The 72,089-nt window shown below is 35.3% G+C and overlaps 4 protein-coding genes across 6 annotated transcripts; 2 read left to right on the top strand and 2 right to left on the bottom strand.

Moving 5' to 3' along the window:
- The first annotated feature begins 5,995 nt into the window (after positions 1-5,995).
- LOC145091761 (plant viral-response family protein) lies at positions 5,996-8,365 on the top strand. 3 transcript variants are annotated; one of them, XM_079029551.1, is made up of 3 exons: positions 5,996-6,228; positions 6,692-7,282; positions 7,659-8,365. In XM_079029551.1, the coding sequence occupies exons 2-3, from the start codon at positions 6,936-6,938 to the stop codon at positions 8,152-8,154; spliced, it is 843 nt and encodes a 280-aa protein (XP_078885677.1). In that variant the 5' UTR covers positions 5,996-6,228; positions 6,692-6,935; the 3' UTR covers positions 8,155-8,365. The 3 variants fall into 3 exon arrangements, with proteins under 3 accessions (XP_078885677.1, XP_078885676.1, XP_078885678.1); XM_079029550.1 differs by having other exon boundaries at positions 5,996-6,161; XM_079029552.1 differs by lacking the exon at positions 5,996-6,228 and adding an exon at positions 6,266-6,509.
- A 2,731-nt stretch (positions 8,366-11,096) lies between these two features.
- LOC145091762 (MOB kinase activator-like 1A) lies at positions 11,097-13,253 on the bottom strand. Its single transcript, XM_079029553.1, has 7 exons — positions 13,098-13,253; positions 12,283-12,331; positions 12,090-12,198; positions 11,915-12,008; positions 11,691-11,824; positions 11,424-11,587; positions 11,097-11,341 (listed from the first exon to the last, which is right to left on the bottom strand). Exons 1-7 carry the CDS (start codon positions 13,118-13,120, stop codon positions 11,270-11,272), a joined length of 645 nt encoding a protein of 214 aa, XP_078885679.1. The 5' UTR covers positions 13,121-13,253; the 3' UTR covers positions 11,097-11,269.
- A 15,092-nt stretch (positions 13,254-28,345) lies between these two features.
- LOC145091764 (putative serine/threonine-protein kinase PBL15) lies at positions 28,346-31,100 on the top strand. Its single transcript, XM_079029555.1, has 5 exons — positions 28,346-28,929; positions 29,021-29,156; positions 29,250-29,386; positions 29,508-29,631; positions 30,452-31,100. Exons 1-5 carry the CDS (start codon positions 28,519-28,521, stop codon positions 30,913-30,915), a joined length of 1,272 nt encoding a protein of 423 aa, XP_078885681.1. The 5' UTR covers positions 28,346-28,518; the 3' UTR covers positions 30,916-31,100.
- On the bottom strand, positions 31,017-33,246 carry LOC145091763 (Pentatricopeptide repeat (PPR) superfamily protein). Its single transcript, XM_079029554.1, has one exon. The coding sequence runs from the start codon at positions 32,924-32,926 to the stop codon at positions 31,091-31,093; it is 1,836 nt and encodes a 611-aa protein (XP_078885680.1). The 5' UTR covers positions 32,927-33,246; the 3' UTR covers positions 31,017-31,090.
- Positions 33,247-72,089: the final 38,843 nt, after the last annotated feature.

Below are 72,089 nucleotides of genomic sequence, written 5' to 3' on the forward strand. Positions count from 1 at the left end.
TAAAATAAACTAGTGCTCGTGTCTAAAATTTAGCAAACACTCATCTCACAATCATCACTTAGCATTCTAAGTTCAAGTCTAGATATCCTACAATTTCCTAGTTCGCTTAAACTAGTGCTCTGATACCAACTGCGACATCCCCACATTCACGGCCAAAAAAGACCGATTTGTTTATGCTTTATTTGAAAATCAGAGTATATTTTTAAAGAAATATAATGCGGAATTTGTTCTCAAAAAAATATGAAAAAGAATTTATTAAAGCATTTTCGTAGAAATGTATTATATTAAAAACTTTGGGATATCATTGTTAATACATATCAAAATCATAAACATAAACAACATAGGCATTATAATATCTATTTATTCTAGTAGCATATAATCCCTTGATCTCTCATCAGATCATCACTCCTGTGCTCTCTTTCCACTACCTGTATATGAGAAAACTGAGTGGGGTCAAGCTTGGGAGCCTAGTGAGCACATAAGGTTTTCAACCCGCAATAAATAAGTTTACTAATTTCATCAACCAACAATAACCCAATTACTCATTCCCGTTATCCTCACTTTACGTCCCAAAAAGACCTATCGTAAGGGATCTAGCCTAAGGATTATCATCGGGATGGACACTATTGCTAAGGGGTTTCCTCAACAATAAATGTCTGTAAGGCAACCATGAGGGAGATAGAGTACACCAGTGAACACATTGTTCACAAACACCTACATGTTGCGGGCCTGCTAGGCTGCTAGCGTTCCACTTGACTGTCTAGAATAGTCTGTGGTTGTCATCTATACTCTGCTAGATGACCGAATCAACAACAACATCGAGGCCTCTCATCATTTTATTTCATCACACACCAACTATTTCATCTACCCATGTTTTATCCCCAATATATTTGTAGATATAAAATACATATACAATTTAAATCATTTAAAACATGTATAATAGTATTCGTCTAACATAGATAACAAGTATACAGACAATATGCATACATAGCATGTAATTTATATAAAATACTTATATCTATGCATAAGATGAAAATAAATATGCACTCACTTTAGTAGCGGGAGTAGATAGAATCTAAAAACGGTCAACGGCTCATGATCGTCGGGCTCGGGACGCGGAACGGCTTCAGAAAACGAGGGAGAGAAGGAATTTTTGGTGTAAGAAGTGAATGAGGTCGAACTTTCTATTTATAGGCTGATTTCGGCCCATTCACGTCGTGAGAATTCATTGCTCACGTCGTGAGCCATGGATGAATCACCTCGTAGCTTCGACATCTGCGTTCTAGGCTTGAATAGTGTCTGTTTGACTCCTCACGTCGTGAGAATTCATTACTCACGTCGTGAGCTTTTGATTTATCGTTCCCGTAAACTTCTAGCTTCGAAATGTGACTTTTTGACTCCTCACGTCGTGAGTCCAGTCAATTTAGGGTTTCTGACACGTGCCATGCTCTTAGACAGCTGTATCTTCAGAAGGTCATAACTTTTGCATACGAACTCCGTTTTTGAAGTTCTTTATATCCACGCATAGGTGGAGACGTAATATACAACTTTCATTTAGACTCCTAAGGACAAAAAGTAGTTTATCATCAACTAACTTTTTACATTTCCCAGTGTCGTGCCGGTTTTGACGTGAAACTTCAACAGGTCATATCTTCTTCGTTATAACTCGGATTTCGGCGTTTTTTATATCTCCGGAATCCTTGTCCCAACCACTACAACTTTATTCATAGATATTGGACCTATCTATTATTTTATTTTTTACGCTTATTTTTATTCTTAACTTAAAGAATCTTATAATTAAATATAAGGCACATAAAATCAGATAATATTCAAATAATTCCTATTTATTATTTCAAAGTAGGTTATAAGTGTTGACCCTAACAGTTACACCATTAAATTAATGCTTAGCCTAGAAACACGAGCGTTACAACAATACAGTCGTCGGGCTTTACAAGGCATCGAGCCCCGCTCGGCATACATATCAATACATACATGTGCAAGAGTCACGCAGACATCTGACATCCTAACATAATAAACCATGGGTCGGCATTTGTTCCTTCGACCCGTAAAACATAGTGAGGAGACTCACCTCACACTGCCGAATCACACAAATAATTCCTGACTGCTGGCTGACCGATCCCCGAATTATCAATATCAAACAACACCCAATTAACAATTGGGTTCCAATCCACAAACATTAATCCATACTTGGGGTAAAAAGACCATTTTACCTATAACCTATCTTGGTCCAAGAATAAGGCCCAAACTCACAGTCTAAAGGCCCAAAAGCCAATTAATCAACCAAGGCCTAATTACGGCCCAATTTTCCAAATTAGGCCCAAACCCCTTACATGGGCCTTATCCTAAACCCAAACCATTTTTCCTAGTCCAAAACACTTGTACTCAGATGGCCCATTAAGAACTCAAACACCCAAGCCCAAAAGAAAGTCCAAACTTGAAGCCCAATACACAAAATCCCACCTGACTGAGTACGCCGGGTGTACTTAGCTGTACGCTATGCGTACATGCTATTTGGCTTGTATGGTGCGTGTACATACTTGTATGCCTATCGTACTTCTCTATTAAGCCAAACTCTTCATTAAGCTCTTAATGCTTAAGTCCATAAGTCCAAACCACATATCTGAGTCTTAATCAGAGTCTAGAACCATAAAGTCACTGACTTGGTGACTTTGCATACCCCAAAAGAACCCAACTTCAAGATATAGCATTATACTTTCACCAAATGGACACAATCTCATGCATGGGGGATTTTAAACCCTCAAGGAGACAATTTTATGAATCTAGAACCTCAGAAACACCAAGAGTGGCAACTTATAGCTCCTGGAGTGGTATCAAACCACTAGATCTCATTCTTAGTGCCAAAAAGGAACCAAAACTCAGATATAATAGATCTAAGACATCAATGAACAAGTTTATAGATTTTTACCTTAAATAAGCTGGAAATGAAGTAGAGAATTACGATACACAAGCTCTTCCTTAATCCACAACCTTGCACTAAACTCCATATTATTGAATAGGAACCAAAACACACCAATATGCATACAATGAGCTAAAAAATACCACCATGGAGGCTAAGGGATGATTTCTAGGGTTTAGGGGATGTAGAGGTTGGTAAAGAGGCCAGCACTAAAGACTTAAAAGTGCTTATATAAGGTACACCATCATAAATTAGGGTTTTCATATACACCTCGTACGCTCTGTGTACTCCTTGTACGCCCAACGTACAAGACCTCACACCCCCGATCCTTCTTTCGCCGTATGCTAAGCGTACACCACATTACGCCTCGTGTACTAATCTTCGCATCAGTACGCCCTACGTACTCCCTAGGTACGCCCCACATACTAGGGTTTCCCCTTAAACCCTAAAGCATTCCGAAGGCCATAACTTCTTCGTTGTAAATCTGATTCCGACGATCCTTATATCCATGAAAAGGTAATAAGAAGTTCTACGCTTAATCAACTCATACCTGTGTTACAATTTCCCGAACAAACATCTAATTTCCATAAAAGCCCGAGCTGACATATTACCAAAATACCCTTTGGCTCCAGAACACAAACCGAACACCCAGATCATCCAAATACATCATCCACCTCCAAATGAGTCCAAATCTCAATTCTTCAAGGGTCCTAAGTCTGCTAATACCCACTCCTTGATCACCACCCTGAAATGGGAAACGATTTAAAACAAGGCGTTACAGTACAATCAGACCTTCGTCTTCCTGCGGTCCTCATAAGTACCTGTCACATATAAATTAGCAACTGTAAGCACGAAGCTTAGTGAGTTCCTTATGAGACCACATACAATACATCATAATAAATAATTATGGGTTATCAACAAACCTGGGGACTATCAGCAATGCCAGTGGGCTAACAGCATGCCTTTTGGGTTATCAGCTGCCCTGGAGACTATCAACAGTCTCAGTCACATTAGTCAGCATAACATAATAATAACAGCTAGACCCAGCTGGTTATTATAGATTTATCACACAAGTGAGAATAAGTGAGGAGACTTACATGATACCGACGACAAGTAAACCTCACACCCGAACTATTGGAACTAGACTTCGCCTAATTAACGAAATAATTAACCCTAATTAATAATTAAGGTTCAAAACTCAACCCGCGAGTCCAAATCCCACAACTAAGTCCTCTAAGGGCAAAAAGATCATTTTGCCCTTCCCATGGTCCAAAACCCTAAATCTTGACCAAATGTCAAAAGTCAACTGCATAGTGCGTACGTTAGGCGTACCTCTTCTTATGCGGGTCGTACAACTCGAACAACGTATGGTTGGGATCGGAACCGGCTACGTGGGGGTGGCCAGGATTACGCACGGCGTACTCCATTTGTCTCAACTTGTCAGCTTTGTGTCTTAATCCACTAAGACATCCAACCCCAACTTTATATCTGACCATCCTAAGGTGTCTTATTCCATAAAGTCGTCGACTTTAAGCCTTGGCATGGCTAGAAAAGTCCCAATGCAACAAACTTAAACTTCCAACACATTCTAAGTTACTTTGCTTTTGCGTGAGCCATAGGAATTGATCAAGCAACCATTTTTATGAATCTACAAGTCCTATAATGCATGAAAGGACAGCTACAAGTCCCTGGAGTGCTCCAAACTCACAAGGTCTAATCTTGGGGACAAAATTTCATAAAACTTCAACCATGTAGATCTAATGGAAAACTTACCAATGTACGAACTTTATACCTGAAAATGATGCACCAAGATGAAAGGTTCCTAGATTTATAAGCTTGCTAGCACCCACTTCTTCTTCTCTAGATGCACCAAAAACACTCAATAAGCTCACAAGACTCATACAAGCAACTTAAACTCAGAATTAGGGTTTAGGGAGGGAATGGTGGCTAATAAGGATGATCTAATGGGGACCTAATGTTGTTTAAATAGGGAGCAACCCTTAATATTTGGGTTTGGAGTCTGGGCTAGTACGCCTGACGTACCATATGTACGCCCAACGTACTAGCGGTTCACTCTCGATTCCAAGTTACATGAGTACGCTACGCGTACTCTTAATTACGTCCTACGTACGTCCACAAATGCAAGCCTTTTTCTTCAAGGGACCAATTGTACCCCTTTTGTTAAAGATAAAAGCAATAATAAAAATTACTTGATATTGAGATATTACAAAAGACAAGTCAGTTAAAGTAGATGACGACATCATGAGTCTTATGTGACAGGAGGGTGTAATTGAAATTTAAAGGGTTTTTTTTATAGGGTAGTTGTTAGGTCTGTCATGATCTACAAATTTGAATGTTGGTTGACTAAGAAGGAACATGAAAAAAAAATAGAAGTATTGGAATTTAGAAATGAAGATGTTGAAGTAGACTTGTGACATAACTTTGTTGGATATGATTTTGAATTCAACTATAAAGAACTTGTAAGAGTGACCAAAATCATCAAAATATTAAGCGAATAACGATTGAGATGATATGAATATACCATGAAGATCTGATAGTTTAGTATGATATTTTGGAATTTGTATGAGAAGTTTAGATAGTTATGATACCTTGGTGAGAGTATATTATTCATTTTGAACTTGTTGGAATTTTTTAATGTTTTTTTGTTTATTCCTTTTTCATGTTATAGAAAGGGCTACCAAAAATGTAATGAGTACGCATATCTTGTCGTCTAAAAATGATTCGGTTGGGGTGGATATTAACTTCTTCGGTTATCAAATAACAAGTAAAGTCTATTTGTTTTAAATAAAATTACTAGAACAATTTAAATATGCATTCTAATTTTTCGATTAGAAAATACAAATAAAAAACAAAAATCTCACATGGTCATGCCAATTTTCCATTTCGATCTATTTCCCAAATCTTAAACGTCGGTTGTAACGAGTAAAAATGAAACAACACGCAGATGTTTTCGGGTTTAACCAAAAGCCGTGGGACCCAAAACACCAAATGGTAAATTATGCATTTAAACCAATACCCATCATCATGATTCATAATTGCAAACTTTTTAAAGCTTTTTCCTACGATAAGAAATTTTGCCGTCAAAAGCTACCATTTTTATTTCTTTTTGTCGCTTTTCCTTTTTCACAGACGGCAACGCTATCCGATTCCGATCCCACCTTCTTCCTCCATAATCATAACCATCTCCTCAATCTTGATTTGAGTAAGCTTTTCGGATCATATCGTAATCATGAAACAAGTATCAATCACACTTTCGATATTACTCATGTGTAATAAGTTCATATCTTCTTTTTCTAAATTTCATGCTCGTTCGTAGTCACCTTTCATTTATTTACCATAGTTGTACTAGCATTTAGGTTAATGGGTATTTGATTTATATGATCTATTCGTTTCTTGTTTGAAGCTTCCGTTCTCTATTTTGCTTATGGTTGACTTTTGACCGTTGGATATTACTATGATGTACAAGAAGTTATTCTAAACTTTAATCGATTCTGCAGCAATAACAATACGTGACTGATTCAGCGTAGCTGTACTAATCGGCAGCAATAGGGTTTTCATTTATACGATCTGTTTTTTTTTTCTTGATTTCAAGCTTCCATTTTTGACCGCGATACTGATTTGACTTTTATAATATATTGTAATGATGATCTAGAAGAAACTTTTCTGAAATTTCCCAAGTATAATGACATTGGGAATTTCTTTTTGACTAAAGAAATTGCTTTGTTGAAACAGGAACCGATCTAATTGGTTTGAAGAACTTGAAAGAAACAAGGGTGATAAACTAGAAGTTTCTTTACTTTGTACCTGGTATAACAAGATTTCCCCAAATTGAATAACAGAAGAGTGAGATAATTTCATATTGCGATCTGTTTCTCTGAATTTTAAAGAGACCCATCTCAGATTCTTGGGTTTTTATTCCGTTCTTGAAGAAAAATCAAGATTGGCAAAAGTTTTGGTTACAGAATCAGTGAAAAAAATGGGATCTTTTGCTGGACATGCAGTTCCAGGGACACTGTTTCTTATGGTTGGAGTATGGCATATATGGAGCACAGTGGTTCGTTATGCAGCAGACCCAAAATCATTTCGTGTAAGAATGTGGAACCCTGTTCCAGGTTTTAATGGGAAGTTGAAATACTTGGAGCTCTATGTTATAGCAGTCGGAGCTTTTATTGATATGTGTATAGAGCTTTTATATTCAACCCACCTTAAGTTCTTTGTTAATGGTGTCTTGAACCCACATCACATGAATGACTTTGAACATGGAGGCATGCTTCTCATGTTCTTCCTCTTCAGTATTGTTGCTTTGCTCTCTGAAAAAACCAGGTCAGTCTTCATCATTCATAGTTGCTCTTACATTTTATTATTAATTATTACGACTTATAAAGAACTAATGGGCTGTTTGACTGTTTCTTTCTCATTAAGTACTGTATGGGTAAAGTGACTAAATGGGTAATGATGTCTGTCTGGATAAAGTGTTTTGCTTTATTTTATGGACCGAATAAACCGTGTAAACGAGTTCCAAATATTCATGACTAGTTAGCCTTAAGTTTATAAAAATTGATACACAACTCAATCTAACACAGCTTGTATCCAAGATTTCAACTTTACCCATCTCTTTTTATCTATCCATAGTCGTTTTTGCACAATTTTTTTTTCTTCCTTTAAATCTTGAATTTTGATCTTCTTTGGTCATTTTCAGCTTCCTGCCTTTACCAGAAGGCGCCCTGTGCTTAATATCAGCAGCAGCATTCTGTGCAGAGTACCTTTTATTCTTCTTCCATTCAACAACACACAAAGGGCTAGAAGGTCATTACCATCTCCTCTTGGTTCTACTGGTAGCCCTTTGCATAATCTCCATTGTTGCAGGAGCCATAATGCCCACAAGCTTTCCTGCTGATCTGTGTGGTGGCATTGCTGTGACACTTCAAGGGCTATGGTTCTATCAGACTGCATTTACACTGTATGGGCCCATGATGCCAGCTGGATGTAAGCTTGAAGCAAATGAGGTGTCATGCTTGCATCATGATCATGAGGTTCGTGGACAGGTGTTGGCTAATTTGCAGATGTTTGGGCTTGTTTTCTTGGTTCTTTCTGGTGTGGTGGGGTCGTATATTTTTGCAGATAAAAAATGTGGGAAGCCTGAGTTTAGGATGCTTCATATTACACCTGATGAGGGGTTTCATGAGCAGTTATAATGGGGGTGTTAGAGTTTTGTCTTTTTTTGAAGTAGCAGAGTACTTAGCATAAGGTCAGGTGTAGTTAATTTTGTACTTTCTTTCTGTATTTTAAATTCGATTGAATTGAATTGATATGGTGTTTGGTTAGATGGAGGTAGAGCTGGAATTGAAATAACTGTACGTATGCTTGCACACATTTCATTATTCATCATTTGGGTGTTTTGGCTAATTAATTGGTACTTGCATTAGTGCGTTTAGCTGGTTTTAAACTCTGAAGCAGTTAGCTCACTTTGATAATGTTAGACAAAACTGCAGAAATGGTCCTGGTGGTTTGCACATTTCTATGGGTCCAAAAATATTTCGACCCACAAAAATGGTCATTTTTTTGATGGTTTGGTTGTGGTTTTGTTCCCAATCTCATTAATTCTTAGGGGGTGTTTGGGATTGTTTTTTCAAAACAGTTTATTGGCTTTTTGAAAAACTAATAAATCAAAAAAAGTGTTTGACAAACTCCAAAACGCTTTTTAAAATAGTTTTTTCATAAGCTTCAAAAAACACTTTTCAAAAAGCATGTAAAACTTGTCTTTTTTATTTGTCAAACTCAAAAGCGCTTTTTAAAATAGTTTTTCCATAAGCTTTAAAAAACACTTTTTAAAAAACATGTAAAACTTGTATTTTTTTAAACTGTTTTTGGCTTTTTAACCAAAATACATTCAAAAAAACACTTTTTAAGCCAGATACGTTTTAACTTATTGACTTTTTCACCATAAAAATTAATCGAAATACTTTTTAAAAAAACTTCTTTTACCATCACTATAAGTCAATAAACACTTTTATCTAAAAACACTTTTAGAGTTCAAAAAACACTCCCAAACACCCCATTAGCTCTTACAGCTAAGGTTGTTAATTTATTTCAATATGAAAATTTTACCTTGAGGGACTATTTATGTAGTTGTCTTTTTACCAAACTATAAAAACTACTTATGCATACCATCTTTTTAATTTTATTGGATTATTCTATATTAATAAATATTATTTTTAATATATATATATATATATATATATATATATATATATTAGATTATTAACTTTTTTTAAAAATTTTCTTTATATTCTTTTAATTGTTTTGTTATTATTTTAAATAAAAAAACCCAAATATATCCCACCGACCCCACCCCTTCTAATAAATATTATTTTACTAATTTTTTTCATATTAATAAATATTTTCTATTTCATTGATTAATTTATTTATGATATATAATATTAATTTATTAGTTCCACCACAAAGTTTAGGGAATACGCAAAAACGCTGCTTCCCACCATCGAAAATCGTCAAGACCACCACTAATCACCTTCACCGAACGTCCGACAGAAACCTTACCGACATGTTCCACCCAATGTTGCCGATAACCACCTCCATCAGCCTCTTCACGGTCCTTCGTAAGTCTCTATATTAGTCACTAAGCCAATTGTTTTCTGTTTTTTCTGCTACAACCACCACCATTCAAACCACCAAAAGGTCTTAGTCCAAGTATTCTTGATTAGTTGCTCCATATATTGACTTCTACCACCTTGCCTTGTCGCAACATCTCGTTAGAAATCGTTTATCCCTGCCTACAGTCGGTCATTCTTGACGAAAACTACACCTGTCGACTACCTACACAATGCGCAACAAACCCATGAAAAGAAATAGCCTCCAGCCGTCCATTTGTTACCAACACCGCCATCGATGGCGACAATGTTAGATTTAGGGTTTTCAAACCTAATAGAAGCTGCCAAATCTTTTCTAATGGTGCATGTTTGAAGCTTCAATGGTATAAGGTTATGTAGAGGCTAGAATGGAGGACACATGTGGTGGTGGTTTTCGAGCTCCGACAAAACGAAAGAACAGAGAAAGATACAAGGAATGTTGATCGGTTGTGGTGTTCTTACATGTAAACATTAGAAGAGGGAGGCGGTCTGACGGTGGTGATGGTTGGTGATGTTGTGACTGATGTGTTATCTTCCAAATATTTAAAATAAATTAAGAAGGGTGAGTATTTTTTTTTGGCGTTTTTTATTCCAAATAATAAGAAAACGATTAAAAAATTAACAAAAATTAAAATAAATTAATAATCCCTTAAATAAATTTGATCTATATATAAATATATCTTAAAAATAAAATTTTGTTAATATATAATAATCCAATAAAATTAAAAAGTAGGTCTGCAAAAATGGTAATAATAGTTTGATAAAAAGACAATACTACTGAAATGGTCTCCGAGTAAAATTGTCATTTAAAAAAATTAACAACATATCTATTAAAGTTAACGAGATAAGGATCAAAATCATAGCTAAACCATCAAAAAGTGATCATTTTGCTAGTTAAAATATTTTTGGACCTTAGCCAAGAATATTCAAACCACACAGACCATTTATGCAGTTTTCTTGTAATGTTACAAACCAAAGCAGCTATATAATATTTTTTATTTTTAACATTACATGTGAAAACGACCACCTCCACCACCACCACCTCTGCCACCACCCACCAGACCACCGCCTCTACCACCACCGCCTCCGCCACCACCCATCACCACTATCATTTACTATTTTTATAATATATATAATATGTCTTTACATATAAGTTATAAAATAAAGTAAAATTAAACAAAAAAAAGAGCAATTGTGTAATTTTTATTATTTCATATATTCAGCTTTGAAAATAATAAATAGATAATAAAAGGCATTCATATATTCAGCTTTGATATATGTACATTGTGTGCCTTTGTTCAGTCTTCTACTTGTTGTGTTTGTACTTTGTACGTTGTAATAAATGGTACTAGTTAAATTAATTGTACCTTATTCATTGGGTGTTGTCTGATATATGCCATCAATAGTTTATTAGGTTTCTTCATGTGAATTGTGAAGATATTGATTTAGATTTCAATCATCAGCAAGAATGAAACAGAACACATGACACATTCCATACAATTATCGAGTGAACCTTATGCATTATAAAATAAAAGCATACAACACAAGCCAGTAAACAACAATCTTAGTTAGCACAACTTTTGTAACCACAGCAACTTATTTAGCTCCCGAATAAAATCAAAGTCAAGTAAAGTATATGAAATGAAAACAACACCAACTTCTTTCAATAAGTAACAATGGATTCTATAAGCTCATGAAGTGGAGCTAGCTCCTTCTTGTCAATCAATGAAAACTCCTGCATATCAAAAGTCAAAAAAGATTTTCATTTCCCCACAAAACCCACTTATGGAACAGAATTGAGTTTGGAGAAAACTTACACATGTAAATAGTATAAAATGCTTGAAACATGTGTTTAGATGGGCTTCCTCTTTAAGACTCACAATCTTCTGAAAATGTGTATGGTAGATATGAGCATATACACGAAACAACCGTTTAAATATTGTTTTCACAACGTCCCTGAAATTGGCTGGGAATGGTGCTCCTGAAAAATATAATTCATAAATTATCTCGTTAACAATTAATTTATAAACAAAATCCAATCTAAATGTTGTATTAAAAGAGGCAAATTGTGGTGAATGGGATACCAAGCCTTTGAGGAAATATGGATTCATCATCTAACTGTGATTCAATCCAATCCATCAAGAACTCAACATATTTTGGAGCCGAGACTTCAATAGGCTTCTTGATCTGCACACCATCTGCCCATCGATATTCATACCTGATTTTTTTTTTTTTTTTGTTTAAATAAAGATAATATTGGTTGTATAAACAATAAAAAAAAAAAAAAGATTCAATCTTGAATACATACTTGGGACCCGCAGTCATAGTTGGACAAATCTCTGGTGTACAGAACTCAGTTAGGGTGCCATAGAGAAGATTCACCTGGTTGAAGAAATCCACAGCTGAAAATCAAGAATACCATAAGTCAAAACTCAAAAAGTCAAAATTAGATCCAAAGTCTGAATTGAAGGATATTTATTAACTGTTGACAGCAAGCCATTCATTGATATCCTCCCCAGGAGGAAGTCTCACAGCTTCCCTCAGGTTTCCACTACCCAAAGTAGCATCAATGTGTTGCCTTAGTTGTGCACCCTGTAAATAAAAAGAATTTTATTTTTAAAGTTTTTTCCTCAAGTTTTAGGAAATTAAAAATGAAATGTAAATAGCATGATTAACCTTACTCCCAGAAGGTGCACTCTTCTTTGGACGAAATGTCCTTTGGTTCCTGAAATTAGGCATTTTTCACTATGTTCAGGAGACATAATAACACAGCTACTTGATGAAATAGATGAATAATCTTACAAAAATTGTAATATTTGATGCATTTTTTGTTGTGCAACCATTGTTAAACCCAATAACTTACATTATGATATAATCAGTAAAGAAACATTTCACTTCTATAAAAAGCCACAATAATAGAAAACATTTTTCAGACAATCAATCGCATGATCCATTTATGGACATTTTTTTTACCATGGATTTGCCCCCAACTTTGATCAAGCCAAATCACTGTCCACGAATTAACAAATTCCCAAATCAAGATATCTCAATGAGCATCAGCACTCTGTGATCCCTAATACTAATATTTACCAAAACAAACTCCCCAATTTCGAAAAGAATCAAAGCATGACCTGTGACTGACTTCCCGATTAATACCAGTCGTTTACTTTAGTTGATGATATAAAGTTTAATGTAGTCATTAATTAATCGAAGATTTAGTATGCGTACGTAATTTCGAAAGTTGAAATGAGATCAGAGTACAATAAAAGTCAAGCTGATTTCATTATTGTTTAGAACAAAGGGAAGGTAAAAGAAGGTAAGTGAGAATCAATTCAATCTAAACACGAAAAATTAACCATAATCACGATGATTTAGAGATACCCAGATCAATAAATGCCAAAACAATGCATCCTAAATCTTGACACATACAAAACAGATAAAAAGGAATCTGATTGAAAAACAAGATTGAGAATTGAAGAAATTTGTCTTGCCTGCCGAGACCGAAAAGGCTCATGACTAGGGAGAGCGCACAGAGAAGAATCTTTGATGGATTTTGAGGGCAGAAAATGGGGGAGTTTAGTGGAAACGTTGAGAAGGGTTGTCACGCACTCTGATCGCACCCAATACCCACTTCTCTGCCAGCTTCATGAATTGACAAGTGTTTCAATACTATTTTTCAGATCTAATAATCATCGATCTCCGGAAATTATTCCCCTAATTTAATAATTAAACCATATAATCTTATTACGTATTTAGAAATAATTATAACAATTAAATATTCATATGATTTTTATTATTCAGGTCTATAAAATTTAATGAATTATAACAGTCAACATTTAATTTTGTAGACAACTTTGCTATTTTCTATGATGCAACCAAATTTACAAACTTTTGATTTTGGTAGCTACCCCACCCACGAAATTTAATTTAAAGAATCTAAAGGGGCATGGATCATGAATAGAACATGTTTAAAGAAAAACCAAAGAGTTTATTTATTTCTTTTTGAAGTGTTAAATGATCATTAAATATATGTCGATTTTGTATCTTCTATGGATATAGTTGAACATCAACATTACACCATTAAATATTGATGCTTTTAATGTCATTAAAATCTCTATACAAGAAAATTACCACGCAAAATTCCCCAACTAGTTTGTATTATTATTATTGTTTGTATGTTCGTATTATGACCGACTATAAAGTTATAACAAATAGTGTTGTGATATACAAGTAGTAAAAAAAGCTTATTAGGCATCCACGGTTGATTCAACACTCATTTTCATATATATCAAGAACTAACAAAACCTAAATTTGTTATCTGCAAAAAGAGATAGGGAATTTGGAATGATCAGTCGGTTTTGTATGACAATGAACATATTCATTCTAGCAAATTTATCTAGTTTATGTACATAAAAGTTTATGGTAGATTGCTAAACAATATAAAATTTACGGTATCATTTCAGTTGAACTAACATTCAATCAAAGCACATATTGGATCAAGGAAAAATAATAATTTCATATTCTTTTATATGATTAGGGTTTATAATAATATCATAAAACTTGTTTGGATTTGGTTGGTGTTTGTTTCTAAAAATGCATATGCAACTCACCTTAAGATTTCTAATGTTGAATTCACATTTCCAAAATACAATATAAGGGCTATTTGATAATCTAGACCAAATCATATCTGAATGAATCAACATTGGTTATGTCCCGGATCGAATAAGAGGATATAAAACCGAATCATAGGCAAAAAATATGATATCAAACAATTTGAATTTAACCGAAAATACACTCTTTTATCAAGACCTACAAACACTCTCTAACATTGACTCCTTATTTATTTTAATTGATCTCCACATATCCACACAAATTTGACATAAATAAATGGGTTCATAACTAACAACAAACAAGCAATGCAAATAAACACTCCCACTAAATGAAGAAAATCAAACGAGCAATGCAAACAAAAACTCCCAATAAATGAAGAAAATCATCGTGGAATCTTTTTTTTTTTTGGTAATTGTTTATTAACTCTAATGCATTGACCATATATATTCAATACTAGATACCTACACATCCAATTACATATAAATTTATATCACACTTCCTCTAGCGATAAGAATGGGAGAACTGGTATATAAGAAGAAGAGAATTAAAGTGAGGTCGTTAGGTTTAACTATAAAATCACTTTCATTGTTTCGAAGGGTGGTAGAGAGAATGATATTTACCCTTCAAAATGTAAGAATCACTTTATTGAAAATATGAACAAACATGCTTGTTTTTAACGATTTCTATTTAAAAAAGTTGAATCGCAAACCATATCCAAGATTGAAACTTTGTGAGATTCAAAGCTAAAATCACTTTATTTTGAAGTAGTTTAATATCAAGTAATCACCACTATGCCATCTTTATGGTGGTTACTTCTAACAATTTATTGTTATTGAAATTTTCTTTTTCATGTAAAATCTAAGTTCAATTAAAATTTCTCTGACTCAAAATTCTTTATAGATTTCTCTCTATAATTATATATCTCTTAATTCTTAAAGATATTGATTTATCTTCTTTCTCTCTCAAAAACATGTACTTTCTTTTAGGAGAATCTTCAATAAAATCTGAAATTTTGGTTCAATTTACGTTTTAGTCTTAAATTAATTTTTTTATGAAAAAATCCTAAAAACCAACAAAGTTTTCATTTTAGCCATTTTTTGACCGGTTGGAACCGGTAATAAATTAATTTGAGATTATTTTGTAAAATGAACCAAAATATTTGGACTTTTCTGCAAACAAAAACCTTATTATTGTTTTTATCATTATTATTTTATTAAAAGTATAAATAAGTATACTATTTTTTTAAATTATTTATTATTAATATTGGTTATAATATATATATATATATATATATATATATATATATATATATATATATATATATGTGTGTGTGTGTGTGTGTGTGTGACATCCCCAAAATCACGGCCAGAAAAGACCGGTTTAATTTATGCTTTTAAAATAATTTCAGAGTAATCCTTTGAAAAAAAATAGTTGCGAAATTTGTTCCCAAAACAAAATATGATTAAAATAAGATTTACCAAAGCATTTCTTAAAGAAATGTATTTTTCATTATATTACAATACTCGGGATGTCATGTTTCGATAAACAGACCAAAAGCATAAACATTTCAATACAAACCTTACAACAATTAAATATAACAACAGGTCTATAATCCAAAAATAACTTGACAAGTCATCCAACTTATGCTCTGGCGCCACTACTTGTAATACAAAGAAAACTGAGTGGGTCAGACTTGGGAGCCTGGTGAGCATATAGGGTTTTCAACCCACAATAAATAATTAGTTTGATTTCATCAACCAACAATAACCCAATTATCCATTCTCGTTATTCTCACTTTATATCCCTAAACACCTTTCACAAGGGACCTAGTCTAAGAATATTTCATCGGGGCGACATCACATGCTTCAGGGGTTTCCCAACAATATATGTCAAATAAGGCAACCACGAGGGGGATGGAATACAGTGAACGAATACCCAAGTTCATTAACACCTACAGGTTCTGAGCATGCTGGTGTTCCACGGGACTGTCTAGAGAGTCTGTGGTTGTCATCTAAATTCCGCTAGATGACTGGATCACAATGACATCGAGGCCTCTCAACATTTTTTTTATTTCATCACACGTTACTATCTACCCATGTTCTACCCACATATTTGTAGATAAAATTTACTTGTTTATATACAACATAAAACCTGTATAACAAATTCTTTCGACACTCATATCACATGACAAATAGTATATATTCAAATAGCACGTATTTTATAGAGTATAATTTATATATGTGTGTTAATAGAAAGCAACCACACACACTTACCCATTTCGAATAATGATATAATATACATATAACACATAACACATATTTTATAGAGATACTTCATATCTGTGTGTTAGAAGAAATTAACTACACACTCACTTGATCAGAAGATGATCGGACGACACTACGACTTGTAGAAGTAGTATTCTTCGGTGAAATTGGGTTCACTTCACTCACCGGGCTTCTTGCGGGCAGAGCTTCGGCTCGGAAACTCTTTTCTTCGCGGGATCTTCGAGCTTCGGGACTTGCTTTGGGTCTCGAGATGATATCGGGGCTTCGGGGGGGGGGGGGGGTACTTCTTTGCACGTAAATCGAGGTAATATGAGTGAGATGAGAGAATTTGAGCAACCAAACTCGGATGGCCCTTCAAATCTATTTATAGGGCAAAATTTGCCTTTGTCACGTCGTGGTACGGTTTACCACGTCGTGGTGGCTGGGTCGTCACTGCATGCATCATTGCAAGTGGGTCTGACAGACTCCAGAGCTCCACACGTACACATAATAGATCTCAATCCACATTTGAAAATGCTTAATAATTAAAATAATTATATAAGATTGAATGTATTCATATTATCAAACAACATATTTTCTTTATAACTCTCACATAATAGTATTATCCACACGTCCACACAATAGATGTCAATCCATATTTGAACCTAGCTCTCTCTCTCTCTCTCTATATATATATATATATATATATATATATATATATATATATATATATATATATACAAACACACACACACATATTTAAATGAAAAAATATATTAAAGACATTTTGTAAGTGCGAAAGTGGAGAGGATGGTCATGCTTTAAGCATTAAAATCATAAATGTCTGTTTATATATTCTCACTTTGTATATGGTCATTTCACATGCATTATTATTGTTTTCAATTCAGAATATTAACACTTAATAATTTAAAAGAATATACCTATCTCTAAAATTGTTTATAAATAGTTTTAGATACAAAGATTTCTCACTTTGTATATAAAATCGTTTAAGGTGGAAAAATTTCTTTTTCAAACCTAACAGATCCACTACAAACATCTATATAGGTACCATATATCAAAATTCAAAAGTATTAATTAAAATATTTTGTTTATTAAAAAGTAATATGACATGTTTTGCTTTATCACATTACATCTTTTATGTTTTAAAAAATCCACAAGAATAAAATAATGAAAAAGAGCAACACATGTTGGTAATTTAAATACTTACACTCAAGACATAGACATATATCACACGCTCATACACTAATATATGGTAGCAAATCCAATCATAATCTTGATGTGATCTCGGTTGCAAACCCAAATTCGATTTAAGAAAATATATTACAAGTTGATGATGATAAGCAAAAAAAAAAAAAAAAAAAAAAAAAAAAAAAAAAAAAACATGTACTTTCTTTTATAACAAGGATCAACGTATCAGCACGCTTTTGTTTCAATTGGGCTTTTATTTGCATTAGGCTCAATTGGGCTCAATTCTTATCAATATACCAATCGTCGTGAAAGGTCTTCAATAGAGGTGAACATATGGCCTCATTTAGTCATATAGACATACTTTGGAAAATAGCCTTATTAGTTATTACTACTCAAATATATATTAGTATTTTACTAATTATTAATTATCGATGTCGATCGTTTAATTTTTAAAAAAAGAAAACTCTATTTTTTGTTAAGGTATTTAATTTGAGTATCATCCAAAACTATTTATCCTACGACTTTTAAAATCACTATTTTTTTTTCTATCAAGGTTATCTTGCAAAATTGGCTTTTCTTCATAAATTTATATTCATCGTATTTGAATAATTAATATACTTTACTTAATGTTAATTTAAATGAACAAATTAACTTTTATTCAATTATCTGTGCCCTACATTCATATTTTGAATAATATATATAAGACGCCAAACAAGGTGGAGTGAACATACCTCATGCATGGCATCATCGTTTCTATGCAACCACTCCAAGTAACTTTTCCCATATTTAATTTCCAATCTATATTAATAAGAAAACAATAAAACGTAATTAAACAAGATTAAAAATTCTATTTTTCAAGTAAATGCTACTAGTGAACAGAAAAACACATTAGTGTCAAAATTTTACATAACATTGAAACAACTTAATATCTCTGGCTAACTTTAAATGACAAGTGAGATGAATATTTTCGTTTGTCATTTTCAAACTTCACATTGACGTCTTTGTTTTCAATAAACTTTTCCTATTTTTTATGAAGTAATGTTACTGTATATCAACTTCTCATCATAGTCAAAGAATATTTGTTACCGTATGACTTCAGAACAATTATTTGGTACTGGGATCTTGACCAAGATTTGTGCCTTCAACTAGGGATGAAAGTGGGTCCAAACTCGGACCGGATGGATCCGGACCCGGAAAACCCGGAACCGGTTAACTGGATTTTGTAGAACCGGAAACCGGACCGGTATATAGGAACCGGTTCCGGGTAAAGTGGGTCTAGAACTGGAAAACCCGGAAACATCAAAATGGGTAGGTTGGAACCGGATAAAGTGGGTTTAGAACCGGAAAAACCGGAATTTTTGGTAATTACTTACTACTTAGTGGGTTGAACTTTGAAAATTTTCATATTTATATCCCGACTTTGGATGACTGTAACTCATTGAATATGAAACCAAAATTAACAAAATTATAGTGTAAAATCATGTACAAACACTAAAATACACTCTGGAAAGAACCGCTTGTCAATCCGACTTTAAACGAATGAGATTTTCATGTGTTAACATTTTCACATAATATAAAGTACAAAAACAAATAACTGAAAATTTGAAAATTTTTAGTTTTGATATCCCGACTTCGAAGGGCTGTAAATCATTGAATGTTAAACCAAAAATGACAAAATTATAGTCTAAACTCATGTACAAACTGTAAACTACAAGTTGGAAAAAACCACATGTCAATCCGACTTCAAACGAATTAGATATGCATGTTTTAAAACTTTCACCGAATACAAAAAAACTGAAAAACTAAAAACTTCCAGCTTTGATATCTCGACTTTGGAGGACTGTAAGTCAATGAATATAATACTAAAAATGGAAAATTTATAGTCTAAAATCATGTACAAACTCTAAAATACATGTTGGAAAAAACCGCATGTCAATCGGAGTTGAAACGGATGAGATATGCATCTTTTAAACGTTTCATTAAAACCGGTTCCGGCCCTAAAAGTGGTTCCGGTTCCAAACATCAGCTCCGGTTTTTAGACCCGGTTTACCCGGACCCGATGGACCCAAACCCGGATTACCCGGAACCCGAATAAAGCCAAATTTTAAACCCGGAACCGAAACCGGTTCTATATATTCCGGTTCTAACGGTTTCGGTCCGGTTTTCCGGTTCTAAATCTCATCCCTACCTTCAACATGTAAAAGCTCTCCATATAACAACAATCAATCTCTGGTACTAAGATCGGTACAAGAAATAGCTCGTTGAATGTCAAATTGTCGTCGTTATACGTCAACAACGATGACGGTGTTGTCTGGGGCGGAACCACAATTCTAGATAGAAGGGGCTTACATCATAATAAGAATATTAAATTACTTTTTATAACCGAATAATATAATACGCTCTGTAAAATTGGATGAGAAACTGATAAAGAAAAAATCGTCTAAATAAGAACATCAATAACCTAAAATTGAAGTTTATTCTTCCAGATCATGAATCAAAGAATCTAATGTAAATATATTAAATTTGATATATATTATTTTTTTCAGATTCAACATTAATTAGCCTGTTACAAAAGACCCAACGAATATATCAACTAACTGCGGTTACAAGAACTATTTATAAACTCTAATAAAAATGAATGGGTAATATATAAAAATTTAATGGTGAACCATAAAAGCATCAAATAGTCACTTTAGGACTTAAGATACAAGTAAATTTAACAATTTATATGTTCACTTTCTTATTCTAGTTCATGATTTTTCCCAACATCACGATTCCAAGCTAGTCAATGGAATTGAGAAGCTTTAACCCAACCATAGTGTCTGTCAGTGTAACCAATTCATTTTGTTACTTTTGAAAACTCTTAAAATATATATTATTAAATCTTTTGCTTCCATTAGATCAATGCCAAGTCATTTTAAGTCTAGTTTGATTAAAAAAACTACATCATTCCATTTCACTAGTGTTTCACCATTGGAATCATCAATTTCACTCAAACATTACTAGAAACTTTGGAATTAACGGTAGAACGCAATATTGGATTGATAAATACATTAACTAGCTAAGATCTCATGGATTTATATCAAATTTAGTGGTTAAAAACTAAAGTACATCTAATTGTAGCTTACGTACAACATTTGACATGGTTTATGGCTTTAAATCACTAATTCATCCGTAGATATGGAATCTGGTACTTCTATGGTGAGGTAATGATTTAATGGTGATTAACCATATGTTTCTAGCATTCATACATGAACAAAAACTTATTACAACTTGTAAACTTCTCATATCTTATAAACTTCGGATTCCATCAAGGATCTAGGGTTTGAGAATCCCAAGCTCCATCAAATGATGAATCAAACACTAAAATGCAAAAGAGTGATGTTAGAAACATATTACATGATTAATTGAACACTCAATAACTCCTAGAGATTTCATAAATAGGCTCCATTTTCGAATTTGGTGTCACACCAAACCTAATTTGGGATTTTATGAAGAAATTAGGAAAACTAGCGATGAGAATTACCTTTCCAAGCTTGCACACCTTTAATCTAATCTTCTTCAAATCCTTTAAAACTCTCTCTATTTCACAAAAGCTTCTCCAAAATCGTCCACATAGCTCTCCATTTCCCTCAAAAATCATGTTTTTCATCTAAACGAGTGTTTGGCTAAGCTTATTTAAAATGCTTTTAACTTTTTATCTTATAGTGATGTCAAAACGAAGTTTTTAAAAATGTTTGGATTAGCTTATCCGGTGTCAAAATGCTATAAGTTAATAAACCCTTTTTATTGTTTGGCAAAATGACCAAAAAAATGTTTCCTGGAGATGTTGGACAGCTATAAGTTATAAGAAGTTTTGATAAGTTAGGGGTTAATAGCTTATCAAAAATGACTTATCTCCGGTTCCACGCCATTATAATTTGTTTTTAAAAACAGTTTATCCAAACATTAATTTTAACTTATACCGGTATGGAACCGATAATAAGTTAAAAAAAATCATTTTTTAATCTTAACCAAACACCCTCTAAATGGGCGAAAAAAAACTAATTCACCAATATTTTTAGTCATTTGGCAATACAAACCTTCCGTCTTCTTAGTTTCTAGTAAGTGGCACCATTTGGCAAGGGTTTCAACTACAATTGGAGTTTAGACTTTTTCCTTCTTAGTCTCTAGTAAGTGGCACCATTTGTCAAGGGTTTCAACTACAATTCGAGTTTAGACTTTTGCCGCCATTGACCCTTTTTCTAACAATTAATACATTGACTAATGTGATGTTTGTTTTTTTTTTAAAAAAAAAAACCACTTCAGCCCACTTATTGCTGCTAGACCTGACAATTTGATACACGATACGAGTTTTCTATGTATGTGTTTTAGAAATTCGTGTTTCGTGTTTATTCGTGTCCGACACGTATTTTAAATTTGTGTTTCGCGTCTTATACATGTCAAACATGAATTTACCTATTTAGACACGTATAAAACACGATACAAATTCGTGTTGACACGTGACACATACAAACACGTATATAAACATATATACTTTAGGGTTAAATTTATATTTATAATATATTATGGACCATTCGTAAAATTCAATAATTAGTTTATAGCCCTAGCTTAAAAAAAAGCCATTAAAAACGTGTATATTCGTGTTTTTCGTGTTTTCATGTAACACAGCTGAAAAACGTGTCTATTCGTGTCGTGTCACGTGTCACACGAATTTTTTATGTGTCGTGTTCGTGTTTGATACCCCAAACACGTTTTATAATTCATGTCGTGTTCGTGTTTAACAAATTAGTGTCGTGTAAATTCTTGTCTGACACAGATATACGACACGCAGGCACGGATTGCCAAGTCTAATTGCTGCGCCGCGCAGCATACGCGCATCACTTGGCCCTTCGCAACTGTTTGTTTTTCTGAACACTTCTGACTTAAAAACTGTTGCACGTCTTTTGCGTGGGTCAGCATTAAACCAACTGCTTCAAACCTCTTCACACCTTAGTTTAACTTACTGTAGTAGTCTGCAAACGTTAAAAAAACAAACATATTTTTTATTAAATGTTACAGTCGTTTGTTCCACCTCTTCTGCTACAGAGGATTGCAGAGGTGGTCCGCAGACTTCATGTATTTTCTCTTCGAAAAAACAAACAACACCTAAGAGAAAGCAAGCTATAAAAAGTTTGGTAATTTGACATTTTTAGTCACTCTTGTCTTATTTTCAAGTTAATAGTTCTATTAACTTCTTCATAAACATCCGGTTAAATATTACTTAATTAATTATTTTTCTTTATTATTTATTATTTTAGTGGTTTCTTTGTTTATTTATTAATTTTATAATATTCAGTTAAATCAAAATTTTTTATCTTTGAAATAGGATGTTACAAACTATCTATTATTATAACATCTGTAAAATCGGACTAGATGTTTTGGACAATAAAGGGAATACAATGTTCAAATAAATGCTACAATTATTTATTTTTGAATGATAAAAATTATTAAATGTTATAATTATAATATTAAAAGAATTTGTTTGATATATAAATTGATTTGAAGGGCTAAAATGACTTTTGGATTTTTAAAGGGGTAATAAATAGCATAATGGAAAACTGAAATGCAAATAAGTTAAATAAAATTAATCAAATATGGAAAATAAAATACAAGTTAGTGGGATAAATTTAACATTTCGAAAGTAGCATAAATGTCAAAGAAAACGGGTTTGGAGTAGAAGTTGACAACAGACCAAAATTCAGGGACTATTCTTGAAAAAAAAAAGCCCAATTCTTGATCACATGTCTTCATTCTACACGACGACGGGGGCTTCCTACTCGAATTCAGACTTGCAAATTAGGATTTATCAGAAAGCTAACTGATCCTAAACTTATTTAGGGGCTGTTTCTGCCCAACCATTTTTGTTGCGCCGCGCAGACAACGCGCATACATATGCCCTTGCAGAGTGTTTGTTTTTTTGAAGTGCGCAGACCAAAAAACGTCTGCGCGAGGTCTTCCTGGCGCAGATATGGGTCACTGTCTTCAAAGGTCTTTAGACCTCATTTTAACAAAAAAAAAAAAAAACTACCCGTTTTTTTTTTATTAATTTTATTATTTTCTTTATCTTTTTGCTGAAAATACATTTTTAATCTTTATGACATGAAATTAAGATTGAAAATTTAATTTATTTCAACGGCTGCAGACGTTAAAAACAAACAGTCTTCTTATTGCAGACCGCAGACATTTGGTCCACCTCTTCTGCCGCAGAGGCTTGCAGATGTGATCCGCAGACTGCATATATTTTGGCTTCAAAAAAACAAACAAGACCTTACTCTTCTCTTTGACCTTTTCATTTTACATGAAAGTCCAACCATGAACGTAAATGAAACCACTGGAAACATCCTTGTAATGAGTTTGATCAATGTTTTGAAAACATATTTTTATTTGAACCGGGTCTCGTTGACCGGTTTAACTGGTTCGACCGCCGACCGCCGGTTCAACTTAGTTTCCATAATTTTTATGTATATCTATTTTCCTATACATATATGTATATAAAACCAATGATTTTCTTATATATGGCAATGACAATGGTGTTCATTGGCCTATAAGTTGTGCACACTCCGGTTAACCTAATCGATCGAGTTGTTCAATTTGCTTTGGATATTGTTTGTTTTTGTAACAGGTTAAGTGAAATTCAACTACCGAAGTCCAATAAACCGTTTCAAACTGTTTTTTACCGGTTATATAACATCGATTCAACCCGCTTTTTGAAGAAACAGTACAGTCTGATCCAGTCTAGAAATTAGCATAAAACCAGTTGTTATTGAACCACTCTCGTCCTTAGTTCCCGACCCGAACAGTTCAAACCTGTTTTTAAAACATTGGTTTTGATAGATGTATTTGTCTATGAGACTTTTTTTAAACCACGGATGCCAAGCATGTGTCTAATTATTATTAAAACAACTATATCATAATATATTTTCAAAAATAATATTAAAACCTGATGATCCAAATGAAAGTTTCATTTTCTTTTTGCAAATTTACCTCAACATTCATGACCGGTTAATGAGTTAAGAGTTCATAGAATCATAGGTGGCTTCTAAAAATAAGCAACGACCTTTATACAAAAAGAAATAAACAATAATTTTTTTTTTATGTAAATACTTTTAAAACAATGGTTGTTTTTGTAAACAAGTCTTATATTTTTAAATAGGGATATATACATTAAAGTCCCAATATTTTTATCGATTTGATAAGAAAGTCATAAACTTGATTTTTTTTTACAGTAAAGTCCAAATTACCGATAGCTTTGACATTTTTACCATTTTTTTTTTCCGGTTAGTCGGTATTTAGGACTTTTTTGTCAAAAAAATAAAATAAAATTTAGGACTTTCTTGTTAGATTGTCAATTAGGACTTTACTATCAAAAAAATAAAGCTTAGGACTTTCTTGTCAAATCGTTAAAAATATTGGGACTTTAATGTATATATATAATCTATCCCCACCTTTTAGCTCAAGATTTGGCAGCAAAGTAAGAATACTGTTTTACAAGTCTTTTCACCCTTGTAAAATTTTCTTCTTACTTCACCATCAAATCTTGAACTAAAAAGTGATGATAGATTATACAAACACAAACAACACGTGTCTAGTGGTGTGAATGTGGAGAAGAAAAAGAAAGACAATTTTGTTTTTTTTCGGTTTCTTATTTCTCCATTTTTAGGATTGCAAAAGGCCAACACAACCCTGGTTCTTTTTTTTTTTTTTTATTATCTCCATTTTTTTTCAATATCGATTTGTTGAGATTAAAAAACAATTTAACAAGAAGCAAACGTTAAGCATTTCAATAGGATCTAGTTGAGTAGAAAAAGTTTCAATAACTCTTATGGTTAAAGAGTATCATACCATTAAATTTGTAACAAAAAAAAAGGATATATACATTAAAGTCTCAATATTTTCAATAATTTGACAAAAAAGTCCTGAACTTTATTTTTTTTACAGTAAAGTCCTGAACTTCATTACCGGTTAACCGGAAAAAGGGTAAAAGTGTCAAAAACTGCCGGTAATTTGGACTTTACTGTCAAAAAAATAAAATTTAGGACTTTCTTGTCAAATCGATGAAAATATTAGGACTTTAGTGTATATATCTCTATTAAATATTTGATTCTAGTTAAAACAAACTTGTATTAAATTACCTAACATATTGAATGATATATTTTTTCTAAAAGAAATAATTTATCATTTAGGATAATATTATAGAATAAAAAGTTATATTTCTATTAAAATCGTAAAGTTAATGAGATTCGTCATCATAGTGTACTTGCTCTTATTGTCATGTTTTCTCATTGTACTTCTATAAAATCAAGATTAAATAGGTGCCGACTTGGGACCATGCATGTCTCATTGCACCTTTTTGCAAAGAAATATTAAAAAAATGAGAAACGGATAAGAAAAATATGGTTTTATATCTGTATATTAATAAATTATTGATTATATATAATAATACAAATACACACACATAATATCATGTGTTATTTTATTTTAATTGGATTCCAAACAAATTAGGTAATATATACGACTAATTTGTGACATGATGAAAAAAGATATAAATAAATGAAAATTTAATATTTTAATTCTCTTCTTATTTATCACAAATATCTTGATTAAAATTACATGTAAATTTAAGACTATGATTAATAAAACACATTTAGATAAACTAGAATCAAATAATTGTAAACTTTCATTCAAAAATAAAAATTATATGATTACAAGTATCGATGAATACTTAATTAACTAAACAATAATGGCATGGGATTCTTGACCATTGGAGTCATTGATGGCCTCACTCAAACAAGAAAAGGCCAAAAATGAAAAGTTTAATATTTTGGGGATAATTCTGGCAAGAAATCGTTCTTCCCGTTTCATGAGTTTTTAATTCCAAAAGCACCCCACATGTTTGAAAATTGTGCTAAACAACATCCATGTTGGTTGCGAATGCCTTCAAATGTATTTGGTATTCAACCACCCAAGTTTAACATAAACTATTTAAATGTTAATTAATTACAAGTGGCAACACAGCCATTTAAAATATTCACCCACTTAAATTCTCATGTACACCTCTGAAAAATGAATTAAATTAGCAAATTGATAAAAGAAATAGTTAAAATTATATATATATATATATATATATATATATATATATATATATATATATATATATATGTGTGTGTGTGTGTTTTACGACCAAAGGGCTTATAGACGGTATCAGGTGTTGTCTATTCTTTTTGAGGTTAAAGGTTCAAGTGCTTTCTAAAACATAGATGAAATTAATAGTGGCTTAGGAGTAGACTAGAAAATTATCATTCCAAAAAAATATGATTTACAATAAACAATTGTTAATGACCATAAATATTAAATATTTTCGTTACGCCTAGTTCTGAAGGTTTTAACAAAGAAGAGAAAAATAAAAGGAAAGAAAGTAAAGAGAAAAAGAAGAGAAAGAAAAATACAAGATAATTGTATTTTGTGTTATCGAGTTAGTTGGAGATAAATGAAAGAAAAATTAAATATTTTGTTCATTTCTATCTAAATCATTCCAAATTGAAAGGAAAAAAAAATCTTCCATGAATGAAACTCAGACACATTTTTTTTAACTTTCTTTTAACTTTCATTTATTTCCTTTTTTTCCTCGTTAAGTTGAACTCGTGAACAGAGAATTTGAATTACACATATCAAATGATTTCTTTAGACCGGAGGACGGTGTGGTCACATTTCACCGTCACCTTGGCACACCTTAATTTCTTCTCATTTTCCTTTCACTCTTCAAAATCCAGGAAAGTGTCACACTTCACTTCATTTTCCTTTTTTCTTCTCATTTTCCTTTCACTCTTCAAAATCCAGGAAATTGTCACACTTCACTTCATTTTACTTTTTTTGATAAAATAAAATTACTATAATTTTAAAAGCTATAATTTAATAAGAAGAAATTAATTAAAAATGGTTAGTAAACACAAAATTAATAAAAAATATTTCATTGCTCGAAAATAAAAATTACATAACCAAAATAAGAAACCATCATTAAAATATAACAATAATTAAAATACTACATATATCAAATTTTGCCCGAATTCTAGACAAAATGGTAAAATGGTTGGTATTTATAAAATGGTAAAATGTTTTTTTAATTAAATTTATAGCCGTTGAAGAAGAGAAAAGAACGAGAGAAAATGCAATAAAATCTCATGGCGTGGTTCTTTACATCGCTTTGAGTGCACTAGCAATGTGGTGTTCACCACCGGGTGAAAGCTCCCAATTCACCCCACCAATCCACCATACCATATGGGGCTACTCCTTCGGTCCTCAAAGTTACACTTGATAATACTTGTATCTCTAGCCTAGACATGTAAGAAACAAATCTAGGTGAGAGTATTAGTTGAATCTCTAGCCTAGACATCTAAAAGAAACAAAACAAACAAGTCAAAACCTAATAAATAGGGAACAAATCTTTTAATCTGTACTTGACGTTCACATTCATATATGTACCCAATCTTTTTGTAACTCAGGGTTACATATTATTGGCTAAAAATTGGCTAAAAAGGGGGGTTTTCTCTAAAGTTATAAAAATATACATAAAATGGACCAGTTTGAAGACAAACCTAAATGACAAATCTAGTAACATAAACAATACCCCTACAAAAGAAAAGACTGCAACAAAGCATCCAATTTTAGTAGAGTGGTTGCAGAGTTGTTGCAATTTCAACATTTATATCAAGATAATGATAATCCCACAAGATTAACACTTACTTATACACCACCATTACTCACTAACCAATTTTCATCCATAAAAATCATGAAAGCGAAGGACTCACCAAAAACTACATGGAAACCCTACTGCTGTTCGGCTGAAAACAAGGTTTTTCACAGCTTTAGCCGTTGCAGACCCTCAAAATCGGAATTCTCGAAAAATGTAGCCCCATCACCTTCTTTCAGACGCATGTCTTTCTCAGATCTAAGCAGGTCGTCTTCTATGCGTCTTAATGAAGACATACAGAGCTTCGGACCAGACTTGTTTGATTTTAAATTGAGTGAGCTCCGAGGTGTAACTCAGAATTTCTCGAGTAATTTTTTGCTGGGCGAAGGAGGGTTCGGGAAAGTGCATAAGGGTTATGTCGATGAAACCATGAGATCCGGGTTAAAACCTCAACCCGTTGCTGTTAAGCTTCTTGATATTGAAGGATTACAAGGTCATCGAGAATGGCTTGTAAGCTTTTCTTTTTCTCTATACATGGTTTCTTTACTTTACTTTTTTTAAATGAATAAATAGTTTATTTATTTGTTTTGAAAAATTAAAGGCGGAGGTGATATTTCTGGGTCAACTAAGGCATCCTAATCTGGTGAAATTGATTGGATATTGTTGTGAAGAAGAAGAGAGGCTTCTTGTTTACGAATTTATGCCTCGTGGAAGTTTGGAGAATCATTTGTTCAAGAGTAAGTTTTTATATAAATATTTATTGATTTGTTATTAATTTTTAGGGATTGTAAAGTAATGATGATAAGGATTTTGTTGTTAAATTTACGTAGGGATTTCGGTTTGTTTGGCATGGGGGATTAGAATAAGAATTGCAATAGGCGCGGCTAAAGGTCTTGCATTCTTGCATGGTGCTGAAAGCCCTGTTATATATCGTGACTTCAAAACATCCAACATCTTACTTGATTCCGTATGTATATAATATGATTATAATTATAATTATATTAGGCTAAAACATTATACACCAATTGTTTTGTTGCTGCTGAATGCTGATATGGAGATAATTTAACACTTCTCATGAAAATTGTCAGGATTTTAATGCGAAATTATCTGATTTTGGGCTGGCAACAATGGGTCCAGAAGGATCGAACACTCATGTTACTACTAGAGTTATGGGCACCTATGGATATGCTGCCCCTGAATATGTCAACACTGGTAAGATTTCTCTAATGATTTTTTTTTTTTTGGTGTAAACTAGGTTATTACTTTTTATATTAAATATTAAATGACTAGATAAATTAACAAGAGAAGATAAGTATATAAAGTGAGAATTTATTAGTCAAGATTAAGATAAAATATGTTATGTTTTGGTGTAATTAATAGTGCTATATCAAATTTGAAGTAATTTATGCAAATCAATAATTGAGATTAGGGGCGGTGCTCAATTGAAGTAATTTAGCAAAACGACATAGATATATAAGATAAATAATTATATATAAAATTGAAAGTAATAAAGCAAGTTCATTATTTTTATTAAGCTGACGTCACTCAAAAGGAATGGAATCATATGAACTTTTCTCAACTGCCCCTCTTATTCGGGTTTCGGGAGGGCCCCAAATAAAAATCAGCAAACTGTAAACCGAATAACAAAGCAGTTTCAACTAAAACCCAGACCCGCTAACCCAAATAAAGTGTGTGGTTCGGGCTTTTTAAACCGAATATGCACACCCTTAATTGATAAAAATGGTATAATATTTGGTGCAATCACTAACTAGTTACTCTCTAACCAGATACACAAGATACTCTAGTTATCTTCATTTTTCCAACTTTCATATATTTTTAAAATCAACCCTTATGTTTATTAGTATTTTACGAATCTAACCCACATCTTTTTTTTTATTACAATAATGAATGGTGTTGAGTAGGAGATGCCCTAAGAGGCTTACAATTCTAATTTGTTTGATGGATGTGGGACAGATTATTACAATTCATTGCTATTGCTAATGAAATGTATTGACATGTTAAATTATTGTAGGGCACTTAACCACAAAGAGTGACATTTACAGCTTTGGAGTGGTGTTGTTAGAACTATTGACAGGAAGAAGGGCAATGGATAAAAAGAGACCAAAAAGCGAACAAAATCTTGTTGACTTTGCAAGGCCGTATTTGACTAGCAGCCGAAGGGTGCGTGCGATAATTGACCCACGGTTAGGGGGACAATATTCGGTTAAAGGAGCCAAAGAGGTTGCCCTTTTGGCCTTATATTGTGTGAGTTTGAACCCTAAAGATAGGCCCAAAATGCCTGTGATCATTGAGACCCTTGAAGGAGTTAAGAATTTGAAAGATATGGCTATTAGTTCTGGACAGTGGGCCCCACCCCCTACACAGAAGACAGCAAGAAATGCGGTTTATATGCCCAAAGAAAGCAAAGATATGAATGGAGGAGGTCGGATTTATTGGAAACAAACTCCTGTCAAGACAATGAGCACTAAGGGCTAGTGAATTGGGATCAAGATTCAGATATGTCCGATTGTCAGTGACTCAGTTCTGGTTTGGTAGATATTATTATGTAAATGATAAAACGCATATATGTACATAAATTTAGATGAATAAGTGGTCATGTATATATATAAGTGCCTTGTGTGCAACAAAATGGTGCAATACATGATATAAATTAATATGTATGAAGCATGCCAGAGTTGACAATGAGGGCATCAATTGCATACTTAAAACTCAGACTATTTGGAGTGAATCCAATTTTTTGCATCCTTTTCTGAAACTCCATTGACTTACCCATATCACCTTTCTCACAAAACCCTTTGAAAACCTCATTATAGCATTCATTGTCACATACTTGAAACTCTTCTGCAAACAAGATTAATAATGACTCCGCTTGATTCAGATTCTTCTCTTTACAATACCCAAAAATCAAAGATCTGAAAATTGTCATATCAGGCTGGATGCCTATTTCAATCATATCCCTCATGAAAGCTTCACCCTCCATGGTTCTATTTAGTCTACACAAACACTCTATGATTACTCCATAAGTGACCAAACTTGGGTTCACATTCTTGAAAAACATCTCGTCTTTTACCTGTATAGCCTCATTTACATAATTAGATTTACAAAATGAAACAATCAATTCATTGTAGATTTTAATCATACAAGTTTCTTCACCATCTTTCACTATGCGTTCCCATAGACTCTTGGCTGCAAAAGGTTTATCCACCTGGCACAAAGCAAGGACTAGATCAATTTGAAGATCTCTAGATACTGATATTCCAAATCTTTGAAGCTCTACAATAAGATTCACAGCTGAAATCAACATTCCTTTCTTTTTATATCCTTCTATAAGTACTAAACAAGTGAACTTGTTAGGGGTAATCCCATTTCTGATCATTTCATGAAGCAACATGCGTGATTCTTGCATCATTTCCTTGTTAATGTAACCACATATAAGAGTATTGTATGAGTATATGTCTGGGTTTAGCCCTATTTGAATCATTTTGTGGAATAACTTATGAGCTTCCTTTACATTACCTTCTTTACAAAGCCCGTTTATCAGAGATGTATGAGTAATCAAATCTGGCATCACACGTCTTATACACATGATGTTATAAAGATAGAGTGCATCTTTTAATCGGCCTCTTGTGACATAGCTATCTATCAATGTGTTATATGTGACAATATCAGGATCAAATCCTTCTTCTTCCATCTTCTCTAAGAACCCATTCACCTTATCAACATCCCCACTCTTGCATATAACATGAGTTAATATGTTGAAAGTAAACGTGTTACCATGTACCCCGATTTTACCCATTTCTTCATAAATTCCCCAACATTCATTGATTCGATCCAACTTCAAAAGCCCATTTAAAAGAAAGTTGATAGAAATGATTTTTGGAACAAAACCAAGCTTCACCATCTTCCTAAAAGTAACAAAACCGTCGCGAATCAAACCAGCTTTTAGGTATGCCTTGAGAAGAATATCAAATACAACTGGTTCCCAGCTACAATCTTTGGTGCACAGAACCAAATTTTCAAAAATACTTGCTTTTTCAGGTTTATTCCTGTTGAGCTCTATTAACTCGGAGAAAAGCTTCATTGTCTGTGGAAACTTGCGAGACCAAGCTAGTATATGCAACATAAGACAGTAGTTATGAATAGTTGGGAGAAACGCTAGATCGTTTTTAACCCAATTGAAGAAGGTAAGAGCTGCAAACGGATCAGATTGGCATCTAAGAAGAACTCTTGAGACTTCTTCGGTGCCCAGATGAGGGATCATGTCTTTCTCAAGAAGAGCGGTTCTTCTTTCTTTGAGATTTGTGCATATAGTATCAACGATTTTGCTAGGGTTTTGGGTGTGAGGGAGAAAATTGTAGAGTGGGTTTAGGAATGAACTTGTTTTAGAATCGGGTAAAGTCTGTAGGGATGAAAACGCAGAGTTTGACAAGTGATGGATTTTAAGAACTGATTTGAGAAGGGTTGGATTCACTGGACTTCGATTCATTACTTTTAAGTAGGGTTTAATGCTACCAAAATTCAAAACATGAGAGCTGCATACCTAATTTCGATTATCTGAACTGTTTTGACGTTTCGATACTTCGCAAACGCATTGAGCACTTTCTAAAATTGGATTGGAACAACACGATCGTCGACATTAGCTGGTTCCGGAGGCTGGCGAAGTCAGGTGGAGTAAGGTTGTGAGAGGCCGTTGGTGCACAACCGCGCAATTTGCCGTTCATAACATAGCGCAACGGCGCTTACATGGGTCAGAACTCGGAACTCGGAATTAAGAATCTCTGAGTTTATTTTATTTTCATAGCGATAGTTTAGTTTTTTTTGTATATTTATATTGAGCACTCCATATCAATGTATAGAGTCTCAATATACTATAACACTTTAACCCCTTAACCATTTTGACTTTTATCATATTTTATTTTTACACATTTAATGAAAATTTAGTTTTAAACATTTTCCATTAATTTAACTATTTAATTATTTATATCATAGTTTTTCCTTTATACTTTATAAAATGTTTATATATTAATTTCTAATGATAACCTTAATTAAAATATTTTATATTAAAATATAATATGTTTAAAAAAACAAAAAAAATAAATGATAAGGTTTTGTAGAACATTTTAGATAGATGGGGATTAATAAGTTAAATTCATAGAAAAAACTATAAAAAAAAACTTAACCATCGGAGATGTTATTTATTTAGAGATCAATATTTTTTTAATAATGAGGTGTCAAAAGAAATAAGTGATTGCACAGATTTACCTTTGGAGATGCTTTAAAATTATGTTTTTAAATGATAAATTTATTTTGTAATATACTCATGAGAATATCATAATGCCAGTATTTTTTAAGGGTTTTTCAAAAAATAGCCCAAAAATTCAAAAATTTTTGCACGTGACTTAAGATTTTTGTAGGTTTGTGATACCAAAATTTTAATTTTTTTTTCCAAACTTCAAACCTTTATACTTTTTTTTTCATACGAATTATGTTGATTTTTTATAAATGTATTCTTTGTAACAATAGATTTGTATGGATAATATTATATTCCAAATTTGGATGTTAAAATTAAGAACTTTTTAAATCTAAAGTAGGATCCTTTATAAATTTTGTATACAAACTCAATTTTAGTTGTATTTTTTGTAACAAGGTATATCCATGTATATATTACACTCTTAATTTAGATGTCATGAAATTATTATTTTTTTAGCTAAAACGCAGCCTATTTGGTAAAAATTATGGAAAAAAACTTATAACTATCTGATATGAACTCGATAACAATTATTAGACTATCAGAGTTCTTCCTCACAAGGATAACCTATAAAAATATAGAAAAAAATAATAAAAAAAATCACAAGCACCTAGATTTTCCCAATTGTTAACACGTAAATTTTTTTCTAAAAAGAAAAAAATGAAAAATTATAATTTTTGCAATAGGTAACCTACGGAAATCTCAAAAAACAAAAACTTGCAGACTATATAGAATTTCGAAGATAGTCACTTGCGAAAATTATGGCTATTATGGTCATATTTCTGGTTGTTGGCTATTTTATGGGAAAAATTAGAAAAAATAAGAGAAAAAAATAGTCTGATTTTATGATTTTTGTTCCAAAATTTAGCAAAAAATTCACGTTTAGCTTTATTTCATGAGTTTTTTTAATGGAAGGGATTGAAAATAACCAGAAAGGATGATAAGAAATAATATTCTTGATGGGTTATGAGCAAAAGAACATCATATGTGCACATGCAAAACCCTAGAGCTTTGGATCTAGGTTTCTCTATTGTACATGCAATTTATTCAAAGCTTGCAAACCCTAATCTAGCATGCTATAAAAATTGAGATCTACAACTAATACAAGTTTAGATGATTACCTCTTGATAGTAGCAAGAGTCTTCAATCTTCAAAAGCTTAGTATCACAATTGTAATACCTCTAATGGCTCACAAACACCAAGGCAAGACGATGATCTAAAAGAGGGAGAAGAAACACAATTTCGGCTATAGGAAGTCTAGGGATTCTTCTGGTAGTCGAAAATTGTAGCCTTGGGGTCCTTTATATAGGTGTGCTCCAGGTTTCAGTCAAAACCCTAATTGGATAGCTTAAGCCTTAAACAGTCCAAGGAACCTTCTGGAACAAGGCCATGGACGAAATCATAGTGGGCTTCCACTCTAATTTCGTCCCACTCATATCCATAAGGATCCACAACCCAAATCCAATTATCTTATAATTGGCAATTCCAGTCCCCTTAGTCCAATTAATTTCTTTTAATCATAGAATTAATTTCCTAATTAATTCTTGATTAACATTAAATAACTAATATGATTTCTCTTTTAATATATTATTCATATAATATATTAATTAACCATAATATCCTCTTTCTCCATAAATCATCCTGTCAAGTTGCTTTGGTGAAGGCAACCCAAAAGGACCATGTACAACCGGGTAAAGTACATACCAAATATAGTTATAGACTTAGACACTAATCCAACAATTCTCTCCCATATTTTCTTATGCTAAATGTGACTTGACCATAGAAGACCCGAAAATGTACATGTATCATTTGGAATATGGTGGAGCATTTGGCTAAAAATGTTTGAGTTTTGCCAAATGTAAGACTTTTGCCAAATGTGTTGTTGGTATGCCAAAATACGCTCAACCCTAAGGAACGTGCCAAAATATGTTCTTGGCCAAACCAAATGTGATGCTAATGCACTGAGATTGTAACATTCGTTTTCCAAGTATGCTTCTTCCAAGTTTAATTTAATTAAGAATCTAATTATGAGGATTTTTGGTTTGCCAACGATGTGGCATTGTCGAAATGGGGTGTGCATTCGCAATTGATGCCACGTGGCAAGGTTTTGTCCATGGTATGGCGACTATTTTTGGTGTAAACCCCAGATCTTCATGTTATACCTTATTTGAAGGCACTAACTCCTAAGGTTTTCCTCATTTAGCAGCCTCCATCCTCTAAGATCCTATCACATGCAAACCCTAGCCTCAACATATTTATTTGGTGTGTGTCCGTGAAGCCACTTTTATGAAGATTGAAGGAATAAGGAGTTCATTTTGGTGCTTGTGTGCTTGGTTCCAACTTTGATCTTACATCCTCATCACATTTCTGGCATTTTGGAGGTATAAAGTCTTCACCTTGCTCATTAAATCTCTAGATCTAGCTCTATGTCATTTTATGAGCTTTTTTGTCCATATCATCTTGTTCTTGGAGTTTGATTGAACTCCATAACCCTTATGTGACTTATTCGACTTCTGGACCATGGTGGTGGTTAGAAATGAGACTTTCATGTCTTAGTTTAGTGTCACTGCAATGGATGCAACCATTAAGAATATAGGATTTAAGATCTTGGCTTATTGGGATGTCTTAATGGATAAAGTTGGAAACTTTATCCATCAAGACCTTGGAAATGTTCAAATACGAGACTTGTAGCTCATAAGGTTAAGGATTAAGAGCTTAATATGTTAAGCTATGGGAGCCCAATTTACTGGGTTTTTAGCATATCTATATTCCTATGTGATCATGCAACCCTAATTGCTTTGGATCTAAGTTTTTCTCTATTGAACATACAAATATGAACACCAAAGCAATAACCCTAGATCTAGTATATACAATTTCGAATTTCATATATATATATATATATATATATATATATATATATATGGGTTAGAAGATTACCTCACTTGTTTATATTGTAATAACCAGAACAATCCTTGCTTGATCTTGACTTCTAAAAGCCTAGTACCCTAAGTGTTGCACCTCTAATGGAGTCACAAACACTCAATGAAAAGGAAGACTTGGAGAGAGGTGAAAATCGGTTATGCTAGGGTTTCTCAAGCTTATTGTCAAAATTCCAAGAGGCGTAGGGGATTTATATAATTGGGTGGGCTGCTAGGGTTTTTGGAGGAAACCCTAATTCCTGCTTGAGGCTTAAGCAGCCCATGGACCTCCTCTTTAGTGCCCTTGGACAAAATCTTATGGTCTTACCCACCAATTTCGTCCACTTCAATCTATGGAGTCCATCAGCCCAGTTTTGCAACTATCAATGATTTGCAAAACAGCCCTTCCATTATTAATCAGTTCCTTTAATCCCAAAATTAATATCAAATTAATTTCTGATTGGTTACTAATTAATAATATGATTTCCAAATAATATATTAATAAAATCATTATGAGTACCAATTTATCATTCGTATAATAAATCCTACTCTTTATCTCTCCACTAGTCATCCTATCAAGTTGCATGAGTAAAGACAACCCAAAAGGGCCATGTTACAAATCAAATCAAGTACATACCAAATATAGTTATGGGCTTAGACACCTAATCCAACAGTCTCCCACTTGGATAAGTCTAATAACTATTATTGCAAGTATGACTTCATAATTTGACTAACAATCGTAGCTTTCAAAAATCATTGTCGAACTTTGATCTTATCAGTAACGTGTCCTTTAGAAAAGGGATCAAATATTTCTCCGTTCTACAAGATATCGTATGGACATGAGACATGATTACAATCATTCTCTCTGTATAAGTTTTGTTTCCTGATTTCTGATTTACGATGACTGACTCAAACTACAATTGAACACATCAACTTAGTGTTGGATTTGTTGGATTAGTATCTAAGTCCATAACTATTTTAGTATGTACTTGACCCGATGGTGCATGGTCCTTTTGGGTTGCCTTCACCAAAGCAACTTGATTGGAGAAATAAATAGAGAGAGAGGTTATTATGATTTATTAATATGTTATAAGAATAATATATTAAAGAAGAAATCATATTTGTTTAATTAATATTGGTCAATAATTAATTAAGAATTAATTTTGTGATCAAATGTAATTAATTAAACTAGATGGGCTGAATTGTAATTATGTGATAGTTACAAAATAAGGTAAGGATTATCTTATTAATAGGTTGGACGAATTTAAGGTGATAAGGCCTTAGAATTCGACTAGGATAACGGTTTTCAAGGCTTATCTTATGGTTACTTGGTGGGCAAGCAACTAGAGGAGTGACACATGAATTCGTCCATGCCTTCCCAAGGCTCATGAATTCGTCCATGCCTTCCCAAGAGGTCCTAGAGACGAATTCTAATACCTCCCCTCTCTCTTTATACCTTCTCCATTTGCTCTTGGTGTTTGTAAGCCATTAGAGGAGTGACACTTGTGACTCTAAGCCTTCCAAAGTCAATTCAAGGAGGAATTGGGATTGTTATTGCTACATAACAATCAAGGTAATATCTTAAACCTAATTATATGTTAATATCGATTTCCATATGCTAGAATTAGGGTTTATAGTCTTGGATTCAAAGCATGTACAATAGAGAAACCTAGATCCAAGCATTAGGGTTTGTATGAGCACATAGGATGTCTTATGACCAAAACCCATTAGTGGTATCAGAGCCTAGACTGGTTTCTATTGTATTGATGCTTGATATGTATGAAAAATTCGATTTTTGGTTTCTGGAGGCTGGACTCGCCGAGTCCATGCAGACTCGACGAGTCCAAGCATGACTCGACGAGTCAACTCGTCAGATGGAGTATATCTCGGGATTTCTTGCTGTTTTTGCTTTGGGATGGTTACCTTATCATATTAGATCCATATAAATCCGATTTTATGATATATTTGACTATATTCTTGATCTAATTGAAGATATTTATCAATTAATAAGATAATTGTTTCCTTATGTGATCATTGATTAATTATTTTGATTAAATTGGTAAATTGTTTTGCAAGAAATCATTAAATAAATCAAATATGGATAATTATGTAATTAATTGTTAATTTAGATTATTTGTTATTTGATCCTTATGTTATGAAATGTTTCATATTTTCCCCTTAGGTTTTATAGTTTAAATTTGAACCCAAAAGTTTTGTTGTTTTGAAATTTAAATAGTTAAAACCCTAATGTTTTGAAAAAGGTTTCAAAACTTGCCCTCAAGTTTTGGAATTTAAATTTTGATTAATAGTTTAATTTTGATGTATATTTAAATTCTAAACCCTAATGTTTTGAAATGTTTCAAAACTTGCCCTCGAGTTTTGGAATTTAAAAGTTGATTAAAAGTTTAATTAGGAATGTTAAATTCTAAAACCCTAGTATTGTTTTGAAAAAGTTCAAATCACACCCTTATGGTTTTATTAATTAATTAAGGTGTATAATTAAAAGAGGTTTAATAAATCCATAAAAGTTTAGGTTTACAATTTAATTGAATTAAAAGTATAATTGTTAAATTTAACCACATAGTATTTTAAAAGTATAAAATACACCCTATACTATATATAACATTAAAAGTCTAACATTATACATATGTATGAGTAAAAGTCAGTCTTACCGTTAGTAGGCCTCATTCACGAAGCTGGTCTATGAGGGGTGTTTAAGGAAATTGCCTATAAAATGGCGATTGAATGGGTATCCACTCTTACCCACCGCACTCTTGACTAGTGGAGGGTCGTTAGCCGAACGGGTAGGATAGGACGAAACCTTCCATTATAAGTATAATGAATTATTAAAGTAACTAAATGTTTTCATAAAATTCCCAATCTTAGTTACTTAGGCAAAAGTGAATTGATGCAATTCCATGAAATTACACTTTGTGCCCTTGCAAAGACGTTAGTGGAGCGTGTGTGGTTTACCAGCACACTAAATGGTTCTAAGCAAAGGTAGCAAAGGGTGAATCAATGTTTGTCATAGTTCGGTGGAGCGTGTGTGGTTTACCGGCACATCGAATAGGTGACTGTAACATGTGAGGGCACCATGTAAGTTTGCATGGTTATTCACACCCGCTTTGTGATCCTCGGCATCCCAGTCACAAACAAGAGGGGCATATCGAGATTTAAACATGACATTGAAAGTTCAATGAATCTCAAAGGATCTAGGAGTTTTCATAGATTTAAAACTTAAATTTCTTTTTCGTTTTTCGTGGTGGAAATTAGTGAATCGTCATTCACTTACCTTCAAATATTCTGCAATTAGGGTTATGGCATCCCTCTCCCGAGTTGTAGAATATTGTGTTGGGTCCTAGCCTTAGTATTTCATTTGGGTGATTTACTAAGGACTCAATCTATCAACTAACTTGAATTTGTTTTTCTCCCGTTTTGTAGATGTCAAAGTTCGACAACTATGGTCTTCCCAAATCCCGTGGAACAAGCTTTCCACATGAAAATGATATTCCACGATTCGATCGAGGAACAAGAGATCATGCTTCACTTCCTCCTCCTCCTCAAATTATTCTCCCTAACCCACAAGTTCAAAGGCTTGAAAAGTTCAAGATCACTCAAGCCCTTTTGGCAAGTAAACATAAAGAAGGAAAGCCAGTGTGTGCACACGTCCTAGGGATGAAGTCACACATTGATAGGTTAAGAATGTTGGGATCCGTTGTCTGTGAGGAAATGGCTGTTGATTGGGTTCTTTAGTCACTTCCTAACTCATATAGTGAGTTCGTAAGAGAGTACTATATGATGAACTGCGACGTTACCCTTATAGATCTCACCTATATGCTTATTGCTGCTGAATCAGCAATGGTTTGGCGCAATAGAAAAGCAATGTTGATTGGTGAATCTGCCTTCGAGAGCTCTATGGATGTAGACAATGGCGACGAAAGACATGCAATGATCGAAAAGTTTGATCATAAGAGAAAGGCGATGTCTGAAGTAGTTCCATGTGCTATTCCAAAAGAGTCAATTTGTTTTTATTTCCAAGAGAGGGGGCATTGGAGACGAAACTGCCCTATTTACCTAAGAGATCTAAGAGATGGGAGAGTCAAAACGTATGGCTCTACTTTAGGTAATATCCATTGACTAACTCTTTTAAGTTTCTATTCTAGATTCTTAAAACATAATGTGATAAGATTACAATTGATGTTTTGTAGGATCGAAGAAAAGAAAAAGGACGCTTAAGGGAAGAAGTGAGCAGAATCTAACCGAGAAGGAATGGATTTTGATCGCATTTCTCGAAGATTAGATTCTTAAGCTACTACTTAGAGTTAGAATTAGATTGCTAAGAAAGATGTATTAGCATAAGTTTTTCAATGAGTTGCATTGTAAGGACAAATTTTTCCGCATAAAATAAATTTTGATTTTATATTATCCTTGCAATGGCGTGTATGAAAAATTGATGTTAAAATGTTTCTATTATTAGCAATAATGGATTTGGTTCTTATTATGTTATTCATGGAAAGTCGAGAGTTTACCAAATAGGGAGAGTTTCTCATCGCCCAAGTTTCAATTGGACAGAAACTTGGAATCATGCAACTTGGTTGCACGATGAATGAGAAATTTCATATTTGGAAATTAGACTAATTCATTGACAAAATGTCAAGTGAAGGACTAGGAGATCGAGTACACAAAGTTATGTGTTGATCAAGTCCACCATAAGAGTAACAAAGATATTCGTCATGATTTACTAAAGGTTTAGTAAATGTGATTATACTCACAAGATTAAGTGTGATTCTAGATTGATTGAAAAAGGTTTAAATCAATAGTAGAACGAATAAGAAGAATCAAGTAGGCAGAAAGATAAAAGTTTCTCCATTATAAGAAGAAGGGAAAGTAGCTTTTATGCTTTATGATAGGTCTTAATGATTAAGAACCATATCTCAATTGATCCTCTAAGTAAATCTTAGCACAATTGTATGTTTAAGAAGAGGAATCAAGGATTGAAGAAATGGTTAAATCAAGAAGTCTATCATACTTCGTTCCAATGACAAGTCTTAAAGTTAAGATTGTGACAATGAGTGAAAAGTATTAAAGGTTTATAACATTCATCAAATGTGGAAAGTTGTGACGTCTTGGATAAGACAAAGACCAACTAGGACCAATTTATGAAGTGTTTTAATAAAAGATACACTAACTCTTGAATATTTGTTTGTCAAGAAATGGTTATTGACAAAAGAATATTATATGTCAAGGAGTCAGTGGGAGTCTTATTGGTCTTGAAAGGCTTCAAGAACAAATCAAATAGACCTTATCGATCATCACTAGCACACGAGTTGAGGTTTACAACCTATCGTGTTGACATTATTTTGTTTTTGTGTCGTTCCACTTGAGTTAATTATGCATGTGAGTCCTATGAGTTCTCATTTGAATGCATAAAAGGCAAATACCTTGATCAATGGAAAGTACATTGATAGGAAAAGGTGAGCTGCTTAACTACTTGGAAGACATGGTGGGCAGCTGTGCTACCATGAAGGCAAGAAATCAAGATCAATAAAGTTCGATCCATATGAGTTTGAATTTGTCGTAAACTTTGGTTTTGACAAATCCACATGGATAGGAACGCATACACCATTAAAATCTAAGTGTCATAAGATTTCCTCCTTCATGAAAATGATTGTGAGGAAATGCTTTCACTAAGAGAGATTTTAAGAAGATAGTGATTGTAAAATTGCATTCTCGAATTTGATTATGGTTATGGTATCCCTTTCCATGATTTGAATTATGAGGTTTGGCAATTAGTCTTAAGTGTTTAGACACACATATTAACTATCGAAGGCAAAGGTGTATAAGTTCAAGAAGCCTTGATAAAAGATTATCAAAGCACTAAGTATGAGAAACATGAACTTAAGAAATTCAATAAGCATTGTTAAGATGTTTATGAATACATGTCGAAGCTAGTGGGAGCATAAGTGTTATGTTTATAATAATCATCATGATAGTGGGAGCATAAAAGTTATGATTGTATGATTATTAAGGCACGTATTGCAAGTTGGCAATATTAATTATAGAAAACAAGAGTTATACCTTGCAAAGTCGTAAGGGTTGTAAGGTTGTTTTGCTATAATTAAGGGAGAGAATATTATGCTTCATTTCGAATCTAAAGGATTAGGTTGAGAAATGTTAATAAATTTAGTCAAGGGTACATAGTGTGTTCTTAAAATTTCGATTATGATTACGACATTCGTCTTCACAATTCGAATTTTGAGAACATAGCAAATAAAACATTATGCGTCGTGTCCCATACGCTTCGGGTATAGGATCGATTGCAAATGCTTTAATGTTTGACCATTCTAAAATTTTCCAAATGTCGAGCGCATTTAGAGGGAAAAGGAACTAGAATTGGTTTTGACTAAAATAATTAAACAACTATCAAAGAACAATCCAAAGTTCGACGAGGATTGGTTGCTTGTGAGTAGTTGGAAGCATGGTATTGAATGGACCATATCGAAATTATTATGAATAGAAAATATTCTATTAAGAATAAGTTGTCATATGGAAAATATGGAAGCATGTCCATATTGGGAATTGAATATTGAAAAAAATCTATGTCTAGATTAGAAACTTTTATGCAAAAGGATGTTCAAAGGAATGTACTTTGAGTGAGAGACATCATATCTAAGGAATTGTCTTGTAACAATGTCCGATAGAGGACTTTGTAATATCATTGGCAATAGTCTTTGTGACTTTGGTGCAGTGACATTACAAAAGGATCATTGCATAGAATGTTAGAATCTAGCATATTTTATAAGTAACAAGAATTTGATATTCTCACACTTATGAAAAAGGATTTGGAGTTGTAAAATGAGAATGATTGGAAATGTGTTCAATTTGATATATTTCACAAAAGTAAGAACCATAGGTAAACATTGTGTGCATGCTAAGAGCATGGGACAAGTGTAATAATTCAAGTAAGAAGTTGATTACCCGAAACGACAAATAATGAGTAATCGATATGGTGATAAATAAAAGGAGTTTTATTTATACTCAAAGGTTTGAGGCCATATGGGATTAGTATTATTATTGTGTTTCACATTTGCATGTTTTGACTTCCAGAATAATTGAATTTATTAAGAATAATCGAATTATTCGAACGGGCCACAGTCGTTCATATGTTGGAAGTAGATATGAATGAAGACTGTCGTGAATTGGTGTGTGGATTGTCTAAAAGAGTATTAGACATAAGCAAATGTTTGCTGCAACGTTCATGAGTGCTTATGAATATGATTTGAGCATTGGATTAAACCCACACTCACTTGGATCTTTCCATGAACTGTATCACGAATGATTGGTGAGACGATAACATCTTATATTCTTGAAACCGAGATGTGTGAGTTGTATCTTGCAAATCGGTTACACATTGATAATATGTAAACGCACTAGTAACTAGGTGTTATAAAACATATTGTTGTGTGTGATTCGATGAGTAAGTGCAAGCAAGCATTGTATCAAAGTTTATCCGTTCCTTTTATTCAAAGTAGGATAAAAGCGATATCTTTGGGCCCCTCGATGATTTAGTGATGACAAACGTAAATGCTCGGCCGGGCTAGGGCTAATTTGATTTGTTCAATTAGTCAGTCGTCATAAATCGGGAATCGAGATATAGTACAAACAGAATGATTTGAAATCATATCTCATATGATATCTAGAATGGAGGAATATATGATCCCTTATCTAAGGACACGCGTATCTGATAGGATCAGAGTTGACAACGGCTTTGGAAAGCTACGATTGCAGATCAGGATCTGAAGTCATATGCAGAATAGTTATTAGACTTATCCAAGTGGGAGACTGTTGGATTAGTGTCTAAGTCCATAACTATTTTGGTATGTACTTGACCCGATGGTGCATGGTCCTTTTGGGTTGCCTTCACCAAAGCAACTTGATTGGAGAAATAAATAGAGAGAGAGGTTATTATGATTTATTAATATGTTATAAGAATAATATATTAAAGAAGAAATCATATTTGTTTAATTAATATTGGTCAATAATTAATTAAGAATTAATTTTGTGATCAAATGTAATTAATTAAACTAGAGGGGCTGAATTGTAATTATGTGATAGTTACAAAATAAGGTAAGGATTATCTTATTAATAGTTTGGACGAATTTAAGGTGATAAGGCCTTAGAATTCGACTAGGATAAGGGTTTTCAAGGCTTATCTTATGGTTACTTGGTGGGCAAGCAACTAGATAAGGATAAGGACTAAAACCCCAATCTCTACACCTATATAAAGACCCTAAGGCTCATGAATTCGTCCATGCCTTCCCAAGAGGTCCTAGAGACGAATTCTAATACCTCCCCTCTCTCTTTATACCTTCTCCATTTGGTCTTGGTGTTTGTAAGCCATTAGAGGAGTGACACTTGTGACTCTAAGCCTTCCAAAGTCAATTCAAAGAGGAATTGGGATTGTTATTGCTACATAACAATCAAGGTAATATCTTAAACCTAATTATATGTTAATATCGATTTCCATATGCTAGAATTAGGGTTTATAGTCTTGGATTCAAAGCATGTACAATAGAGAAACCTAGATCCAAGCATTAGGGTTTGTATGAGCACATAGGATGTCTTATGACCAAAACCCATCAGGATTAATGTCTAAGTCCATAACTATAATTGGTAAGACTTGACCCGACCCGGCATGGTCCATTTGGGTTGCATGGCATCATGCATTTGGACAGACTATAATGAGAGAAATAACACTTAAGGTTGGTTAATATATTATAAGTTCTAATATATTAATAAGATTATTTAATTAGTATTGATCAAGAATTAATCTAGGATTAATTAAGTGATCAAAAGAAGTTTAATTAAATATATGGGTTGATTGTGTAAATCATCCATACTTATATAGTGGGCTAATGCTCCATGGATTGTCAAGTTTGGCTAAAACCCATAAGATGCTCCATGGTGTATTTGTACCCATGGATCATGGAAATGAAAGGCCATGACAATTAGGGTTTACATGGTGTAACCCTAACTATATAATGATCTTATTCTTGGAGAAAATCGGCCACTATGTGAGAATAGAAAGGGATAGTCGATTTTTATGAAGTGTGGTTTTCTCTCAAGTCATTCCATGTGTATTTGGTGTTGTGTGAACCATTTGAGGTGTCACACTTGGGGCACTAGGCACTCAAGCTTCATGAAGATAATCTACATCAAAGAGGTATGTAATTCTAACTTGATATATTCATTTGAATCAATGTTATTATGCTAGTTAGGATGAATACCTTGGAAAGTTCATATTTGCATGTATAATAGAGAAAACATAGATCCAAGGTATTTAGGGTTGCATGTACACTTAGGAGTGTTAGAATGCTCAAAACCCATCAGTGATATCAGAGCCTAGGCTTGTTTTCTTATTATACTTACAAAATTGGCCGAAAAATCGAGTTTTTATGTTGTCTGCTCAGCAGACTCGCCGAGTCCAGTGATGGACTCGCCGAGTCCAAGGCAAAATGCATCCAACTCGCCGAGTTTGTTCGTGCACTCGACGAGTTGGACCCCCAGACAACATATATTCGACTTTTTTGGCTGGAATTGGACTAGGAACATTACCCTAAGATGTTTTTGGACTTATAAGCTTGTTTTTGATGTGGTAATGTTCATGCTAATCCAATTTCAAAGATAACTGTCAATAGATTCATGTTTTGTATTAGTTTAAGGTTTAGACTAATTACATGAAAAAGTTTGATTTGAATTATCTTGTTCTTATGAGTTGCTTAGATTAATAGAAAGTTATGTGAAATTGTTGTTTTCAATCCATTTTAATCTAAGAGTTGATTCTAAAATGTGTTTTTGTAACTTGTGCTCAAGTTATATGAAAAGTCACATTTAAGTTTCATAAAACTCATAAAAGTTGGCAATGGTTACAAAAAATGAAGAGTCTTGTCCTCGAGTTATGGAGGTTCAAGAGTCACTTCATTAAGTAATAAAATGTGTAACCTTAATTGATTCCATAAGTTACAAAATAAAGGAAAAGTTACATTCTTTAATAATTTAAATTCTTCCATAACTTGCCCTCAAGTTATGGAACTTGAAGAGTTTTTGGATTAAAACTACTTTAAACACATAAGTTATGGAATTAATTAGTTTTGAATAGTTTCAAAACTTGCCCTCAAGTTTTGGAATTTGAAAAAGTTTTCACTTATGAATACTTAAATTCTAAGTTAGCCCTTAGAATTTTAAAAGTTAAAATTCAACCCTTATACTTTATAATATTATAAGTTAATATATATATATATATATATATATATATATATATATATATATATATATATATATATATGCATAAGAGTAAAGTCAGTCTTACCGTTAGCAAGCCTCATTCACGAAGCCGATTCATAAGGGGGGTATAAGGTTATTGCCTATAAAATGACAGTTTAATGGGTGTCCACTCTCACCCACCGCTTCCTTGACTGGTGGAGGGTCGTTAGCCGAACGGGTAGGACAAGGACTATAATTCTCCATTCATTAAAAGTATTAATGATAAATACTAAGTAACTAAACCTTTTATAAATACCCAATCTTAGTTACTTAGGAAAAAGTGAATAAGGTGCTAATCCATGAAATTACACTTTGCACTTTGTTTAAGTTGGTTAGTGGAGCGTGTGTGGTTAACCGGCACACTAACCTGGACTTAACAAGGTAGGCAAAGGGTAACTTAATAGTTATCATAGTATCGGTGGAGCGTAAGTGGTTAACCGGCACATCGATTAAGGGGTAAATATTAAGGGTACCCAGTATATTTGCATGGTTACTTCACACCTTGTTTTGTGATCATCGACATCCCAGTCACAAAACCTGAAGGGCACACTTGAGATTGAGACATGCCATTGAAAAGTTCAATGAATCTCAAAAGATCTAGGAGTTTCAAATCCAATTAAAACCTAATAATACATTTCGTTTATCTTGGTGGAAATTGGTGAATCGTCATTCACCTACCTTCAAATATTTTATAGCTTGGATTACGACATCTCTCTTCTAAGTTATAAAATAGTTTGTTGGGTCCTAGCCTTAATATTTCATATTGGGTGTCATATTAAGGACTTTAGATCAACTATCTTGAATATCTCCCAAAAGATGTCTGGTTTAGACATTTATGATCTTCCCAAATCTCTTGAAACAAGTTTTCCTAAATGAAGATGATGTCCCATGGGAATCTTACTAATTTCACCTCCTCTAATTATTCTCCCTAACCCACAAGTTCTTGAAAAGTTTAAGGCCACTCAATCCCTATTGACAAGTAAAGGTCTATGTTTGCTCACATCTTGGAGATGTAGTCACATATTGACCAGCCGGGAGAGTTGGGTGTCAAAGTCTTGAGAAAGTTGGTGGCTCAACTACTTTCTAAGTCACATAGTGATTTCCTTTGGGACTCCTATGAAACAGAATATGACAAGACCCTTAATGATCTTATCTATTTGCTAAGATCAACTTCCTAAAACTTGTGGACATTGACAATAATGACATTGAATATCTAGTAAAGCTCTCTCTTCCCAATGGAAAGGGATCGGCCATAGTCAACCCGGTTGACCAAATGGTAAAGAGAAAGGATAAGTCTGTGATAGTCCCATATTCCATTACCAAAGCGTCCAAATGTTAAATTGCCAAAGGAAGGGACATTAGTTGCGAAGCTGCCAATTTTACCTAAGGATGTTAAAGTCAATAAGTTTGACTCTACTTCAGGTAAAGTCCACTATCTAACTCTGCTAAGTTTCTATTCTGAGATTCTTGATACATGATGTGACTGGGTCACATGTTGATGTTTTAAGAATCAAAGAAAAGTGAAGGAACGTAAAGAAAGAATATGTTGAATCTGATCGCGTAGATGGATTTCTATCGCATAGTTTGAAGATCGGATTCTTGAGCTACTTCTTAGGAGTTATGATACATTGCTTAGGAATAGATAACAACAAAGTTTTCATGCTCTTTTGCATTGTAAGGATAGTTTTTCCTCAAAGTTTTTAAAATAAAAGGAAAAATGATGATTTTATTTATTTTAAAATATCCTTACAATGACATTTGAGGAAAAAAAATTGTTGCTTATATGATTCCATTAATAACAAGAGTGGAAATATGAAATTGATTCTTTCATTTGTGGTAATGTCTAAATTTACCAAATAAGGAAAGATCCTCATCACCCAAGTTTCAATTGGACCGAAACTTGGAATCATGCAATTTGTATAGCATGATGGATGAGAACTTTCAAACATTGGAAAAATTAAGACTCACTACTTGTTCACATGGATGTGTGAGTCAAGTAATGGACTAAGGGATCGAGTACACATTCTTGTGCACTGATTAAGTCCACCACAAAAGATCAATAAGATTATCCGTCATAATTTACTAAAGCTCAGTAAATATGGTTATACTCACAAGCTTAAGTGTAATTCTGAGACATTGGAAAAGGTTCCAATGTATGACAGTGAATAAGAAGAATCAAATTAGGCAGAAAGATAAAAGTTTCTCAAATATGAAAAGATGGGAGAGTACTTTAGTATCAGTTTTTGTGATCATCTTAATGATTAAGAAACCATAGCACAATTAGTTCTCTAAGGAAATCCTAGTGCATTCTTATGACTAAGAAGAGGAATCTTGAATTGTTGAAATGGTTAAATCAAGAAGATGAGTCATACTTCGTTCCAATACAAGCCTTAGAGTCATACTCCAATATTGTAACTTGAGTGACATGTCTTAAAGAAGGTTTAAAACACTTGTCAAATGTAAAAGTAAAAGTTTTCTATTCTTGTACATTTGAAATTGGTAAGTTGCGATGTTTTGGATAAAACAAAGACCAACTAAGTCCAATTGTGTGAAGTGTTTGTCTTGATTAGAATCCACACTATCTCTTGAATATCTGACAAGAAAGTCTTATATGTCAAGAGGACAGTGGGAGTCTTAAAGGTCTTGAAAGTCTCAAGAACTAATAAAGAATGAAACCTGAAGTTCTTCACTAGCACACGAATTGAGGTTCATAACCTATCATGTTGACATATTTTGTGCCCATTCCAATTAAAGTTGGCTTTGTATATGAGTTCTTAGAGTTATCAATTGGTTGCACAACAACTTGGAAGCAATGGCAGGCCCTTGAGCTGCCAGATGGCAAGAAATTAAGATTGAGTTCAGTCCATATGAGTTTGGATTTGTCATTATCCTTGTCTTGTGACTATGGTTTTGACAATTCACATGGTAAGAACATATACACTATTAAATCTAAGTGTCATAAGGTTTCTCTCCGATTCATGAAAATGATGGTGAGGAAACACTTTCACTAAGTAGATTTTAGCTAGATAGCAATTGTGATATTTGCATTCTCAAAGTCGTTAGTGGAGCGTGTGTGGTTTACCAGCACACTAACATGGACTTGTGAGAAGTGGCAAAGGTCTAAACAATCAACACTATGATTACGGCATCCCTTTTCATAGTTCTTAAAATTGTTTAGACACACATGTGAGCTATCTAAGATAAGGTGTATGATTATGATAAAGTTTTATCAAAGCAATCTAGTATCAGAAATCTGAACTTTGGTAGGAAAGTCAATAAAGTATTGATTTCTAGAAGTCCAACTGATTTATGAGTACATATCAAAGCTAGTGGGAGCATAAGTGTTATGCTAATACTCATCATGTTAGTGGGAGCATGATAATTATGATAAGTATTGCAGGTTAGCAATGTTAATTATAGAAAACAAAAAGTTGCAATTGGGAAAGAGTTGTTTTGCTATAATTAAGGGAGAGGAAATTATACTTCATCTCAAATCTAAAAGCTTAGATTGAGGTTTTAATTGTATTTAGTCAATGATATATATATATATATATATATATATATATATATATATATATATATATATATATATGAATTTCATGTTGGAATGGCTCAACATAAGGAAATTCAATATATGGGTCCATTATTTGCGTTCTAAAATTCGATTATGATTACAGCATCCCTTTTCATAATCTGAATTATGAGAACTTGGCAAATTGAAATGGAAATATTATAGCAAAAGATTGGTTTAGTCTTTATATGAGATATCATGAATCGTGTCCCATATGCTTCGGATATAGGATCGATTACATGTGCTATATTCATCCTTTCTAAAATTTTCCAAATGCCTGGGGCATTAAGAAGGGAAAAGGTCTAGAATTGGATATGACTAAAAGGATTAAACAATTGTCGAGGACAATCTAAGGTTTACCAAATATTGGTTGCTCAAGGACAGTTGGAAGTATAGTGATAATTCTGGAAGGACCATATTGACATAATCTGTAAGGAGGCAACTCTTGTTCAGAAGTGATAGTCACAATGGAATCTGGAAATGTTTCAAAGTTAGAAATTATTCAATATGTGTAAGATTAGAAGAAACTTAATGCAAGAAGGATGTTTCCAAGGAGTTGATCTCCTTTGGAATGCTCTGTAATGGTTGTTGTCAAGTCTTTCTGACTTTGTGCATAATCATTACAAGAGGATCAATGCATATAAGTTTAGAATCTAACAAATTTCAGTAAATGGCATGAATTTGGAATTCTTGCATTTACAGTAAGGATTTGGGACTGTGAAAAGAGGATCATTGGAGTTATGTTCAATTGATTTATTTCACAAAGTAAAGATCATTGACAAACATAGTATGCATACTTGGGTATGGCATGACTAGTGTTTAGAAAACATAATGTACATGCTTGGAGCATGGGACAACTATTGTTTTAAATTCAAGAATAAATTTGATAGTTGAAACAGTATACAATGAATAACGTGTAATCATATGGTGATAAATAAAAGGTGTTTTATTTATGTTCATAGGTTTTGATAGCATATTGGATTCAATTATTATTGTGTTTCACTTTGCATGTTTTAACTTCCGGAATAACTAGGTCATTATTCTAGATGACTAAGTTATTCAAACCATCCACAGTCGGTCATATGTTGGAAGTAGATATGAATTAAGATTGTCATGGGTTGGCTTGTAGAGGTCTAAGATGTTGGAAAAAGGGCTACAACACTCATGAGTGCTCATAAGTTCCGAGTATTGGATTCAACCCGCGCTCATTGGAATCACTTCATGGATTTTATCACGAGTAATCATGAGACGATAATATCTTATATTCTTCAAACCTAGAGATATGAGTTGTTACTATGAGTTGGTTGTACATTGATTGCACGAAAACGCATTCAGTAACTCGATGTTATAAAACGTGCCTTTGTGTATGATTCAACAAGTAGTAGAACAAGTCATATGAGTCGAAGTTTATCCATTCCTTTTACCTTCGGGATAAAAGCGATATCTGTGGGCACCTTGATGATTTGTTGATGACAAATGTAAGTGCTCGGTCGGGCCTGGACTGATTTGATTTGTTCAATTATTCAGTCGTCATAAATCGGAAATCAGGAAACAACAAATGGACAGGGAGAATGATTATAATCCATGTCTCAGTCCATATGATATCTAGAATGGAGGAATATATGATCCCTTATCTAATGGACAAGTCATTGACAAAGGTCAGAGTTCATCGACAAGGTCAGAGTTCGACAGAAGCTTTTGGGAGCTACTATTGCCAGTCGGTTCTTGAAGTCATACACAATAATAGTTTAGACTTATCCAAGTGGGAGATTGTTGGATTAATGTCTAAATCCATAACTATAATTGGTAAGACGTGACCCGACCCGGCATGGTCCCTTTGGGTTGCATGCATCATGCATTTGGACAGACTATAATGAGAGAAATAACACTTAAGGTTTGTTAATATATTATAAGTTCTAATATATTAATAAGATTATTTAATTAGTATTGATCAAGAATTAATCTAGGATTAATTAAGTGATCAAAAGAAGTCTAATTAAATATATGGGTTGATTGTGTAAATCATCCATACTTATATAGTGGGCTAATGCTCCATGGATTGTCAAGTTTGGCTAAAACCCATAAGATGCTCCATGGATGCTCCATGGTGTATTTGTACCCATGGATCATGGAAATGAAAGGCCATGACAATTAGGGTTTACATGGTGTAACCCGAACTATATAATGATCTTATTCTTGGAGAAAATCGGCCACTATGTGGGAATAGAAAGGGCTAGCCGATTTTTATGAAGTGTGGTTTTCTCTCAAGTTATTCCATGTGTATTTGGTGTTGTGTGAACCATTTGAGGTGTCACACTTAGGGCACTAGACAATCAAGCTTCATGAAGATAATCTACATCAAAGAGGTATGTAGTTCTAACTTGATATATTCATTTGAATCAATGTTATTATGCTAGTTAGGATGAATACCTTGGAAGGTTCATATTTGCATGTATAATAGAGAAAACATAGATCCAAGGTATTTAGGTTGCATGTACACTTAGGAGTGTTAGAATTCTCAAAACCCATCACTTAGTCCAGGCTTGGCCAAGCGCTTAGGTTGTCATCACTAAATCATAGAGGGGCTCATAGATATCACTTTTATCCCATTTAGGGTAAAAGGAAAAGATAAACTTCGACTCATATGCTTGTACTATTTACTCATCAAATCCCACACAACAATACGTTTTATAACATCAAGTTACTGATACATTTACGTATTATCAATGTGCAACCAACTCGCAAACAACAACTATATGTCTCTGTTTCAAAAATATAAGATATTATCGTCTCATAATCACTCGTGATAAAATCCATGAAGTGATTCAAATGAGCGTGAGTTTAATCCAATACTCAAATTCTTATTTCAGGAGTACTCACAAACATTGCTGTAAACATTTGCTATGTCTAAGCACTTAGATAATCTATAGTCGAATTCATGACAATCATACCTCATTACTTACTTCCAAAGTGTGATCGACTGTGGATGCTCGAACAATATTATTATTCAGGAGGTAAAACATGCAAAGTGAAACACAAGAATAACCTAATCCAATATGGTCTAAAAAATTTGTGAATATAAATAAAACACTTATTATTTAATCATCATATTAATTAGACTTTATTCATTGTTTACTGTTTCGACTAATCAACTCAATACTTGAATTAAAACAATAGTCATCCTATGCTCCAAGAATGCACACTATGTTTATCTATGGTCCTTCTTTTGTGAAATAGATCAATTGAACACATTTCCAACGATGCTCATTTCACAATTTCCTAATCCTTATAAGTGTAAGAATACAAATTTTTTTTCCATTAATAGAATGTGTTAGAGTCTAACTTTTCATGCAACGATCCTTTCGTTATGTTGAGACTCCAAAGTCACAGAGACTTGGCCAATGATATTACAGAGCATTCCATATGAGATTGTTACAAGACAATTCCCCAGAAATGAAGTCTTACATTCAAGGTACATTCCTTAAACATCCTTCTTGCATAAAAGTTTCCAACTTACACATAGATTCTTAATATCTATATCCCATTATGGAAACATTTCCTTAATTGCCATATGACAATCCATTCTTAATAGAATCCTATTTATTCAGAATTATATCAATATGGTCCATCAATTACTATACTTCTAACCATCCACAAGCAACAAATATTCGGTAAACCTTAGATTCTCCTTGACAGTTGTTTAATAACTTTATTCATATCTGGTTCCAATCCTTTTTCCCTCTTAATGCGCTAGACATTTGGAAAAATCAGAACAGGGGAATATTGTAGCATATGCAATCAATCCTATACCTGAAAAATATGGAATACGATTCATAATGTCTTACATAAAGACCTGACAGTTTCTTGCTATAATATTTCCGTATGTCGTATCTTCTTATGTTGAATCACTTCAACATGATATTCATATATGTCCATGACTAAGCTTGATTGAAATTTCAATTTAAGCTTTCAGATTCGAAATGAAGTATAAATGACCTCTCCCTTAAGCCTTACTATAGCAAAACAATTTCCAAATTCTGCAACTTTGCAAATTTAGAACTTTGTTTCCTATAAATAACATTGCTAAATTGCAACACTTAACATAACAATTATGCTCCCAATAGCATAACAATTATGTTCTTATCATTTTAACAATTATGCTCCCACTAGCTTTGACATGTACTCAGAAATCAGTTGGACTTCTAGAAATCAATACCTATTGACTTTCTTACCAAAGTTCAGAATTCTAATACGTGGTGCTTCGATAATTCTATGTCTAGACTTCTCAAGCTCATACACTTTTCATTAGACAGTTTAGGTGTGTGTCTGAACCTTTTCATAAATTATAGCAATAAGTCCTGAATATTCACACTAATTGTCATTTCTCACAATTCAAAATATGAAAAGGGATGTCTAAAACATCCCAAAAATCATGACCTAAAATTTCATTTTAAATCATTAATCAAAACCATAGTTATCAAATCTTTTCACCAAACATAGTCAATATCTCAAAACATTACAATTAGAGTTTCATGTCAAAATATCAGAGTGAAACATCCCACGCTAAAAACCAATGGTGTGTGTCATGCGATCATCTCGAGCTCTTCCCTCCGCTACCGGAACTACCTGAAACCAAAACTGAAAACTGTATGCACGAATCTTAGTGAGTTCCCCAACCTACCACATACCATACATATAACCACATATTGGGCCCCCGCCCGCTGCATCGGGACTTATCCCGATATCGGACTCGCTCCGGCATCAGGTCCCGCCCGGCATCAGGCCTCGCCTGGCATCAAGCCCCGCTCGGTATACAGGTCTGTCTCTCTTAGGCCCCGCCTGTCTCTGGGCCTTTCCCGCTATACACATATAATTAAATAACATGCTAATGTTGGATTAGTGTCTAAGCCCGTAACTATATTTGGTATGTACTTGACCCGGTTGTGCATGGTCCTTTTGGGTTGCCTTCACCAAAGCAACTTGATAGGATGATTTATGAAGAGAGAGGTTATTATGGTTTATTAATATATTATATGAATAATATATTAAAAGAGAAATCATATAGTTTAATTAATATTAGACAAGAATTAATTAGGTGGCTAAAAGACATTAATTAATAAAGCGGACTAGAACTGTCAATTGTGTGATAGTTGAATATTGAGATGAGAAGCCTTATGGATTAGGTATGGATGAAATTAAGGATGTGTCCATCTTAATTTCGACCAAGGAGGCCTTATTCCAGAAGGTTCCTTGGAATGCTTAAGGCCGAAGTCGTCCATTAGGGTTTTGACTGAAACCCTAGCAGCACAAGTATAAATAGACCCTTAGGGCATCAGTTTTCGGCCACTAAAAACCCTAGAAGAGTTCATAGCCGAAATTGTGCCTCCACCCCTCTCTCCATTGGTGTTTGTAAGCCATTATAGGAGTGACATTTGTGACTCTAAGCTCCAAGAGACGAAGATTCAAGCCATCCTTGAAGAGGTAATCATCTAGATATGATCTTATATGATAATTTCGAAATATGTATGCTAGATCTAGGATTCATAAGTCTTGGATGAATTACATGTACAATAGAGAAACCTAGATCCAAACTTTAGGGTTTGCATGAGCACATAGGATGTTCTTTTGTATAAAACCCATCAATGATATTAGAGCCTTGATTGGTTTCTATTGTATTGATGCCTTGTATGTTCATCTTGCTAAAAATTGTTTTTCTGCCCTCTGTCCGACCTGACTCGGCGAGTCACTTGCTGCACTAGGCGAGTCGGACCGACTCGGTGAGTCCAATAAGTGACTCGGCGAGTCGGGGAGTCAGACAGAGGAAAACTCACGATTTCTTGCTGTTTTGTTGAAGGATAATTATCAAAACTGTTTTTGACTAATAAAATCTGAATTTTATTATTATTATGTGATTATCCTTATCAAAACAAAAGATAATTACCAATTAATTGAATAATAAATTCCTTATATGATAAAATTTGATTATTTGAATCACTTGATGAATTATCTTGTGAATAAAATGGAATAGGTCAAATTTAGATAATCATTAAATTAAATGTTTAATTTAAATTATTTTCTATTTGATCCTAATTTAAAATTCACCCTGTACTATTATAATATTATAAGAATAATTATTATATATGTATAACTTAAATGTTAGTCTTACCGTTAGTAGGCCTTATTCACGAAGCCGATCTATAAGAGGGTATAAGGTTATGGCCTATAAAATGGTCCTTTAATGGGTGTCCACTTTCACCCACCGTTTTCTTCATTGGTGGAGGGTCGTTAGTCGAACGGGTAGGATAGGACAACCCTTTCCTCATTAAAAGTATAATGAATTTATAAAGTAACTAAATGTTTTTACAAAATTTTCAATCTTAGATACTTTAGAAAAAAGTGAATTGATGCAATTCCATGAAATTACACTTTGTATGCTTGCTACGACGTTAGTGGAGCGTGTGTGGTTAACCTGCACACTAATTGGGCTCCAAGCAAAGGTGGAAAAAGATGAATCGATGTTTGTCATAGTTCGATGGAGCGTGTGTGGTTAACCGGCACGTCGAATAGGTGACTGTAACATTGAGGGACACCATATACATTTGCATGGTTATTCACACACGCTTTGTGATCCTCAGCATCCCAGTCACAAACTTGAGGGGCATATCGAGATTTAAACTTGTCATTGAAAAGTTCAATGAATCTCAAAAGATCTAGGAGTTTTCAATACATTTAAAACTTAATTTTAATTTTGTTTTTCATGGTGGAAACTAGTGAATCGTCGTTCACTTACCTTCAAATTATTTGTTGTTTAAATTACGACATCCCTCTTCTAAATTGCAAATAATGTTGGATCCTAGCCTTAATTTTTCATTTTGGTGTTTTTATTGGGGATTCTTATCTAATCAAACTTTGTCCCCTTTTTCCTTTTCAGATGTCAAACTTGAACAACAACGCTTCCGGCTCGTTCTCATTCATGAACTTGTGTGGCAGGGTGATATTTGATGGAAACAATTTCAATGATTGGATCTGTAACATAAGAATGGCCACCCGCTACGAGGACAAAGAATATTTCCTCGATAAGGAGCTGAAAGACGTGGACATGAACACTGCCACTCCCGAAGAGATCGCTGCCTTAGAGGCCCATGAGCGTGATGCCACGAAAGTCCATTGCATCATGCTAGCGACAACGACTGCTGAACTTCAAAAGTCCTACGAGGACTTCTATCCCTACAAAATGCATCAGGACTTGGTGGAAAGATATCACCAAAGTGCGAGGCAGGAAAGGTACGAGATCATCAAATTGTTGATCACGAACAAGATGAGAGACCGAGAGTCTGTCATTGCTCATCGGCAAAAGATGCAGAGGTATGTTGACCGCCTGCTGAAGTTAAATGTTAACTTCGATGAAGAGCTGGTGATTGACATCATTCTACATTCGCTTCCACCCTGCTTCGACCAATTTCGCATGACCTACCACATGAATAAAGAGGAGGTCACATTGAGCAAGATGCAAGGTCTAATGAGGACTACTGAGATTAACCTCAAGGACAAGTCCGTTGCACAAACTCCTACTCCTGCTGCTGCCTCAGTCTTGGCAATTGGGCAAGGGAAGGGTAAGAAGAAGAAGGCTCCCTTAAAGAGCCATCATAAGGGAAAGTCCCATAATGCCACCTCTTCTAGTGGAACAAAGGTTGGTTCTGTTAAACCCAACTCCAACCCCAAGGATGCAGACTGTCATCACTGCCATGGAATAGGGCATTCGAAATAAAGCTGCCCAAAATATCTGCAAGATATCAAGGATGGAAAGATCAAACCGTCCTACGCAGGGCCTAAGAATAAATAGGGATGTGGAGCATGGGAATATAAACTTGATCGTGGGGAACAGAAGATCATCGCATGTTACCAAGATTCGAGTTTACTCTTTAGTGCTTAGTAATGGATTAGGACTAGATTTAAATAATTGTTGCTATTCGCCAGATATGGAAAGAAACATCATTTTCATGGTTTGTATAGACAAGATTTTAGATATTCATTTCATAATGAAAAGGGTTCTATTAATGCTTATCTTAATGGTGTTTTCTATTTTGAAGCATTGCCTTGTAATGGAATATATGAAACTATGATGGCTGTAGACAATTTAGGAAATGATGTGTTATGTATTGATTCTTCCAATGGTTTGGACAAAGCATGCTTGTGGCATTGTCGTCTTGGACATGTCAACAAGAAACGCATAGCCCAACTCCAAAAGGATGGAGTGTTGGAGTCATTAGGGACGATGATATGTGCGAGTCTTGTTTGCTTGGAAAGATGACCAAGTCACCCTTCACTGGCTCTTGTGAGAGGAGTTAGGGTTTATTGGATCTCATACACACCGATGTGTGTGGGCCCTTTAGATCCAACACAAGGGATGCAAGTCGCTTTTATGTGATTTTTACCGATGATTATAGCATATACGGGTATATCTACTTAATCAAGCACAAGTCAGAAACCTTTGAAAAGTTCAAAGAGTTTCAGCAGGAAGTGGATAATTAGTTGGGTATGAAAATCAAGATGCTTCGATCCAATCGAGGTGGAGAGTACCTTAGTCTTGAATTCCACGATTACCTCAAGGAATGTGGAATCGTTTCGCAATTGACGCCACCTAGGGCACCACAGTTGAATGGTGTAGCTGAGAGGCGTAATCGAACCCTGCTAGACATGGTTTGTTCCATGATGAGTCATGCTTCACTAAATATCTCGTTCTGGGGGGTATGCCATAAAGACTGTGTAACATCCCGTTAACACTAGAATAATTAAATAATAAACTCGGAACCCCGAGAAGTAATTTTAATTATTATTTTAGATTTTCATAGCCTAAAAGCAAATAATAATTAACAGGATGTTAGTTTCAAGGGTTAAAGTGTAATTTTAGGATTTATTTTTGTAAAGGATTTTAGAATTCAGGGGTGTTTTGGTATCATTTGGATTTATATTAAAAAGATTCTTGGGGACAGGGACTAAATGGTAAGTTCTGGACCTAACTTGAAAAGAGTTTTGTAAAGGAAGGGCCATTTGGTAAGATTTCAGATTTTATTTGTAAATATTTTAAGAAGGAGGGATTTAAATGGTAAATTGGGGATTTGTTTCGAAAAAAATAATACAAGGAGGGACTATTTGTGTTATTATGGGAAAGAGCTTAAGGAACCGGGTATATAGTCTCATAACCATCTAACCCTAACCCTAAATGCTCCTCAACACTCCAGCCGTCACCCACCTTATACTCCCTTAGACCGACGCCACCTCAACGTCATTCCGATCAGCTAGCGAGCACCGGACCTCCATTATTCCCCTTCTCTTGCTTCCCAATCACCGTATCTCTTCTAAAGTCAACTTTCACCACCGCCATGACGAGCGTCGCTGCTGCTGCCCTTCGACGACGAGTGTTGCTACCGGATTCTCACCTCCAACCGCTGTCGCACCACTTCTGCTGAAGATGGAGTGCCGCCGCCGCTCCAATCGGCGACAAGGGCCACCAGATTTCCTCTTTCCGAATCGACCGCCATCTTCTACATCTCTTTCCGGCATTGTATCCGCTTCTATCATGATTTTGGAGCCTTCTCAGCTGCCTCCTTACCAGCCGACGACCGGAGCCGCCACCCTCGTTGTAGAGGCCGTAACTACCAGCCTTTGTCGCCGCGTCGTTGCTACGGCTGTTTTGTCCGTCCGGTCGTCAATCGCCGATGCTGCTGCCTCAAGGGTTCCGTTTGGGTGCATGTTCAGTAGCGAGAAGTTGTGTGCATGTGATGTTGGACGGAAATTGAGGGAAGGAACCACCATGGCCGCCAGCCATGGTGGTCGTCGCCTGTTGCCATTGTTCGGTCACCACCAGCCACCGTGGTAGGTGGCTGTGTGTGTATGTTTTGCTATGTATTTAGGTGTATGTATTAATGTAAGTGTGTGTGTATTATCGAGTTGTACATTGTAATGGTGCCAAAGAGAATAATAATAGAAATCTCAAACAACCACCATAGAGTGGTGGCTGCCGCCACTGGCCGCTGTGTCGGGTGGCGGTGGCTTTACCTCGTGGAGTTCGATTCGTTTAGGGTGCTTGAAACCCTAATGGGCCTTGTAAGCTCCAATGGACCCTAATTGACCTAAATAAAACCCTAGTGGGCTTAATAGGCCCAATAAAACCATACTTGGACTAAAAGCCCATCAAATTGATAAATGGGCTAGTATTGGGTAAGAAACCCTAGTTAGAGTTTGGAAAACCCTAATGCAATGAAACCCTAATTTGGGGAATTAATTGGGACACACGGGAATTATTTGATAACTTGAAATATTAAATAATAATCATTGACAAAAATTAATCTAAGCAATATTAGGCTTAATGGATTAAGTCCTTAATGGGTTAAGTAGGAAACTTAACCCTAATCATCATTTTATGTGAAACACTAATTTCACTTGGGCCTTCCTATTGGGCTTTGGTGATTGGACTATGAATGGGCTCCCAAGAATAAGCAAATGGACTAAATAATTATATGGGTTTTAGGATAAGGCCCATGTGAGAATCTTGGGCCTAATTTGGAAAATTAGGCCATTGATGGGCCATAATTGAGCTTTTATGATTATGTGATAATGGGCCATGAGAATACCAAGAGTTTAGACTAGAATAATTGTATGGGCCTTAAGGAAAGACCACATAGAGGTCTAGGCCCAATTTAGAAAATTGGACCATATGTTAGGTTTTGCCCCATGACTTGACTATTGAGCCTTTAGTGTGTGAGTTGGACCTTGGGCTTGGAACCCAATTATTAATTGGGTATTGTTTGATGTTGGCAGTTCGGGAATCTGTCAACCAACAGCTAGAGTTTCATCCACGCGACTTCAGCAGTGTCAGGTGAGTTCTCCTCACTATATCAATAGGTTCTACGGCACCAAGGCTGGCCCTTTATGATTGCATCCTGGCTTTAGGATGTTGCCATGCTATGTAATCTGTTAGATACATATGATTATATGTATATATGTTAGTGACCTAGTTAGGCCGATATCCTGGTTATAGGATTGTTGCTATGCCTTGTGATCTGTTAGATCAGTTTGATTGTTATATATTATCTATGTGCACATGATTGTCCTGGTTATAGGATGACGCTATGTTAGTGACCGGTTAGGTCTGTATCCCGGTTATTGGGATGTTGCTATGATTGGTGATCTGTTAGATTGGTTTGACTGTTATATGAAATGAGCTAGTGTATGATATTTATGTGCACATGTTTGTTTGGTTGGGGGTTGGGTTGAGCCGGTCTTGCTTTGTGCTGTAGGCTAAAATACCCAGGGCGGTCCGGATAAACTGAAGGCCCTGCAAAGGGATTCAGTCAGGCCGAAGGCCTGGCGAGCGGTCCAGATAGGTTGTAGGCCCTGCGAGGCGGTCCATACGTGCCGAAGGCACGGAGAGGGGTCCAGATAGACTGAAGGCCTGCGAGGCAGTCCAGTCAGGCTGAAGGCTCATTATGCATGTTGTCTATATTTGTTATATGATATGGTTATACTTGTATGGCATTGGTATTTTAGGGAAACTCACTAAGCTTCAGGCTTACAGTTGTTGATTATGTTTCAGGCACTTCTGATGATTGCGGGAAGGCGAAGGCGTGATCGTGCACCACCTCATATTTTCATGATTGATTATGGGGATACTCTGATGCTTAAACTATTTTGAAAACAAATTGTGATAACTTAATGGTTTTTAAATGTTTTAAAAAGTTTTAAAGTGGCTTGAATTTTATGGGTGTTACAAGTTGGTATCAGAGCCTTGGTTTGATTGAATTGGAGGAACATTCGTGTGAATCCAGTCTCAAATCAAGGAGAGGTTTTTAAATTTTTTTTTAAGAAATTGGTTTCCAAAAAAAAAGAGGATGCAGTGTGTACGATCAGCCGGGGCCAGTAAGTAGACCCTAAAATACCATACAGTTGTTTGATTATGTGATATGTTAGAACAACATGCTAGTACTAGGCTAGGGATCTTCAGGAATTGTATGCTAGAATTTCCTGATTACATGATGGCTGCTAGCCTAGGGCTTCCTTTATATGAAATTGACATCATTACTGTAGTTGCATAGTGTATGCATCACAGTCATACATAATTAAGATATTATAGTCTGAGAATGTTTGATTTGGCCTTATGTTCTGTTCTTGTTTGATTGGGAGCTTAGGGTAGGATTGGATATTCGAAAGTCTATAGGGTCCAGCGTTATGTATGGCTAGCATACACTAGTGCCGCAGGCTTTGTGGAAGTTTCATGGATGGTTGGGTTGTAAGGCCGGAAGGCCAGTTATGAGATATTTAGTATTCCTCTAGGAGTGAGGATTAAGCGTTCACCATGTTATGTATTCAGTTAGGGCGTTGTGGTGATACTTGAGACAAATATGGGTGGGTGTGGAAGGTAGTATGGGCCTGTACTACTGAAAGCACATGACCCATACGTGTGTCAAGGAAGTCACAACCCCTAGGGTTTGGTTAAGAGTTGGTTCCCTATTATTATATGGGTTATCCGAGATCTTTCGGGTGTGTCACCAGAATGGTGGTTGCGAGACGTCTTGAGATCGGATTTGGGTTAGGATCGGGAGCTGGCAGCCAGGATAGGCCAATATTGTCAGAGGAACGTGTCGGTGGGATCATCCGGGAGAAGGTGATCGAGATGGTTCGGGGACAGCTTCCGGAGACTATTAGTTCTATCAAGACCGCCATGGTTGAGTATTTTGATGAGCGTTATGCGGCTATTGCCGAGACGGCTGTCGTGGCAGCTATAGCAGCTGTAACAACGATGGGGGGAGGAGCCAATCTGGCTTTCCAGTATCAGGACTTCGATGATGCGAAGCCCCGAAATTTGATAGGGTTCAGGACCCGGTTATATCCATGAGGTGTCCATCTGACGTGGAGGGATGTTGCTTCACATGTTCATGTCCTACTGACTAGAAGGTCAAGCGCGCTCTGAACCTGCTTGGGTTTGGGATGAAGGATTGGTGGGTACTTGTTACTGGGACATATTTTGGTGAGCAGAGGGCTGCAATTACTTGGGATCAGGGGGATGTTTAGTACTCGTACATTCCGCAGGTTGAGCGGGGGAAGCTGTCATAGGAATTTCTAGATTTGAGACTTTGTGGGATTGGTCCGAGGCCGGGATTCGAGTCACGGGGACTCCAGAAGGGAGTGAGGATTATGTTCAGCTGGGGTTTTGCAGCTGGAAGTAGAATGGTTAATGGAAGGATTGGAATGTTGTTTTCAAGGAAATGGATTGTACCCTTCCAGTTTTCGAGCTCGAAGGAGTGAGTAGAGTTGGGACCCCATGATTAGGTTATATTCCAACTCGGGGTCAGCTAGTCGCAGAGATAGGCGACCGAATGTCGTCGCTGGTAAGCGCATGTGGGTCAACATGCCATGAGTATCTTGTGAGGCGTCCTCGATTACCGACCCGACTCGTAGGAGCTACGATCCGAATCACCTTGGATCTCTTGTATCGGGTGGTAAAGATTGATTGCCATCTAGTGCACATTCAAGATTAGAGACTACGTCTTGGGAGTAGTTGTAGCCTAGTTAGGGGAAAATATTGTATCAGCTACCGTAGTTCAGTTGTGGATGATTGAATTGGTGAGTGAGTCAGGATGCGAGACCCTGAACGGTATGATTTTTTTAGAGCTGAGAAATAGGGATCTGTTGGAGTAGTACTTTGAGAAGATGGGTATTATGTGGGAGGTCTGCGGACAAGGCCCCACAGTATGGTTATTCAGCATTGTCAGGATTCAGTGGCTCTAGTAACCATTACTGATTGGCGGATGAAAGTGTCAACGGAAGTAGCTAGTTATTGAGATATTAGTTGGAGCATCTATCTTTCGGAATTCAAGATTTAAGTGTGGGATTATTCGAGCAATAGGGACTATTGGTTTAACTGGGATTCAGGAAGTGTTCAACTGGTTTTTTTGAAGTGTGATCATTTGGGATTAGCTAGTAATGTAGCACTAATTAGTAAGTGTTGGTTGTTATAGGATCGATCATTGGAAGTGAGAAAGATTGGGAATTCTCAAATTTTTATGTATTGTGAAGACTTGGTTGAATCTAAGTGGGGGAGAATTGTTCTGGAATGCAAAAGCAGGAGCGGTTTTGAAAATGGGATAAGTCTCGCATCGTTGTCAGGAAGGAAGACAACTCAAGTGGCTGTTGGTTTGAGGGTTGTGTGAGTTGGGAGTTTGGTAAAACTCCCCAGCACGTGAATTGTGTCTTCTCGGTGCTTGATAGAAAATTTTGGGAAATTAGGTTGGGACTCTAGCCATGAATTGCGTTCAGTTATGTGTTAGGTCGAGTGCGTGTTCGGTCGATATGGAAAGTGTTGTAAAACGGTCGGGGTAGCCATAACATTCATTAGTGATCAGGTGGTATGGGAAGTGTTGTAAGACTACGGGGGTAACCGTAGCATTCACATATTTTTTTTTCAGATGATTAGATTAGGATGGACCAGTTCACAGGATTATGGGTAGGCCACAACATGATTGGAATCAGGTAACGATAGGTCGTTGGAGACCATACATGATGTAAGACTACAGTTATTGTGGTAGCATTTTTTTTAGTATTTGATTTGATGGTGACAGGTTTTCAGGCTGTTATGATCAGATGGATCAAAGGGATTGATGGAGCCATGAATGGCGATATAGCTAGGACAATTATTGCTAATCGAAGTTCCTCCGGAAGTCGCGTGGAGCGACTGTAACATTGCTCGTGTGTTCAGCAGTCGTGCAAAAATTTGGTATTCCATGTGAATTAGGACCTGGGAGGTCTCAGTGGATTTCAAAGCAATCAGAAGGCAGCCTACCGTTTTGGAGAGTTTATGTGTTTAGGGCACTATTGACGAGTTAGGTTCTCAGGTGTATGAGAAGTATCCGGATGTTGGAACCCTAGTTATCAGGAGTTGAATAGTTAGTTAGGAGATAAGTGCAATGAATTCAGAAATGATACAATGTGGGCGGTTTGTCAGGGAGTCAGACCGCCTCGAGATTTAAGATTTTGGAACGAGTAAATGTAATCATATTGCAAGGAATTCAATTATCATCAGGTTTCAGAACCCTATGTGGGTTGGTTGCGGTTGCCTTGGGCATGCTAGGGTATGCTCAGGATTATAGTTCAAGTTGTTTGGCGTGTAAGGAATGACAAGAAACGATTTCGGGGACGAAATCAAATTAAGTAGAGGAGAGTTGTAACATCCCGTTAAAAATAGAATAATTAAATAATAAACCCAGAACCCTGAGAAGTAATTTTAATTATTATTTTAGATTTTCATAACCCAAAAGCAAATAATAATTAACTGGATGTTAGTTTCAAGGGTTAAAGTGTAATTTTGGGATTTATTTTTGTAAAGGATTTCAGAATTCAGGGGTGTTTTGGTATCATTTGGACATATGTTAAAAAGATTCTTGGGAGCAGGGACTAAATGGTAAGTTCTGGACCTAACTTGAAAAGAGTTTTGTAATGGAAGGGCCATTTGGTAAGATTTCAGATTTTATTTGTAAATATTTTCAGAAGGAGGGATTTAAATGGTAAATTGGGGATTTGTTTCGAAAAAAATAATACAAGGAGGGACTATTTTTGTTATTATGGGAAAGAGCTTAAGGAACCGGGTATATAGTCTCATAACCATCTAACCCTAACCCTAAATGCTCCTCAACACTCCAGCCGTCACCTACCTTATACCCCCTCCGACCGGCGCCGCCTCAACGTCATTCCGATCAGCTAGCGAGCACTGGACCTCCATCGTTCCCCTTCTCTTGCTTCCCAATCACCGCATCTCTTCTAAAGTCACCTTGCACCGCCGCCATGACGAGCGCCGTTGCTGCTGCCCTTCGACGACGAGCGCTGCTACCAGATTCTCACCTCCAACCGCTGTCACACCACTTCTGCTGAAGACGGAGTGTCGCCGCCGCTCCAATCGGCGACAAGGGCCACCAGATTTCCTCCTTCCAAGTCGACTGCCATCTTCTTCATCTCTTTCCGGCGTTGTATCCGCTTCTATCATGATTTTGGAGCCTTCTCAGCCGCTTCCGTACCAGCGAACGACTGGAGCCGCCACCCTCGTTGTAGAGGCCGTAACTACCAGCCTTTTCCGTCGCATCGCCGTTGCGGTTGTTTTGTCCCTCCGGTCGTCAATCGCCTATGCTGCTGCCTCAAGGGTTCCGTTTGGGTGCATGTCCAGTAGTGAGAAGTTGTGTGCGTGTGATGCTGGACGGAAATCGAGGGAAGGAACCACCATGGCTGCCAGCCATGGTGGCCACCGCTTGTTGCCATTGTTTCATCACTACCAGCCACAGTGGGAGGTGGTTGTGTGTGTATGTTTTGCTATGTATTTAGGTGTGTGTATTATTGTGAGTGTGTGTGTATTATCGAGTTGTACATTGTAATGGTGCCAAAGAAAATAATAATAGAAATCTCAAACCACCACTGTAGAGTGGTGGCTGCCGCCACTAGCCGCCGTGTCGGGTGGCGGTGGCTTTACCTCGTGGAGTTCGATTCGTTTAGGGTGCTTGAAACCCTAATGGGCCTTGTAAGCTCCAATGGACCCTAATTGAGCCAAATAAAACCCTAGTGGGCTTAATGATATTATAGTGGGCCTAATAGGCCCAATAAAGCCCTACTTGGCCTAAAAGCCCATCAATTTGATAAATGGGCTAGTATCGGGTAGGAAACCCTAATTAGAGTTTGGAAAACCCTAATGCAATGAAACCCTAATTTGGGGAATTAATCGGAACACACGGGAATTATTTGCTATGCTATGTAATCTGTTAGATACATATGATTATCTGTATATATCTTAGTGACCTGGTTAGGTTGATATCCTGGTTATAGGATTGTTACTATGCCTTGTGATCTGTTAGATCGGTTTGATTGTTATATATTATCTATGTGCACATGATTGTCCTGGTTATAGGATGATGCTATGTTAGTGATCGGTTAGGTCTGTATCCCGGTTATTGGGATGTTGCTATGATTGGTGATCTGTTAGATCGGTTTGACTATTATATGAAATGAGCTAGTGTATGATATTAATGTGCACATATTTGTTTGGTTGGGGGTTGGGTTGAGGCAGTCCTGCTTTGTGTTGTAGGCCAACATACCCAGGGCGGTCCGGATAAACTGAAGGCCCTGCAAAGGGATTCAGTCAGGCCGAAGGCCTGGCGAGCGGTCCAGATAGGTTGTAGGGCCAGCGAGGCGGTCCAGACGTGCCGAAGGCGTGGAGAGCGGTCCAGATAGACTGAAGGCCCGCGAGGCGGTCCAGTCAGGCTGAAGGCTCATTATGCATGCTGTCTGTATTTGTTATATGATATGGTTATGCTTGTATGGCGTTGGTATTTTAGGGAAACTCACTAAGCTTCAGGCTTACAGTTGTTGATTATGTTTCAGGCACTTCTGATGATTGCGGGAAGGCGAAGGCGTGATCGTGAACCACCTCATATATTCATGATTGATTATGGGGATACTCTGATGCTTAAACTATTTTGAAAACAAATTGCGATAACTTAATGGTTTTTAAATGTTTTAAAAAGTTTTAAATTGGCTTGAATTTTATGGGTGTTACAGACTGAATGTAGGGTTTCCCAAACCCTGACCAACTTGCCGAGTTGGTCCCCGAACTCGTCGAGTAGGTCACTTAACCCGTCACCCAAATTATGCTCTTACTCGTTGAGTCATCCTACCTACTCAACGAGTTGCCTTCTGATTTTGAGTTTTCCTTTCATTTCTAGGTCTTCTGAATTCAGGGTGTTACAACTCTCCCCCACTTAAACTAGACTTCGTCTTCGAAGTCCGCTTCGGCTAACAACCCCGCAACCTCTCACGACATTTCTAATCACCGCATACCTTGCCTTCTTGGTCTAATCCTTGAAAGTAACATCTTGAGAACAATCCAATCACTACAACCCTCGAGTATAACGCTTTTAATCAACCGGTAATCCTTCCGATACTACCCGAGCACTTACACTTGACATCCAAGGTGTAACATCCCGGAATATCGGAAGTAGAGTTGAAAGGCTAAAAGTGTAAGTGTGAGAGGGCAACTCGGCGAGTCCATGAGTGGACTCGACGAGTAGGGTCGCGAATCTGGTCGCGTGTTAAGTGGTCAACTCGGCGAGTCATCGGCTGGACTCGGCGAGTTGGTGCTGAGTGGAGAAAACCCAAATTTCGGAGGATGAGCCCTATTTAAAGGACACTAAACCCTTCCCTCAGCCTCTTTACCCTCTCTTGAAGTCCAGAAAACCCTAAGACGCATTTGTGAGTGGATTAAGAGCTTTTGAACCTTGGAGAAGAGATTTTGAAAGAGATCTTGGAGAGTTAAAAGGCTTGGAGCAAGGGGCTTTGCAAGGATTCAGATTCTCTTCTTTTGGAGCTTTCTTTTGAGGTATTATTTCGTTTCTTGGGCTGTCATTCTTCTAGATTCATCATCTTTGGAGCATTTGGAAAGAATAGCTTGTGGTTTTGTGAGTTGGAAGTTAGATCTGAGGTTGCTACCTCAGATCTGGAATGGAGGAGGTCTAGAGAGCATTAAAGTCCCTGTTCTTGAGTGTTTGGTGAAGCCATCTTGTCCCAAACCCTAACCCTAACGTGTAAAATGCCTAGATCTCTTTGGATTCACGTAAAGTTTGCCACTTTACGTGATGGATGGGTTGTAGAAGGGTAGATCTACGTTTTGGATCAACTGCATGGCTTGGAAAGCCTCTGTATGGATTCAGATCTAGAGGCACTCGGCGAGTCACAAAGGTGTACTCGGCGAGTTGCTTGAAGATAGGATGGAACTCGGCGAGTTGGAAGAAGAACTCGGCGAGTTGGAAGAACAACTCGGCGAGTTGGTTGCAAATAGCCTTGAACTCGGCGAGTCTGTTCTTGGACTCGGCGAGTCTGGTCGTGAGGTCCTAACCTTTCTTCTGGTTGAGCTGTGATTCGGTGAGTCGAGTGTGAAAGGACTCAGAGTTGTTGTACTCGGCGAGTTGAGTCGCGGATTGGGGAAGTTCTGTGCATGAGGAGTCGGCGAGTCATCGGGTTGACTCGGCGAGTAGAGTCAGTCAGGGGTTGACTTTGACTTTGTCTTTGACCAAGGGTTGACCAGTTGATTTCCAGGGGCATTTTGGTAATTGTTGGCTTTTGTTTTGAGTTCAGAGTTTTGGTTTTGGCCAGTGTTGGAGATCGTATCAGTGGTCGGAGCAGCTTGGGTTTATCTGTTCGGTCGGCAGTTGCAAGGTGAGTTATCCTCACTATATCAACAGGGTCTACGGCACCAAGGCCGTCCCTTTATCGGATTGTGATCCGGGTATCGTTGTTATGTTATTGCTTTGCTATGTTGCATCCTGGTAGTTAGGATGGTATATGTTAGAGACATGTTTAGGGTCGGAATCCTGGTATGTAGGATGATGCTATGCTAGTGACCGGTTAGGTCGGTATCCTGGTTAGGATGATGTTATGCTATGTGATTTGTTAGATCGGTTTGATTGGATGTTATATGTTATATGATTGAATGTTTATGTGCACATGGTTGTTGGATTGGGGTTGGGTTGAGGCGGGACCTGCTTTATGCTGTAGGCCAACATACTCAGGGCAGACCGGTTATTCCGAAGGCCCAACGAGCGGTCCGGATAGGCTGTAGGCCCCAAGAGGACGAACCAGACGTGTCGAGGCTCGGAGAGTGGACCAGGCCGACTGAAGGCGGACCAGTCATACTGTAGACTCAGAGAGTAGACCAAGTGGATTGAAGGCCCGGTGCGGGCGGACCAATCACACTGTAGACTCGATGTATGTAGCTAGACTCGGAGGGTGGACCAGGTGGACTGTTGGTCGGTGCGGCGGACCAGTCACACAGTAGACCCGAAGTGCATGGCTGTTCTGTGTTCTGTTATAATATGGCATGTTATGCATGTATGGTAAATGTGGTTGGTATTTTGGGGGTATCTCACTAAGCTCTCGGGCTTACAGTTGTGGTTTAATGTTTTTCAGGTTCTTCAGGAGACCGTGGCAAGGCAAAGGCGTGATCGTACCGCTCCTCATGATTATGTTTTGTGATGTGATTCTTGGAATACTCTGAATTAATTGTATTGAAAACCTTTTTGTAATAATTTTATGAAATCGGGTTGTTTTTGAAAAGTTTAAAATTGACTTAAATTTTTAGAGTGTTACACAAGGGGTTCACCCCCCTTTACCCTGCGCTATCACTGGCCTAAAGTACTCAACCGATAAACATGATACTAAAGTAATCTCATTTCCTTTCAGATTGGAAAAACTTTTATCTTTCGGCCAAATTTGGTTCTTCTTATTCGTTCTGCTGTGTATTGAAACTTTTCAATGTATCAGAATTACACTTAAACTTGTAAGCATAACCATATTTACTGAACCATCAGTAAATCATGACGAATTGACTTATCGTCCTTTGTGGGGGATCTGACCAGTGCACATTAATGTGTACTAGATCCTTTAGTCTTTCACTTGACTCACATACATATGTGAACAATGAATTAGTCCCAATTTTCCAAAGATCAAGATTATGATACATCACACAATTCAAATCGTATGATTCCAAGTTTCTGTCCAATTGAAACTTGGGTGATGAGAATCCTTCCTCACTTGGCAATTTACGACACTACCACAAACGATATAACCAAGAATCAAATCCATTTTCAGCATTGCTAATAATAGAAATATATAAAAACCAATTTTCCATAAATGCCATTACAAGGAAACATAAAGTAGATAAAACAATTTTATTAATAATGTGCGTAAAACTTGTCCTTACAACGCAAATACATATGAAAATTATGTTTCTAGATATTCCTAAGCAATCTATCATAACTCCTAAGCAACAACTCAAAATATGATCATCGAACCATGCGACCGAAATCCACTTCTTCATGATCAGACTCAACTTACTTTTCCTTTAAGCTTCCTTATTTCTCTTTAGATTCTGCAAAGCATCAAAATGTAACTTAACATCATGTAATAAGAATCTATAAATAGGAACCTAATAGAGTTAGATAGTGAATGTATCTGAAGTAGAGCCATACAATTTGACTTTACCATCTCTTAGATCTCTCAGGTAGTCAAGACAGCTTCGCTTCCAATGCCCCTTCAATTGACAATAGAAACAAATGAACTCTTTAGGAGTGACACGTGGAACTATCTTAGAGTCAGCCTTTCTTTTACGGTTAAACTTTTTGACCTTGGTTAGTTTCTCTCCCTTATGAGAAGAAATCATTTATGGACTATCAACGTTGTCATTACCTATGTCCATGGAAATTTGGGAAATAGATATTCCAATAAATTTTACTTTACCAATACGCTAAATCATTGCTGATTCAGCAGCAATTAGACAATATGTCAGATCAATGAGGGTCATATCATGATCTGTCATATAGTAGTCCTTAATGAACGGAGTATATAACTCAAACCATAGGGACCATTAGTGTAATTTACTATTACTTTTTATTTTGTTCACGTTTGGGTAACTATTTCTTTTGTATATATCTAGGTCATAATGGTAACACTTTCAACAAGTTTGTTACCTAGATATTTTAAAAAGAAAAAAAAAACAGTT

This window comes from Lactuca serriola, chromosome 3 (assembly GCF_051521515.1).
Source record: "Lactuca serriola cultivar US96UC23 chromosome 3, Lser_US96UC23_V15, whole genome shotgun sequence".
In the NCBI taxonomy this organism is placed as follows: Eukaryota; Viridiplantae; Streptophyta; class Magnoliopsida; order Asterales; family Asteraceae; genus Lactuca; species Lactuca serriola.

What these genes read in the sequence shown, in the direction of transcription:
- LOC145091764 (XM_079029555.1), top strand. Translation starts at nt 28,519, where the DNA reads ATGAAAGCGAAGGACTCACCAAAAACTACATGGAAACCCTACTGCTGT. An exon ending in AAGGTCATCGAGAATGGCTT is followed by an intron (nt 28,930 to 29,020) that starts GTAAGCTTTTCT and finishes GAAAAATTAAAG; the next exon opens with GCGGAGGTGATATTTCTGGG. An exon ending in CCCTGAATATGTCAACACTG is followed by an intron (nt 29,632 to 30,451) that starts GTAAGATTTCTC and finishes AAATTATTGTAG; the next exon opens with GGCACTTAACCACAAAGAGT.
- LOC145091763 (XM_079029554.1), bottom strand. Translation starts at nt 32,926, where the DNA reads ATGAATCGAAGTCCAGTGAATCCAACCCTTCTCAAATCAGTTCTTAAA.
- LOC145091762 (XM_079029553.1), bottom strand. Translation starts at nt 13,120, where the DNA reads ATGAGCCTTTTCGGTCTCGGCAG. An exon ending in AGCCTTTTCGGTCTCGGCAG is followed by an intron (nt 12,332 to 13,097) that starts GCAAGACAAATT and finishes GCCTAATTTCAG; the next exon opens with GAACCAAAGGACATTTCGTC. An exon ending in CATATTTCCTCAAAGGCTTG is followed by an intron (nt 11,588 to 11,690) that starts GTATCCCATTCA and finishes TATATTTTTCAG; the next exon opens with GAGCACCATTCCCAGCCAAT.
- LOC145091761 (XM_079029551.1), top strand. Translation starts at nt 6,936, where the DNA reads ATGGGATCTTTTGCTGGACATGCAGTTCCAGGGACACTGTTTCTTATG. An exon ending in TTGCTCTCTGAAAAAACCAG is followed by an intron (nt 7,283 to 7,658) that starts GTCAGTCTTCAT and finishes GGTCATTTTCAG; the next exon opens with CTTCCTGCCTTTACCAGAAG.